The sequence below is a fragment of the Nicotiana tabacum genome, chromosome 15 (assembly GCF_000715075.1).
Source record: "Nicotiana tabacum cultivar K326 chromosome 15, ASM71507v2, whole genome shotgun sequence".
Lineage (NCBI taxonomy): Eukaryota > Viridiplantae > Streptophyta > Magnoliopsida > Solanales > Solanaceae > Nicotiana > Nicotiana tabacum.
This window is the reverse complement of record NC_134094.1, coordinates 126,483,479-126,555,567: the sequence shown is the minus strand read 5'-3', so window position 1 is coordinate 126,555,567 and position 72,089 is coordinate 126,483,479. Positions and strand designations below refer to the sequence as shown.

Here is a 72,089-nt window from a genome sequence, read left to right as displayed (position 1 = left end):
TCTCGAGCCATGCATATTTTAATATCATAATCGAGCCCCTCAATGAATCTGCGGACCCGTTCTCTAACTGTAGGAACCAAGATAGGTGCATGACGGGCTAACTCACTGAACTTGATAGCATATTCTGACAATGTCATAGTGCCCTGACGCAACCGTTCAAGCTCTATGCGCCACGCATCTCGGAGAGTCATGCTCCAATTCAAGCTTAATGAAACTTAGAATTTCCAACTTCTACATTCGATGCCGAAACCTATCAAATCAAGTCCGATTGACCTCAAATTTTGCACACAAGTCATAAATGACATAATGGAGCTATGAAATGGGACTTAAACAGCTGCTGCAAAAGCTGCTGCAAATATCTTCTGCTGAGCAGTCGATCCCAAAAATCGAAGGCTAGAAGTCGAGCCCAGAAATCGAAGGCAAGGCTCGAGAGCCATAATCGAAAGCAGGCTCGAGAGCCATGATCGAAGGCAAAGCTCGAGGGTCATGATTGAAAGCAACTGATCGAAGGCTCAAGATCGATGCCATGATCGAAGGCCCGGCCTCGACGCCATGATCGAAGGCCCAAGCTTGATGCTAGGATCGAGGCCATGATCGAAGGCCCAGGCTCGAACCTGTGATCGAAGTCACGATCGAGGCCTAGGCTCGAGGGTCATGATCGAAGCCACGATCGAGGCCCAGTTCCGAAGGCTGCATGGGCAGATTTATAAAAGAGGGAATTTCGTCCCATTTGCCATTTTTGACGAACTTGAGCTTGAGTAGAAGCGATTTTTGATAGATTTTCAAGGAAAAATATTTGGGTAAGTGATTCTAACTCGGATTTGGTCAACATACATAAATATATCATTGTTTTCACCATTTAATTAGTGTATTGAGATTGAAATTTGGGAAATTCTTGAAATCTCATAAAACCGAATTTTTGAGATTTTGGTATCGATTCGGAGTCAGATTTGACTAAAACTGGTATGGTTGGACTCGTAATTGAATGTGTTGTCGGATTTTATGCGTTTTGTCGGATTCCGAGATGTGGGTCCCACGGACAATTTTTGAGCTAATTTCGGATTTTATTGAAAAATATAGTATTTTCTTATGAAATTGATTCCTATAATTTTTGTTGACTGTATCAAATTAATTATGACTAGATACGAGTCGATCAGAGTCGAAAAATCGAGGAAAACGTATACTACTTGGTTAAATTGGAGCAAGTCGAGGTAAGTGACTTGTCTAACCTTGTGTGGGGAAAATTTCTCCTAGGATTGTTATTAATTGTAATGTGATGAAAGCCGTGTAAACGAGGTAACGAGTGTGTACACAGGTTAAATGTGAAGGATTATATTTTTAAATTGAGTAGATCACTGTTGCATATTAATTAAATTATTAAATCTTGTTATATTCTCCATCATTGATTTGATTCATATATACTTTAAATTTGCTTGGCTTTTTTCCTGCTAATTATTTTACATGTTTAGTTGGAACTTGGTTTCTTTTATTTTGTGCATTATTTGAAGGTTGATTTTAATATGAAGTATTTGACTTTGTAAATTTGGTATTGAAGCAACGTATTAAAGATTTTGAAATATTATTTTGCTGAATTATTTATTCATGAATATTTGTGTAAGATTTTCGTACTCATTGTGATGGAGTCGTGAGCTCTTTATTGTGAAAAAATATTATTAATGATTTATTTTGGCATGAGCCGTGAGCTCTTTATTTGATAATTTATTTTGGCATGAGTCGTGAGCTCTTTATTGTGAAAAATATTATTGTTGAATTATGTTGGCAAGTTAAATTATTTGAGCACTTGAGATGCAAATTATGATATATTGTGATATTGATACGCATGTGGTGGTATAAGGTCTGGGTATTAAAACACATGCGGTGAGATAAGGGTGGCTTGATACGCGTGGCTAGTAGAAGGAACTATTTGAAGTCATGCGGTGTGATAAGGATGGTTAAAATGCGGGATGCTATTTCGGAAAAACTATTTTCTTTAAAATAAATTGTGAAGGCTCCCGCGGTGAGATAAGAAAATGAGATATTGTGAATTTATTTATGATTTGGGACTATGAGGAGGTACCTCAGGAGTGCCCTTGTTGATATTGATTTATGGCCGCAGTCGCCTTTGATTATTTGTTGTGATTTTCTTAAAGTTGAAAGAAAATTTTGTTTGTTTCCACGAGATATTAATTGTCATTATTTTGTGTAATTAAATGGTGACTTGCTACTTGATTCATTTCAATTGTCATTTATTTTATTATATTTTTAATATTTTACCATGCTATTATTATTTTCCAGTAGGGCCTGACCTGACCTCGTCACTACTCTACCGAGGTTAGGCTTGGCACTTACTAGGTACCGATGTGGTGTACTCATACTACGCTTCTGCACATCTTTTTGTGCAGATCCAGGTACACCTTACCAGACCAGGCATCAGTAAACTAGCTGTACGAGGAGACTTCGAAGTATATCTGCCAGCGTCCACAGACTCCGGAGTCCCCTTCTATCTTACTATGTTGTCTTCCTTATTTGTTTTAGACTCAGATGTATGGAGACATAGAGAATAAATTCATAGAATCTTGTGACTTATTTCTACCGAGTTTTGGGAGTTGTAATTATTTGAATTGTAGTTTATTTATTTCAGATATTTATGATTATTCTGCATTGATAGGCTTACATAGTCTTAGAGACTAGGTACCATCACGACCTCCTACGGAAGGAATTTGGGGTCGTGACAAGTTGTGAGTTGTCCGTGTGGTTGTGATAGAAATATGGGCATGAGGTGCCGGGTGAAATATGATGATTTTATTATTGACACGTGAGTTGTCCGTGTGGTTGTGATAGAAATATGGGCACGAGGTGCCGTGAAAAATATGAAAGTAGGCTGAGACTCGTAATTTTTTTGATTGTGAAATGAGGTGTCACATGGTGACTTTTACTTGAAAAATATATTTATTTGAAAGAAGTATATTCAAAATATATTTATTTAAAAGAAGCATATTCAAAAGATACTTGTCTTAAATAATAATATGTGAAGGAATTATATTTGAAGGACTTGATTAATTGATTTTACTTGTGTTTCCTATTCGTCTGAGCAATAATTATGATATTTTTGTTGCCTTAATGTTATATCACTAGTTGATTTTGTTGTTATCATTGCTAGTTACTTTCCAGTATTATTTTATATACTATATTGTACAGGTTATTAGACTAGTAAGTGTCTTGACTGTACCTCATCTCTACTCCACTGAGGTTAGTCTTGATACTTACTGGGTACCGACCGTGGTGTAATTATACTATACTTCTGCACATTTTTGTGCAGAGCCAGGTATTGGAGGTATCGAACCCGGACAGAGTTAGAGCGTGATCGTAAGGATTCAAGGTAGAGCTGCTTGGTCGTCGCAGTCCCTTGAAGTCTGTTCATTTTATTGTACTGTTAATTTTTAATCAAACAGTATTGTATATTTGGTCCTTGTGATCATTCCATGTATTCAATTAGAGATCGTGACTCAGTACTACCAGTCTTGGGAGGTTGTATATTCATATTTATTCCGCTGTTAGTTTTGGTTACTTATTTAATTCAAAAAATAAATGGCTTCAAAATGTAATAGAAATCGGCTTACCTAGTCTTAGAGACTAGGTGCCATCACAACGCCTGTGGTGGAATTTTGGGTCATGACAGGAACCCCATGCTTAAGCTTTTAATCGTCGAGCTCCAACCACAATGTGTCAAGAAGCAAGAAATGACAGGGTGAGCTAGCATGCGTCAAATTCCATAGACTACTATACTTGAAACTCTATCTCACACTCAGCGCAGCTCCATAAAATTGGTGGCGTAAAATCAAATTTTAATAAAAGGCCTAGTATTATTTTTCATTATGCACACACATATGCAAAAAAGATTAGTGTTGCCATTTCTCACATACTTTTCTATTATATACAAATGATTAAGGAGGGACGAACATTGCACTAATAATTGTACAAAAAGCAATACAAATTATGCCTTTTATACTAGGTATTCTTTGAAATTGTGAATATATATATGGGTAAATTGGTAAATTCGTCTCTCCATAAAAACACTTGTACTGCACTACTGTAAAACGTGTATTGTCCTCTCCATAAATCACTTGTAGTGCATTTTACCAAGTAAACATAGATAATTAGCCCTATTCTCTCACTGATCTGCGACTTTGAAGAGGGTTACTATTGAGATAACACTGGATAACATTGTATTTAATTTCATTCTTTGTATATCTCCGAGTAGTTTAGCTAGTTTAGTTTGTTAATCATTGATCGAATTTGTAGCGTCTGATATTCCCCTAAGTATATAAAACTTAAACTCTTACAGAATGTTGAATACATTGAGTTGTCCTCTAAGTTATTAGATTTTGTTCTCCCACATTATATAGTATGCATTATCATTGTAGAGAAATCAAGAAATAACAGGTAAGCACGAGATATTCAACGTTTAAGTTCGTTTATGAACCTTTCCAGATTCATGAATGATCTCATTCACTTTCAACAAAAGGTTATATAAACACATCTTCAAATATATACATGGACGAAGTTGGTTCGGTTTTTATTAAAACCAAATCAAACAACTATATCGGTTTGGATTGGTTCGATTTTGTTGGGTTTTTCGGATTGTTCGTTACATAAATATTATTTCAATCTTACTTTATTAAATATTTTATAATTAAATATATGTTTAGTAAAAACTGAAAAAATTGACAAATATATGATCTATTAAAATAATTTTATGTGAGAATTTTGTTAATAACACATGATAGTTACTTTTTTAGTCGTCTGACAATAATTTTTCATTGATGTATACTTTCAAGGTTAAACGAATTTACTAATAAACATAAAAATCAATATGATACCTAATAAATTATATGTTCTATTTAATTTTAGATTGTCGAAATACCACTTCAAATTCGAAAAAGATATAAGAATTTAATAAATTCTGACATATGAACATGGAAGAACAAAGAGATTGACGCATTTCAGTAACACTTGATAAGAAAGTAACTATATAACCTATTACTTAAGGTTAATAAAAATGGAGTACTTCATATTCTATTAAATATTACATCCCATAAGCGAATCCCAAATATTTTTAAAATTTTTATAAAGAAAATTCGATATAAAGTCTTAAAAGTATATATAAAAATTATACTATTTATATGTCAGTTTGGTTCGGATTTTTTTTACTCAATACCAAATCAAATCAAAAATCTAGTCGGATTTTTTAATCGATTTGATTTGACTTTTTGATTTGATACGATTTTTCAGTATGATTTGTACACCCCTAGCTCTAATATTAGAAACCAAAAATTCAATCTTACTTGTGATTTCATACTTCGAGATAACTCCATTTTCCTCTGAGACCAAACAAAGGACAACCTGCCAAAACATCACAAATGCAACTTGTGACGTGGAATTGATCAACAAAGTAAGGCAAACATAGAAAGGGAACCCCATGCTTAAGCTTTTAATCGTCGAGCTCCGACCACAATGTGTCAAGAAGCAAGAAATGACAGGGTGAGCTAGCATGCGTCAAATTCCATAGACTACTATACTTGTAACTCTATCTCACACTCAGCGCAGCTCCATAAAATTGATGGCGTAAAACCAAATTTTAATAAAAGGCCTAGTATTATTTTTCATTATGCACACATATGCAAAAAAGATTAGTGTTGCCATTTCTCACATACTTTTCTATTATATACAAATGATTAAGGAGGGACGAACATTGCACTAATAATTGTACAAAAAGCAATACAAATTATGCCTTTTATACTAGGTATTCTTTAAAATTGTGAATATATACAGGGGTAAATTGGTAAATTCGGCTCTCCATAAAAACACTTGTACTGCACTACTGTAAAACATGTGTATTGTCCTCTCCATAAACCACTTGTAGTGCATTTTACCAAGTAAACATAGATAATTAGCCCTATTCTCTCATTGATCTGCGACTTTGAATAGGGTTATTATTGAGATAATACTGGATAACACTGTATTTAATTTCATTCTTTGTATACTTCCGAGTAGTTTAGCTAGTTTAGTTATCAATTAGTTAATTAGTCAACAGTAGCCTAGATGTAGCTTAGTTGTCAGAGTAGTTGAAGTTTGTTCCACGTATATATATACAATCCCTTTGGGATATCAGATATACAACATTTCATTCTCTCATATTTTGAGATTTAAGTCCCTTTCTCTCTCTGCTAATGTGAAGCTTCTGGAGTTCATTAATGGAGCCTCTAATCGAGAATGAGATTGGGTGTCCAAATCCATAAATTGGCATGGTATCAGAGCCGAGGAACTTCCAATTCGATCGTTCCTAACATCTCCTAGCTCAAATAATATGAGCAGTGTTCTTCGATCTGTCCTAATTCTCGATCGATCTGTACGGTGTGAGCTTTATCTCATCTTCAATTTTATTTTCCCAAATTCTACACTTATTTTTACTCTGTATCTTTTCGAGTTTCAATATAGTTGTTGTCGATCAAACTGATGCAACTGATGTTACCACAAATGTCGAAAGTATTGTCAATTCTGTGTTGGATCCAAGCGATCCTCTCTACTTACACCAGTCGGACAATCCTGGAGCTATGCTAGTTAGTGTGGCCTTCAGTGGAATTGGATATAGGTCTTGGATATGTGTAGTTTTGCGTGGTCTTTCTGTTAAGAATAAAACTAGTTTTATAAGCGGAGAATGTAAACGTCCTGATCCTCAATCTCCCAAATTTCGGCAATGGGAACGGTGTGATGACATAGTGACCTTGTGGATTTTGAATTCACTCTCAAAGGAGATAGCAGCTAGTGTGGAATACGCCAGTGATGCTGTTGAATTATAGAAGGAATTGGAAGATCGATACGAGCAAACCAATAGTGCGAGATTGTATCAAATTCAAAAGGAAATCAATGACCTCTCTCAGGGAGTTCTAGACATCACTGGTTACTACACTCAATTAAAGAAACTCTAGGAAGAATAGAGTACTCTGAGTGCAAAAACACAGTGCATCTTCCAGTGTACCTGTGGTGCTAAGAAAATTATGCACAAGGCTGAGCAGGATAGGAGATTAATTCAGTTCCTCATGGGACTTAATGAGGTTTACACAGCAATGAGAGGTAGCATTCTCATGATGAATCATCTTCCTTCGATGGCACAAGCTTTTTCCTTACTCATACAGGATGAAAAGCAACGAGAAATGAGATCTCCAAATAAAATGATTGCAGAGTCTATTTCCCTTCATGCCAATGCCTCAGGAAATACCAACAATTTCAGGAACAACAATTTCAGAACCAATTACACTCCCAATGCCAATTTTCCAAATACTAATAGGTCAAGGCCTTTTTGTGACTACTGTAAACGCCCAGGACACACTAAGGACAAGTGTTTCAATCTTCATGGTTACCCTCAGACTTCAAGCAACAATCAAAACCTCAAGTACAATAAGAACAAAAGAGTTGTGGTCAATGCACACTCCAATTTTCCTGATGAGATGTCTGCCAAAACTGAGGATTTTGGACCCAAAAATGAAAGTCATAACCTAAATCTATCCAAGGAACAATATGGTCAGTTACTCTGTATTCTTCAGCATTTTAATACCAGCAGTGGAGGAGAGAGTTCACAAAACACAAACTATGGAGCTGGATCAGTAAACCTTGCTGCATGAGCTATGAATTTTGCAGGTATGATAACTTGCACATCCTCTATTGATTTTGGCAAATTATCTTGTAGATGTTTCAGAATTTCGACTGATACATGGATTTTAGATTCAGGAGCTTCAAATAATATGACTTTTAATAAGACTTCATTAGTTGATGTGATGACCCAAAAGGTCATCTTTAAATTTAATAATTATTTCTGTGATCTAAGATCTCGAAAAGTACTATGCATAATTCCTCGACTTGCGTGCACAGTCCGTATAATTTTTTGGAAAGTTTTTATATGAAAAATTAATTAAAATATGAAATAGAGTCTTAAAACTCAATTAAGTTGACTTTGGTCAATATTTTTAGTAAACGGACCCGGATCGGTATTTTGACACTTTTGGTAGGTCCGTCTCATGATTTGGGACTTGGGCGTATACCCGAAATTTAATTTGGAGGTTTCTAGCTCAAGTTATGACTATTTAACAGAAACTAGAAATTTAAAGGCTAAAGATTTTCATGTTTGACCATGGAGTTGACTTTTTGATATCGGGGTCGGAATCTGATTCCGGAAATTGAAATAGGTCCGTTATGTAATTTATGACTTGAGTGCAAAATTTGAGGTCAATCGGACTTGATTTGGTAGGTTTCGGCATCGAATGTAGAAGTTAAAAAATTTTAAGTTCCTTAAGCTTGAATTGTGGTATGATTTATGGTTTTAGCATTGTTTGATGTGATTTGAGGTTTCAATTAAGTTTGTATGATATTTTAGGACTCGGTGGTATATTTGGTTGAGGTCTCGGGGGCCTCGGGTGAGTTTCAGATGGTTAACGGGTTGAATTTTGGACTTGGAACTCTGCTGGAATTTTTCTGATACACTGTCTGGTTTCCTTCTTCGCATTCGCGATAGAGGTCTCTCGTTTGCGAAAAGGAACTGGAGGCAGGCAAAATTTACTCTTCACGTTCGCGAAGAGGGAACCACGTTCGCAAAGAGGTAGAGGACAGTGTTCATCGCGAACGCGTGGGAGCGTTCTCATTTGCGTAGAAGGGCGAGGCCTGGCCAGGCACCAGGCGATAATGCATAGCGTTCGCGAAGGAGAGACCGCGTTCGCTGTCACGACCCAAAATCTCAACCTGTCATAATGGCATCTATCTTGATACAAGGCAAGCCGATAATCTAGATAAGCCACTATTTTTCTTAAGTTTGAAAATACCATAATTAAATACAATACAAATTCCCACAAATACTGATACGAACACTCCCCAAAACCTGGTGTCACTCAATACATATGCATCTAATATGAATACAAGTCTGGAAAAGCATGGTCTATAAATAGTCTAAGACCAAAATACAGTAATAAGGAGATAGGGAAGGAGAGACAAGGTCTGCGGAACACGGCAGCTACCTCAAAATTTCCTGAAAATCAATTGCGCGAAAGGATCAACACCCGCTATGTCCGGGAACACCTGGATCTGCACACGAAGTGCAGGGTGTAGTATGAGTACAACCAACTCAGCAAGTAACAATAATAACTAGGGAACTGAAGATAATGATGAGCTACATAGTTATAGTTCACTTTCAGTAATTCCAGAAAAGAATAGTCATGATTTCAAATCCGGCAGTTTAAGTCAAATCAATTTTATACAGTTCAAGTTCATGTAATCCGGATATAAAATCTTTCAGAGATTTCACAACAATGACATATAGCAACCAAGTGCAACAACAAATGCAAAGCAAGTACAGCCTATCAGGCAACAGTCACTCAACTCATCACAACGGCTCAATCACTCCGCTCTCAGCCCTCAACACTCACACTCAATGGGTATCCGCGCTCACTGGGGGTGTACAGACTCCAGAGGGGCTCCTAATGCCCAAGCGCTATAATCTGCACGAACAAATCACGTGTTGCGCGGACAACTCATGTGCCATAATATAAATATCTTGATCTGCACGGCCAACTCACGTGCTATAGTATAATATAAGGATCCGCACGGACAACTCATGTGCTGCACGGCCAACTCACGTGCTATAGTATAATATAAGGATCCGCACGGATAACTCACGTGCTGTATGGATAACTCACATGCTATAGTACCTTGCTCAGTCATAAATCTCTCCAATCTCTTGGGCTCTCAGAAATCATGAAATTCAGCCCAAACAACAATGATGTGATGCATCAATAATGAACAATAGAGACTGAGATAAAATAACCAAGTAAACTGTGACTAAATACAAACAACAATTAAGTAAATAGTTCAATATGTACACGACCTCTGTGGGTCCCACCAGTACCAACATATAGCCTAAACAAGGTTTCTAGTCAAATTTTCACAACACATAGAGAGCACATAGCTAACAACAAGTTATTCAACTTTACAGTCTCACGGGACGGATCAAGTCACAATCCCCTCGGTGCCCGCCCACACGCCTGTCACCTAGCATGTGCATCACCTCCAAAGTAATCACATGATACCAAATTCCGGGGTTTCACACCCTCATGACCAGATTTAAAATTGTTACTTACCTCAAACCGTGAAATTTTTATTCCGCTAAGCCTTTGCCTCGTGAATTGGCCTCCAAACACCTCGAATCTAGCCACAAATAATGTATTTTAGTCAAAAAAAATTATTGGAATTAATTCCATATGAAAATATAATTTTCCCATAAAAACCAAATTTTAGCTCAAAAATCGCCCGTGGGGCCCACATCTTGGAACGCTATAAAAGTTATAAAATTCGGAAGCCCATTCAACCACGAGTCTAACCATACTAATTTTACCAAAATCCGACCTCAACTCGACCCCCAAAACCTCAAATCTTATTTTCAAATCCCTAAGTTCAAACCCCCGATTTACACCTCAAAAATATGTAATTTAGTCGGATTATTCTATGATAATTTAATATTATGGAGTTGAAATGATCACAAGTGACTTACCTCAAGTTTCCCTCTTTATAGTGTTCTTGAAGATTCTAGCAATTTCTTGGTAATTCATCTATAGTAGTGGTCGTGCCTTCCACCAAATGCAATTTATTTTTCCCCTTACTTGCTGCACAATGAGTTTTGGAGCAGCTGACCAAATCGTTTTGAAGCTATTTAGATGAATGTACAGCAGACCACTTAATTCCTTGACTTTTAAGGAGAAACCAAGCAATTAATATCCTTGGTGAAACCATCTGAACTCCCATAGCCGTTGTGACTGGCTTCACACAAGTGGGGCTTTACCTACTAATTGTTATAAATATACTTCTCTGATGCACCTCTCAAATTGCAGCTCAAAATCTCACTTTAAGAGTTTTTAAATGTGGCTGTCCACTTACCACTATATTAATCAATATTCTGGACACTTTTTAGTCACCTATGCAAGGTCTAGTTTGACCAATCAACTCTCATTTATTAGACATGTCGTAATACACATCTTTAAAGTCTTTATTGCAGCTATTATAGGCAATATAATGAAAGTGCTCATTGCACTTCCCATAATTAGCCATGAATTAATTTACAAGACCTCAATTAACAGCTCACTAAACTGTAGCCTAGAGAGAGCTTCTTATCTCTTCAATTATTAGACTAAGTGTCTCATTTCACTCCGAAATTCTTCCGGACCCGAACCAACTAACCTGGTAAGTCATAAAATAACTGTAAAGAATAACTTGAGTAGTAAATGGAGGAACGAGGTTATAATACTCAAAACGACCGGCCGGGTCGTTACATTCTCCCCCTCTTAAACAAACATTTATCCTCGAACGGGTTTAGAATCATACCTGGAGTCTCAAATAGGTGTGGATATTTGCTCCGCATCTCCTGCTCAATCTCCCAAGTAGCTTCTCCGACTGGCTGACCTCTCTACTATACCTTCACTGATGCTATGTTCTTTGACCTCAGCCTTTGAACTTGCCGGTCTAAAATAGCTACCGGATCCACATCATAAGTCAAATTACTGTTCAGCTGCACTGTACTGAAATCCAAAATATGAGACGGATCCCCGACATACTTTCGGAGCATGGATACATGGAACACTGGATGAACACCTGATATAATAGGTGGCAAAGCAAGTTCATAAGCCATCTCTCCAATTTTCTTAAGTATCTCAAATGGACCAATATACCGAGGGCTCAACTTGACCTTCTTCCCGAACCTCAACACACCCTTCATGGGTGAGATCTTGAGCAGAACCTTCTCCCCAACCATGTAAACAACATCACGAACCTTCTTGTCGGCATAACTTTTCTGTCTAGATTGTGTCGTGTGAACCGCTCCTGAATCACATTGACCTTCTCTAAAGCATCCTGAACCAAGTCCGTACCCAATAGCCTAGCCTCACCCGGCTCAAACCTACCCACCGGAGACCGGCACCGTCTCCCATACAAAGCCTCATACAGAGCCATCTGAATACTCGACTGATAGATGTTATTGTAAGCAAACTCCACGAGTGGCAGAAAGTGATCCTACGAACCCCCAAAATCAATGATGCAAGCGCGTAACATATCCTCCAATATCTGAATAGTGTGCTCGGGCTGTCCATCTGTCTGAGGGTAAAATGTTGTACTCAACTGAACCTGTGTGCCCAATTCTCACTGCACTGCTCTCCAAAAATGCGATGTAAACTGCATGCCCCGATCTGATATGATGGACACTAGTACACCGTATAGGCGAACAACCTCACGAATATAAATCCCAGCTAACTGCTCCGAAGAATAATTAGTACCAACTGGAATAAAATGCGCAGATTTGATCAACCGATCTACTATCACCCAAACAACATCAAACTTTCTCAAAGTCCGTGGGAGCCCAACTACGAAATCCATGGTAATACGCTCCCATTTCCATTCCGGAATCTCAAGTCTCTAAAGCAATCCACCCGGCCTCTGATGTTCATACTTTACTTGTTGAAATTTAAACACCGAGCTATAAATTCAACTATATCTTTCTTCATTCGCCTTCACCAATAGTATTGCCTCAAATCCTGATACATCTTCGCGGCACCTGGATGAATAGAGTACCACGAACTGTGAGCTTCCTGGAGAATCAACTCACACAAACCATCTACACTAGGCACACATAGCCTACCCTGCATTCGTAATACACCATCATCTCCAATAGTGACTTCCTTGGCATCACCGTGCTGAACCGTGTCCTTGAGGACAAGTAGATGTGGATCATCATACTAGCGCTCTCTGATGTGATCATATAAAGAAGACCGAGAAACCACACAAGCCAAAACTCGATTCGGCTCGAAAACATCCAATCTAACAAACTAGTTGGCCAAGGCCTGAACATCCACTACTAAAGGCCTTACTAAAGGCCTCTCTACTACCGGTAAGTATGCTAAGCTGCCCAAACTCTCTGCCTTACGACTCAAGGCATCGGCCACCACATTGGCCTTTCCGGGGTGATACAGAATAGTAATGCCATATTCCTTAAGCAACTATAACCACCTTCGCTGCCACAAATTTAGATCCTTCTGTTTAAAGAAATGTTGTAGACTCTGATGATCTGTATATACCTCACACTGGACACCGTACAAGTAATGCTGCCAGATTCTTAAGGCATGAAGAATAACTGCTAACTCAAGGTCGTGGACTGGATAATTCTTCTCATGTACCTTTAACTGTCTGGACGCATAGGCAATCACCCTACCGTCTTGCATAAGTACTGTGCCGAGACCAATACGCGACGCGTCACAATACACAGTATACGACTCTGAACCTGTAGGCAACACCAATACTGGAGCTATAGTCAAAGCTGTTTTGAGCTTCTAAAAGCTCTCTTTACACTCATCCGACCACCTGAACGGAGCACCTTTCTAGGTCAATTTAGTCATAGGTGATGCAATAGACGAGAATCCCTCCACGAAGCGACAATAATAACCGGCCAAGCTGAGAAAACTTCGAATCTCAGTAACTGAAGATGGTCTGGGCCAATTCTGAACTGTCTCTATTTTCTTCGGATCCACCTTAATTCCTTCACTGGACACTATATGTCCCAAGAATGCCACCGAACTTAGCCAGAACTCACACTTAGAGAATTTGGCATAAAGTTTCTCCTCCCTCAGCCTCTGTAATACAATACCCAAGTGTTGTGCATTCTCCTCCTGGCTACGTGAGTACACCAGAATATCATCAATAAATACCACTACAAATAAATCAAGATATGGCTGGAATACACTATTCATCAAATGCATAAATGCTGCTGGGGCATTGGTTAGCCCAAAAGACATCACAAGAAATCCATAGTGGCCAAAATGAGTTCTGAATGTCGTCTTCAGTATATCTGAATCCCGAATCTTCAACTGGTGATTCCCAGATCTCAAATCATTTTTGGAGAACACCCTCGCTCCCTGAAGCTGATCAAATAAATCATCAATACGTGGCAAGGGATATTTATTTTTGATTGTAACTTTATTCAACTGCCTATAATCGATGCACATCCGTATAGTACCATCTTTTTCACAAACAGAACCAGTGCACCCCAAGGTGACACACTAGGCCTAATAAACCCCTTCACAAGGAGTTCCTGAAGTTGCTCTTTCAATTCATTTAACTCAGCTAGTGCCATACGATACGGAGGAATAGAAATGGGCTGAGGGCCCTGCACCAAGTCAATATCGAAATCAATATCCCTGTCGGGTGGCATACCCGGCACGTCTGCAAGAAATTCATCCGAAAAGTCTCGCACGACCGGTATTGAATCAATAATAGGAGTATCTGCATCAACATCTCTCACAAAGGCCGAATATGACAAGCATCCCTTTCCAACCATACGTTGAGCCTTCAAATAAGAAATTATCCTACTAGGAACAAGATCTAGAGAACCCCTCCATTCAACCTTTGGCAACCTCGGCATCGTCAATGTCACAATTTTTGCATGACAGTCCAGAATAGCAAGACATGGAGACAACCAGTCCATACCCAGGATTACATCGAAATCAACCATACCAAGTAATAAGAGATCAACTTTAGTCTCCAGTTCCCCAATAGTTACCACACACGACCGATACACACGATCCACAGTAATAATATCGCCCACCGGTGTAGATACACAAACAGGTATAACTAAGGACTCACAGGGCATATCCAGATAATGAGCAAAATACGATGATACATATAAATAAGTGGAACCAGGGTCAAATAATATAGAAACCTCCCTGTGGCATACTAAAACAATACCTGTGATCACTGCATCTGAGGCAATAGCATCAGGTTTGGCAGGAAAAGCATAGAATCGAGCCTGACCGCCTCCTGATCGGCCTCCCCCTCTTGGGCGACCCCTAGCTGCCTGACCCCCACCCCGAGATGGCTGGGCAGGTGGTGTAACTATTGGTGTTGGTGTCGTCGGTCGAGAACTCTGCTATGGAGCCCCACTCAACAGTCTAGGACACTCTCTCTTGAAATGACCAAATTCTCCACACTCGAAACAACCCCTCCTCTAACGGAACTGCTGCTCCTGATAACCCGAGGAATAACCTGCAGAAGCCTGTGCGGACGAGGCATGATGAGAACTCTGTGCTGGTAGTGCACTGAATGAAGACTGGCCTGAGTGAGCACTATAAGAACCGTGGCTAGCTGATGTACCATGATGAGCTGGACGACCCGCCTGAGCGTGCCTGAAAGAACGGCCCCTACCGCGGTAAACCTGACCCCCTGAAGGAACACCTCTGAAATCACCGGAACTACGAGGCCTCTTAGCCTCCTTCTCAATCTGCTCCTAGCTGCGAACCATCTCAATTTGACGAGCAATGTCGACAACCTCGTCGAAAGTAGCACGAGACACTCTCTCTCTAGTCATAAGTAACCACAACTGAAATGTGAGGCCATCAATGAACCTCATAATCCTCTCCCTATCAGTGAAAACCAACCAAACTGTGTGACGAGCCAACTCTAAAAATCTCATCTCGTACTGCGTCACGGACATATCACCCTGGCGAAGCTGCTCAAACTGTCTGCGCAGCTCCTCTCTGCGGGACTGAGGCATGAACTTCTCCAAAAAGACCACGGAGAACTGCTGCCAAGTACTGGGTGTTGCTCCAACAGGCCTACGCCTCTCGTAAGTCTCCCACCATCTGAGTGCAGCCCCAGAAAATTGAAAAGTAGTGAATGAGACCCTACTGGTCTCCATAATACCCGTTGTTCGAAGCATCTGTTGACACCTATCTAGAAAACCCTGAGCATCCTCTGACTCAGTACCGCTAAATGGTGGAGGTCGAAGCCTCTCAAATTTCTCAAGTCTCCTCTGCTCATCATCTGCCATAACAAGAACTACCGGGGCTTGAGCAGCTGTAACTGGCTGGGCTGGTAGTGCCCCCGGTATCTGAAGTCCCTGTACTACCTGGTCTGGAGTACGGGCAATGGGGGTATGAGTACCTCCCCCGGCCTGAGAAGTGGCAGGTGTGGCTTGAGCCGAAACCACCTGAGTAAGACCAGTGCAAGCTGCCAATATCTGGGCCTAAGTCTCCTAAAGGCCTAGAATCTCAATGGACACAGCTGGTGCCTAAGCTGGAGCAACTAGTGGTACTACAGGTGATGGTCCAACTGTGGTATGAGCTACACCTTGACCTCGGCCTCTACCACGGCCCCGGCCTCTCGCGGCCCTAACTGGTGGCACTGTTGGTTGATCGTCCGACCTGGTAGTACGTGTCCTCACCATCTGTGAGAGAATAGAATAACAGAAATTTAGTTTCCGGAATCAACAAATTCGTACGACAGAAAATGAGAAAGTGAAATTTTCCTAAGGGTTCTGCAACCTCTCGAAGATAAATACAGACGTCTCCGTACCGATCCGCAAGACTCTACTAAACATGCTCATGACTCGTGAGACCTATGTAACCTAGGCTCTGATACCAACTTGTCACGATCCAAAATCCCAACCTGTCATGATGGTGCCTATCTTGATACTAGGCAAGCCGATAATCTAGATAAACCACAATTTTTTTTAAGTTTGAAAATACCATAATTAAATACAATAAAAAATTCCATAAATACTGATACGAACACTCCCCAAAATCTGGTGCCACTGAGTACATGAGCATCTAATATGAATACAAGTCTGGAAAAGCACGGTCTATAATAGTTTAAGACCAAAATACAGTAATAAGGAGATAGGGAAGGAGAGACAAGGTCTGCGGAACACGACAGCTACCTCAAAATTTCCTGAAAATCAATTGCGCTAAAGGATCAACACCCGCTATGTCCGAAAATACCTGGATCTGCACACGAAGTACAGGGTGTAGTATGAGTACAACCAACTCAGCAAGTAACAATAATAACTAGGGAACTGAAGATAATGATGAGCTACACAGTTATAGTTCACTTTCAGTAATTCCAGAAAAGAATAGACATGCTTTCAAATCTGGCAGTTTAAGTTAAATCAATTTTATACAGTTCAAGTTCATGTAATCCGGATATAAAATCTTTTAGAGATTTCACAACAATGACAGATAGCAACCAAGTACAACAACAAATACAAAGCAAGTACAGCCTATCAGGCAACAGTCACTCAACTCATCACAACGGCTTAACCACTCGGCTCTCAGCCCACAACACTCACACTTAATGGGTACTCGCGCTCACTAGGGGTATACAAACTCCGGAGGGGCTCCTACAGCCCAAGCGCTATAATCTTCACGGATAACTCACGTGTTGTACGGACAACTCACATGCTATAATATAAATATCTGGATCCGCACGGCCAACTCACGTGCTGCATGGCCAACTCACATGCTATAGTATAATATAAGGATCCGCACGGACAACTCACGTGCTATAGTATAATATAAGGATCCGCACGGATAACTCACGTGTTGTAATAATATATCTCACAATCAGGCCCTCGACCTTGCTCAGTCATAAATCTCTCCAGTCTCTCGGGCTCTCAGAAATCATGAAAATCAGCCCAAACAACAATGATGTGATGCATCAATAATGAATAATAGAGACTGAGATAAAATAATCAAGTAAACTGTGACTGAATACAAACAACAATTAAGCAAATAGTTCAACATGTACATGACCTCTGTGGGTCCCACCAGTACCAACACATAGCCTAAACATGGTTTCTAGTCAAATTTTCACAACACATAGAGAGCACATAGCTAACAACAAGTTATTCAACTTTACAGTCTCACGGGACGGATCAAGTCATAATCCCCTCGGTGCACGCCCACACGCCCGTCACCTAGCATGTGCGTCACCTCCAAAGTAATCACATGATACCAAATTCCGGGGTTTCATACCCTCAGGACCAGATTTAAAATTGTTACTTACCTCAAACCGTGAAATTTTTATTCCGCTAAGCCTTTGCCTCATGAATTGGCCTCCAAACACCTCGAATCTAGGCACAAATAATGAGTTTCAGTCAATAAAATTTATTGGAATTAATTTCATATGAAAATATAATTTTCCCATAAAAATCTGAATTTTAGCTCAAAAATTGTCTGTGGGGCCCACGTCTCGGAACGCGACAAAAGTTACAAAAACCGGAAGCCCATTTAAACACGAGTCTAACCATATTAATTTTACCAAAATTCGACCTCAACTCGACCCCCAAAACCTCAAATCTTATTTTCAAATCCCTAAATTCAAACCCCCGATTTATACCTCAAAAACATGTAATCTAGTCGAATTATTCGATGATAATTCAATATTATGGAGTTGAAATGATCACAAGTGACTTACCTCAAGTTTCCCTCTTTATAGTGTTCTTGAAGATTCTAGCAATTTCTTGGTAGTTCATCTATAGTAGTGGTCGTGCCTTCCACCAAATGCAATTTGTTTTTCCTTTACTTGCTGCACAATGAGTTTTGGAGCAGCTGACCAAATCTTTTTGAAGCTATTTAGATGAATGGACAGCAGACCACTTAATTCCTTGACTTTTAAGGAGGAACCAAGCAATTAATATCCTTGGGGAAACCATCTGGACTCCCATAGCCGTTGTGACTGACTTCACACAAGTGGGGATTTACCCACTAATTATTATAAATATACTTCTCTTATGCACCTCTCAAATTGCAGCTCAAAATCTCACTTTAAGAGTTTTTAAATGTGGTTGTCCACTTACCACTATATTAATCAATATTCTGGACACGTTTTAGTCACCTATGCAAGGTCTAGTTTGACCAATCAACTCTCATTTATTAGGCATGTCGTAATACACATCTTTAAAGTCTTTATTGCAGCTATTATAGACAATATAATGAAAGTGCTCATTGCACTTCCCATAATTAGCCATGAATTAATTTACAAGACCTCAATTAACAGCTCACTAAATTGTAGCCTAGAGAAAGCTTCTTATCTCTTCAATTATGAGACTAAGTGTCTCATTTCACTCCGAAATCCTTCCGAACCCGAACCAACTAACCCGGTAAGTCATAAAATAACTGTAAAGAATAACTTGAGCAGTAAATGGCGGAACGAGGTTATAATACTCAAAACGACCGGTCAGGTCGTTACATTCGCGAAAGCCAAGTTTGGCAAGGCATCGCGTTCGCGAGACTGCCCTCGCGTTCGTGAAGAAGAAATCTAGGGCAGCACTAAAATGTGCTTCGCAAACGCGAGGGTGCTATCGCGTTCGCGAAGAAGAAATTTCTAGACAGCAGAACTTAAGTTCTGAAAATGGGATTTCGTCCCATTTTTTATTATTCAAGATTTTGAGCTCGGTTAAGGCGATGTTTGGGCGATTTTTACGGGAAAACATTGGGGTAAGTTTTTCTTATCCTATATTGATTATATTTCATGATTCCATACTCGTTTACATCATGAATCCGCGAATTTATGGAAGAAAAATCAGATTTTTATAAAATCTTCCAAAAATATAAAATGAAGATTTGAAAGTCAATCCGATGTCGGAATTTGATAATTTTTGTATGGTTGAACTTGTATCGGAATGGGTATTCGAATATTATGAATTTTTTAGGGATTCGAGACGTGGTTCCCGCTGTTGATTATTTTAAATAAATTTCAGATTTTAATTCGAAAAATTTTTATATTCATATGGAATTAATTCCTACGATTTGTATTGAGTGTATTGAATTGTTTATGACTAGATTTGAGGATTTCGGACACGAATTCGCGAGGCAAAGGTTTATTGAATTCTTGAATTTGGTTGCAAAGCGAAGTAAGTATCGTGGTTAACCTTGACTTGAGGGAATAGAACCCTTGAATTATTTGCTATGTGAATTTCATGTGTAACGATGTATAGGCAAGGTGATGAGTGCCTATACTTTGTCAAATTAATTGTTTGCTTAATTATTTAAATATCTTTAATTGTTTTAAGACACAAATTAATTATTATAATAATTATTTCTCTCTTATTCCTTATCAAATATTAATGCTTGAATTCCTGTAATAATTGTTACATGCTTATTTGATTTATGTGTCTTAATTTCTACTTGACATTTAGCATATTAAATATTAAACTGCCTATTTTCTCCCTAATTTTCACAATTAATTGCTACTTGTCATTATTTATTTCATAAATAAATTATAATTATTGTATGCCTTGATGCTTAACAGTTTCTCATTGAACGTGGTATTTATTGAAGTATTTTTTTATTACATTTAAGAGTTGTTAAAATATATGGGGGGAACGGGTTGCACGCCACAACAGATTTATTTAAAGTTTATATTGGGGATCGGGTTGCACGCCGCAACAGATTTAATTTAAGTTTATATGGGGGAACGGGTTGCACGCCGCAACAGATTTATTTAAATTTTATATCGTTGGAACGGGTTGCACGCTGCAATGGAAATAAGTTGAGGGATTGTGACTGCTGAATTGACTTCAATTATTGAGATTATTTACCGGTCTTACTAATATTCACGTTATTATTATTATTATTGTGTACAGGTTAATGTAAGCAACTTGCCTTAGCCTCGTCACTACTTCGTCGAGGTTAGGCTCGGCACTTACCAGTACATAGGGTCAGTTGTACTGATACTACACTCTGCACTTCTTGTACAGATTTTGGAGTTGGTCCCAGCGGCGCACTGTAGATTTGCCCGGATACAGCTACCAGTGGAGACTTGAGGTATAACTGCATAGCGTTCGTAGTACTGAAGTCCCCTTCTATCTTATCTCAGTTGTGTATTATATTTCAAACATCTTGACTTTTATTCAGACCTTTATTTGTATTATTCTAGAAGCTCGTGCACTTGTGGCTCCAGTTATGGGATGGTATTTAGATATCACGTTTATTATGGATTATTCACTTTATCTCAAACTTTATTTCCGCATTTATTTCTTTGTTATTAATTAATTTAAAATTATGTTAAAATGGCTAATTATATTCTAACGTTGGCTTGCCTAGCAAGTGAAATGTTATTCGCCGTCACGGTCCCGAAGGTGGGAATTTCGGGTCGTGACAGTTGATATTAGGATCTTACCCTATCCCTTGTTAGTCACTCTCCCAAATGGCTATAGAGTCAGAGTAACAGAGATTGATAGTGTGTACCTTGCTTCCCAGATTACTCTACACAAAGTCATATTTTTTCCTTCCTTCAAATTTAATCTCATCTCTATATCTTCTTTAACTGCACAACTTAAATCCTTGATAGCCTTTACTGATGCTTGTTGTCTACTTCAGGCCCCTTCATTGAAGAGGCCTCTAGAGATTGGTAAGATCAGGGATGGGTTATATCTCTTGTGCTCCCTCTGTTTAAAGAGTGCTAGTACTGTTTCTACACCTATTTCATCTTTGTTTCCTGCCTCATGTCATGCTTGTGATGTACATAGCTTGCAAAAATTTTCATCTAGTGTCTGTAATCACAGTACTTCACAAATTCATTCCTTTTCAAGTGTAAATAATTACATCTGCAATAAAACACCTAACTACGATTCCTTCGTGCCTCATAAGAGTGATGTCAATGTATTGTGGCATAATAGATTAGGCCATGTTCCCTTTTCCAAAATGAGAAGCATTACCACTATCCCTGCTACTTTTTCTGCTAGACAACCTTTTCTATGTTTTATATGCCTCATGGCCAGACAGACTAAACTACCTTTTCCTCATAAAGCCAGCAGCACCAAACAAATTTTTGACCTTTTGCATGTTGATCTGTGGGGACCCTATCATGTCCACACATGATAATTATAAGTACTTCTTAACTATGGTAGATGATCATAGCAGGTCCACATGGACTCATCTTTTGTCTAGTAAAAGTAATGCCCTTTAGATTCTTAAAGCCTTCATTTCCTTTGTTAAAACCCAATTTCACCTGACCATTAAGTCAATAAGGTCAAATAATGGTTTGAAATTCACCAGTACAAAAGCAAATTCTTTCTTTCAGACCCAAGGCATTGTTCACCAGAGAACTTTTCCATACACACCACAACAAAATGGTGTGGTTGAGAGAAAATATAGGTACCTTCTTGAGATAGCCAGGGCACTTTTATTTCAATCAAAGTTACCTGTAAGATATTGGGGTGAATGTATCTTAACAACTACTTACCTCATTAACAGACTACCTACCACATACCTCAAGAACAAATGCCCTTTTGAACTCCTATACAAAAAGAAACCAAACTATTCCCATTTGAAAAGTTTTGGGTGTCTGTGTTTCCCCACTATACCAAGAATACATAGGGACAAATTTGATCCCAGAACTGTACCCTATGTCTTTGTTGGGTATCCCTTTGAAACCAAGGGATACAAGGTACTAAACTTGCAAACCAGAAATATTCATATATCCAGAGATGTAATCTTCCATGAGAATGTATTTCCCTTTGATGTGTCACCTGTTGCGGGTTCTTTTCCCTCAACTCTACCACCTTTTATCTCTGATTTACACACTGTTACATCTCAGCCCACAGTAGGTAATTCATCAAGTCCAGACAACCATGGAGTAGTACATGATCATTCTTCACCTTATCACTCTACATCTTCTTTTCCAGAGCCACACCCTTATTCTCCCAAGATCCTTCCACAAAATCTATTTGATCCCATTCCACAAAATGATTCCCATGTCTTAAATCCCAGAAGGTCTGACAGAGAACACAAATTACATGCTCATCTGCAGGATTATGTCTATTCCATACCTCACTTGAAACCAGCATCTACTTCTCTACCCACTGATCCACCAGCCACTTCCAAACTCCCTTAATGCTTTGTTCTCCTTAAATAGTCATATTTCTACTGATTCTTTAATCCATGATAGTCAGTTATTTGTAATGAATGTCTGCAATGATTTTGAACTATCTCCATATGAGGAAGCTACCCTTAATCCTGCTTGGTAAGAAGCAATGACACATGAGTTTGAAGCCCTACATGCAAACCATACCTGGGATGTAGTGCCCCTGCCACGTGGGAAGCAGGACATTGGCTACAGGTAGGTATGCAAGATCAAACACAAAGCTGATGGAACATTAGAGAGGTTCAAAGTTAGGCTAGTAGTAAAAGGGTATACTCAGCAGCCTGGCATAGACTACATAGAAACCTTCAGTCCTGTGGTGAAAATGACAACAGTGAGAGAACTTATAGCTACTGCAGCGAAGAAGCAGTGGCATATTTTTTAATTGGATGTGAACAATGTGTTCCTTCATGGAGATCTCCATGAGGAAGTATATATGCAAATGCCACCAGGATTAGAGATCAACTCTCCAGGTTTAGTGTGCAAGTTGAACAAATCCTTATATGGCCTCAAACAAGCAAGCAGACAGTGGTACTCTAAGTTGACTTAGGCTCTTTGTTCAAAGGGCTATGTATACTCTCTCAATGACTACTCACTCTTTTTACAAGCAAACAAAGCATTCTACCATTTATATATTTGTATATGTAGATGATGTTATCATCACTGGGACAGATCTTTCAGAAATTACTCAACTCAAATGTTTCTTACATAATCAATTTAAGATAAAAGACTTGGGAAAGCTGTATTACTTTCTTGGTTTGGAGGTTCTTTACACAGGTAATGGTGTGATAATATCTCAAAGTAAGTTTGCATTAGACTCACTCAAAGAATATGACTGTCTTTCTTATAGTAGCATCTCCACTCCCCTTGATCCAAATGAAAAGTTGAGAGCTAAAGAAGGAGCAGCATTGCCAGATCCTACCTACTACAGGAAATTGGTGGGAAAATTGAATTTCCTCACCAATACCAAACTGGACATAGCTTTCAGTGTACATCATCTTAGCCAAATCATGCAAGACCCCAGGGAGCCACATTTGAAAGCAGTTTTCCACTTGCTTAGGTATCTGAAGAATGATCCAACTCTGGGAATTTTTCTATCTAATGACTCTGATTGTAGCCTGAAGGGTTATTGTGATTCAGACTGGGCTGCTTGCCCAGACTCTAGGAGGTCAGTCATTGGATACATAGTCCTGCTAGGCAATAGTCCAATCTGTTGGAAATCCAAGAAACAGGAAATAATGTCTTTATTCTCAGCAGAAACGGAGTATATGTCCTTGAGAAAGGTTGTTTGAGAGCTAACTTGGTTGTGCAGACTATTTGATGAGCTCAATATTCCTTATCCTAAACCAGTCTCAGTGTTTTGTGACAGTCAATCTGCCTTACACATGGCTCGTAATCCTGTTTTCCATGAACGAACCAAGCATATTGAGGTCGATTGCCACTTTGTGCGAGATAAGCTCCAAGAGAAGTTGATTTCTCTCCATCATGTTGATACTGGTGCTCAGTTAGCAGATGTCCTCACTAAAGCTCTCACTCGTGTCAAGCACTCTACAATATTGAACAAGTTGGGTGTGAAGACTTCACCTCCAACTTGAGAGCTGTTTATTAAGATAACATTGTATTTAATTTCATTTTTTGTATACTTTCGAGTAGTTTAGCTAGTTTAGTTTGTTAATCAATTAGTTAATTAGTTAACAATAGCCTAGTTGTAGCTTAGCTGTCAAAGTAGTTGAAGTTTGTTCCACGTGTATATATACAATCCCTTTGGGATATCATATATACAATATTTCATTCTCTCATATTTTGAGATTCAAGTCCCTTTCTCTCTCTGCTCATGTGAAGCTTCTGGAGTTCATTAATGGAGCCTCTAATCGAGAATGAGATTGGGTGTCCAAATCCATAAATTGCCAGTTACGAATAAATTCTCGGTGTTCTTCCAAGTTCCTCTTCTTTTGCTCCTTCGATTCTCCAAAATTTAAGCTAACTCTAATGAGTATTGGTTGGATTTTTCAAGGTATTACCTTATTTCTATTTGTGTAAGCACAATTTGATGGGTATACCTGGTATAGCTGAGTTCCTTTTTTTTTTTTGAGCATGTAATACTTTGGTTCTAATTTTTCGAGATATTACTGACTTAGAAATTTTCATTCAACTTCTAGAGTTCTCTGTGGATATGTCTTTTTCTTCTTCTTTTTTTTTCTCCAATTAAGTGTACCATTTTGTATTTATGGATGCTATTTTTTTTTGGGTCTTTCTTCACGTTTCCTTGTGAATTCTGTACATGCATATGATTATTTGTTCAAATGCATCTTATGAAAATTCTTTGCATAGGTGCATACTCCACTTTGGAACTTTGCATACTAATGTAGCTAAGGTGCTGGATAATATGCCTAAAGCAATTAAATATTTTTTTTATTTCTTTTCCTTTTTCACATAGGAGTTCTACAACTTACATATGGTTCAGCAATCCAAAGGTATTTAATTTATTACTACTTGAAAATATTTAAAGAAAATTTATATGTGTGTATCTTTTGAAATAAATTGCATTCACTTCCTTTTTAAAAAAAATCCCAGTTGCTTTCATGTATATTTCTATTGCAATACTACTATCTACGCTTTATTTTAATTGAAAAAGATAGATATAAAAAAAAGTGCACATGATCCTATGAAATTAATGCAATTATGAAGTTAATTTTTTGTTAGTTTTTAATTTGGCAAAAGAGGAAGGTAGATAAATCCAAAAATTGATTCAACGTGATGTTGATTTTGCACAAGATATTAGCAATTTCTAGGCATTTTGTATTAAAATTTTGAAGAGCATTATCGCAGTGAAGAGTAAATGAATGATGTATGAAATAGATGTATTGTTGTAGGATCCAAGCAAGGTGAAAATGAAAAAAAAAAAAAAACACATTTATCTAATAGCATTGATTTAAAGCTAACACAATTATCGATTTCTCTCTAGACTGATGATGACCTTTCTCAATCAGATTTTTCCAAGTTGTTTTTAAGACTCTTGAAATTGTGAAAATTTTAAGTTCTTATGGCATCTCCTACAATACTTATAATGAACAGGAATGTATTGTTGCATGTAATGGACTTGAGGCTCACTGCATTAGGGGAATTGGCAGCTGTTTGAGCAAGCTATTGGCACCAAATGCTCATTTGAGGATATCACTAACATTGAAAGGTTCTCTTACCATTTTGAAGCTATTGACTTAAGGTAAGCTAATGGACAACAAAGGGGCATAAAGGCTAAAGCCAGAAAAGTTTTATTTTATGTATAACAAAACATTAGTAATTCTCTGCAAAACCAATTGTATCTATGTCTCATGATACCATTGATTGATATAAGAATATGCTAGAGAGAGGTTACCAACAGAGGGGATAAAACTTGCCTCAAAGGTGTAAAATGAAAGAAAAATATAGAGGTTGATAAATTGAGCATATCAATATTGAAAGAATTGCTTAAGCACTTAACATATAATTTGACAGGAGAAAAGTAATCACATGTAGGAGGTTTACTTGGAATCTTTCAAAATGGGTCAGCAGAAGGTGCGCTCTTCTTAATTCTTATATTTTCTTGTGTGACATTGTTACTCCAGGGAGATACTTGAAAACTACACAGAATGGTCTTCCTATTTGAGAGTGTCTTTTTTTAATAGATTTTTTTTTTTGGAAAAGTTAATCATAAGCAAATTCTCCAAGTCCATTAAATGAGAAGCTTTAACCTATTTCTGATGTTATCGTATCTTACATTATGTCATTGTATCTTGCATTATTTTTATCACGTTGTCAAATTTTTATAGTACAAGCATACAGGTAAGGTGTTACTGTGATAGGATGTCATATGAGATAAGTTGGATCCGAAGGAGGAATTCACATACTTTAGTGGGGCAACATAAGTTGAGAACTACAACATAACAGATGTTGCATCATTTGAGAATACTAAATGCTCCTTTATACTTTTGTTGACTGAAACATCTTATGAGCAAATATATTTCATCCTAGATTTTTTAGCTTTTTCACCTTTTTTTTTGTTTTAGCTTTCTTTGAATTACAATTATAGAGGAGAGTCAAGAATATGTATGCAAATGTGTACCTTAGATTTTTTAGATTCATCATTTTGCTGCATTTACTTAGAAACAGTATTTGTATTTGTAATATACTTTGTGATATGCTGGTTGTTATTCAGGTTCGTTGAATATACTTTGGTGCTCATTTTGATCGATGCTAACATTTTATTGAAACCAATATTATGGTTTGAGTCACATAGCTGATATTTTTTTTGAGATTTAATTGTTGCAAAATATGAGCAAGTTCTGGACATAAGCGACCGCATCTTATTCTGTATTATGTAGTTAATACTATTGATTTTAATGCTTATACATAGGTTCTATAAATAAGATGTTAGACATATATTTTCAATACGTTATCTTTGATATTGTTGTAAAAAATATATTTACTAATATGAAGATTTAAGTAGTTTAATTCAAGTTCTAAATTATTTTTACTTTTAAAGAGTAGACAATCTTTTTTTCGTTCTTTTTTACAAAACTTTTGTACTTTTTTTTTTTTAAACTTTAATATTGTCTAATTTGAAATAAAATCATAACATCCTTTATTTAAAAAATTTGGGGCCTAAATCAAGCTGTTACTAGTTTCCTACTTGAGCCACATGTCCACTCCTGGCATTCTCAATCAAATTTTATAAGATACACTCATACACCATACATAGACTATAATTGTAGAAACTGCATAAAATCCCAAGCCACTGTCATAAAATTCACCAGGTATATCTTCAAATTTCACACTTGAAATTCCATGACAGTGACTATTTTCAATTACAAGGGCTGAAAATTGACTATTTGTGAATTTTATTCCTAAAATTTGTGCTGGAAAGTGTAATCTGCATATCTTTAAAAACTGCTAGAACATTAGAGCCCCATAAAAAAGCTTAATCTACGAAAAGCTTACATATTTAATTTAATTTGCATATTCTTGCCAGCTTTAGAGCCTATTTGGCCAAACTGCAAAAAACTACTTATTTTGAAAAGTGTTTTGTTCAAAAGTACTTTTTGAAAAAATACTTTTGCAAAATAGAAATTTGTGTTTAACCAATTCGTTTGAGTAGTGCTTTTTGCAAGCTCATTGTGTTTGGTCAATTTTTTAAAAAAACACTTTTAAATATCAAACTACAAAAAAGGACAGTAAAAATTCAATTGGCGATTATTATTATTTAGAAAAGAAAAATAAATTTAAACATTTATTATAAAATAATTCAATTAAAATCTAAATTAAAATTTTCAATCAATATAAAATATAGTAATTCCAAAGCAATAACATTAAGTGTTTGGTATTACTATTGTTGACACGATAATTTATATATGTCAAAATATATCATTCAATATAAATTTAAAATCTACTTTTAGGAATAAGGAAAGAGAATAAAAATATGATTAAAATAAAAAAGAGAAGAAATGTATAGTAGAAATAAAAAGAAAAAGGAAAAGAAATGTATAGTAGAAATAAAAAGAAAAAGGAAAAGAAAAAAGTTAAATTGTTGAGCGATAATTTGGAAAATATAAATTTATTGTAAGGTTATTTTAATCTGAACAAATTAATTTTCTGTTTCTATTTCTGCTTAAAAAAAACTAGAATTTGTAGCTTTCTCCTCAAAACCAGAAAAACTACTTTGGTTATTGCTCAAAAGTACTTTTTTATTTTGGCCACACACCTTTAATTTTCCAAAAAGTACTTTTAGACTCTCAAAAGCTTGGCCAAACATGCTCTTAGTACATGATAAGAGCTTAAATCTACAAAAAGCTTGCATATTCAATTAATCTCACAATCATGAAAACAACAGAACAAATCGCTAAGACCGTAGAGCATCACACTCGAGTTCAACATCCCTATAATCCTCAAAAACAAGGGCAAGTGCCTTAATACAATTTCAATCAAGTTTTCTTGCCTGACCGAGGCCCAACGCCCATGTAGTTTGTCACGAGACCCATAATTCCAAACCTGGATCAAGAAAAGAACAAAAAACATGATTAGACATTGGTGAGGAGAACAATTGAAACAGATAGCAGAAGAATCATTTTGCAATAGCACCTTTAGCTTGTTAGATACTCGCCGTTATCAATTTAATTGACCATGTTGCTATTTACACCATCCTCCTTCGACCATACTTTCTTTAACTATATTTTATGTGATGACTATTCCAAATCAAGTGTCAATGGTATTTTTCAGGCAGTAGCAATATCTATGCTTTTAGTTCAGAACAGTATTAGTCAACGTCCGATATAATACCCCAAAAATTTAAAGTTAGCCATAAAAACTAAACTGATAGTGATTCTGCTACAAAAAGAACGAAAGCCAGCAACCGACGTTTTAATTTATTTATTTGTTTTTGGTACAGCCAACAATAACTGATAATCAAAACTTCACAGAGGGTAATTACTTGGATGGCTAGGCTTAATGAAAGGCTTAACAGATGTTTACCATTTCATGCATCCAAAATGTTGTAATACTATAGCAGCCATTAAAGAACTTTCTGATTTCTGTTCTGGCAGCACATACTCAAAATAGATGATCCCCTAAATTTAGTCATATACTAAAAATAGAATAGAAAAAAAAAGGCAGAAGGAGCAGGACAGATGATGCATTTTAATGAAATGACACTCGAAACATATGAAAGAATACAAATGGCAATATCACTGTCTCATAGGTTCCATCAAGCTGCTGACAAGGGAAATAAGCAGGGTAATGGTTACTGGTTACTTTCTGCATTAACTTGCATATCGAAAATGCAACGGACCAAAAAATAAAAAAATTCCCAATGATTAAAGCACTTTCTTTTTCTAGTGAAGTAAGAACTATAGAAGTTGCACTATTTTGAAGAAAAGTTGCAACCACCTATGAAGGCAGCAGGGCAGATATCTCATAAAATAAAGAACTTCCCCTTAATTTTTTGAAAAAGATAGAACTTCCTCTTATTAAATTCTCTTTTTATTTGTTTTTATATAAACACAAAAGAAAATGCTTCACTTTTTCTTTTACTTCACTGTTTTGAGGTAAAACGTTGTCTTATAACCCGAGAGTATGTTAACTAGTTGGTCCATCATCAAAAGAAGAAAATGATGATGGCGATGTCAACAACACCTCCATCTTAAAGTAGTTGGTCGGTTGTATGAATACTCACTATCCATTCCGATCTATTTGGACCTGTTTCATTCATATACTCAATATAATGTATTTGAAGACATATTAGGGGTTCTTTGACACTAGAGGTTCTCTAAAAAACATTCTAACAGTTCTGCAAATAAACTAAAAAAACTTCCGGTAAATACCAGACCTAATTAAAGTGTACCGACATGGCTAAGCCCCTATCTCAACCGCTAGGTACTGCATCCTGTGTTGTATCTTGATGTAACACCCCTACCCCAAGCATGGCTTAGGTATTACTAAAATAACATATTAAAGTTTTAAGAAAAAAATTTAAATAATGTGAAGATGATTGTTTTTTATAACCGTGGTGTCAATGATATTTATTCTCTTTCTAACTGGGAAATTCATATAACACTTCCATCGAAATGATGGCGTGACACTCTCTTGAGATTAGATATATTAGGAACAAGGATTGATAGATATATATATGTACTTTGGTATTTCACTTTACCAAGTACCACGAGGAAGTGGGATAAATTAATCATAGAAATAATAAATATAGTACTAATAATAATAATAAGATACTAAGAAGTATCATAACAATATTCATATATGATATTAAGTTGTTAATCTATTAAATAAGGAAATGTGTTCGACTAGAATATTAAAATAATTACTAGTTAATAGCTAGCGGCCTAAATATTAAAATACATATTAGCTAAACAATGAATATAGAAGCCTAGCTAATCTACTTAATGTCTAAGTAATAAATAGATCTTATAAACCTTATCATTTAACCAACTTGCAGGCTGGTTGTTAGGAACACCATAATCGCCAATAAGGCTCTATATAATACCTTCACATGGATACGAGGATACACCATTTTCACAACTTCTTTTGCTTTGCTTGTAAGTTGTTATACTAGGTTTAGTGGTTGAACCTATGTATGAGGAGAATGGACATGGTTTAGCTGGCTTAGTGTAAATGGTGAGCATCACTGCACAAGCTCTATTTTGTTTCTATGTGAACCCATGATTTATCCGAAACCAGAGCAGGTGGTCTTGGACTCTTTAACCATTTTGCCAAGGAGCAAGAATTTATCCCTTAGTTGGAGCACTTGAAGTTGATTTGCAAGCCCTCAAAACAAATCAACCACAGTAGTTAGATATTGAAAAAAAGATATTGCACCAAAATCTTTAAGCTCGGAATTACAAGTAAGCTTTGTCGTACTTAGAAAATGATGGTTCTAAAGTAGGTGTCAAGCTGAGAAAGGCGGAGAATTTTTGAATTCAAGAAAAGAAAGGTGAAGAGCTAACCTTTTAAGAGTGTTTCCCTCAAAAGAGGCATATTCTTACTGTTAATTGCATAACTAATTCTTATAAAGATTGTTTTGTGTGCTTATGCACGTGGAGACGAGCATGAGTATCACCATATTATAAAGCTGAAAGATGATTATTCGTTAAATGAAGGTTATGATTATGTTTTTATGGTTATGATTACGATTTATGTTCATGATTTATGGACGAGAGAAATGGAATCTAAATGTTAATATGTTCACTTATGAAGGTTATGCTCAAATTTGATTGGTGATGTGAAAAAAGAAAGGAATATTTTGAGGGACCGTAATTAGATGACTGAGTGGGTATACACCCCATGATATTTGGTGTTACCTAGAACACACTGTATAGGTATGAAAGTAAATGCATGTTTGACCAGATCTTTAGACTCGACAAATGTCCTGCCTTCCCTACTGTACATAAGGTGGACGGACCAACTACTGGAATGGTTGGTAGGCTATACCTAGCCACCGCATGGATGGTGGCATCCATGTTGCGCACATGGATTGTCGGTGTCTAGATGGAACCTCCATAGAATTAAGAAATATTTTTGTTTATGCCTACTGGCAACATTGGATTTCAAAATAACTTTTAAATGATTTACCATGTATTTATAAGTATTTTGAGATTTTATTGATTTACATGAGAAACATGATATTGATATTAAAGTGAATGTATTTTTAAAATACTTGTCCAACTTTTTAGAGGGGGTCAAGGAGACTTGCTGGGTTTTTATATACTCACCCCACTTAGTTTCATGCTATAGGTTTGATATTGAACGAAGTCCAGTTCACGAGTTGAGAACCACTACATAGTGGTGAGTCCCACGATTGATCAGTGTCGACTTTGTTCATTTTTATTTTTATTAATCATTTATCGAGCCACATCCCACTTAATTAGATGACAAAATATAACACACGATGACGAATTCGCTTAGAACCTCAACATATGCTTTATGTGTAGCCAAGGCGACAAGTTTAAGGGTTCACTCGGCGAGTCCAAGCTAGTTGGGTGACGAACTGACGATTGCCCCTGGTTTGGGTTGTGACTTGTGACAGAAGATCTGATCCATCAACACCAGAGTTCAATCTAATCTCACTTTAACTACACTTCTTATGGAAGCTGATCTTACATTGCATATATTTTGTCTTAATTCTACTTACCCTAAACCTTTTCACTACTCACTACAGTTGTTCCTTTTTTACTAATCGAGAAATTTAACGTTTTAGCTCAAAACTCGATGACTCCGTGAAGTGTGCATACCACACACCCCGCTTTTTACTATATTTGCCTTTGAACCAAAGCCCAGGGAGCTATTCTTTCTCTAGAGCACTTCCCTTTCAAGCTTTTGGTTCTCACTCCACTAAATTCCTAAAGTTACATTATTATGCAAATAGCAGCACAAGTTAGGACCATTTATTTTTTAGATTGTCATCCTTGCACATAGACCACACGAATCTTCTATATTAAGCAAGAGCCCTAACTGAGGCCACATAAAAGTTAAAACCATCTACACATACTCTATAGTAATTTATGACGATAACTTGGCCTTTAACTTTATTTTTTTGTTTAAATATCCTCGAAAAACTACATTGAAGGAAGAAGATTCCTTCTTATTTGGTATGACGTTATCATAAAAGATGATGTCAAGATAAGAAGGAATCTTTTTTTTTCCTTATCAAACAAAAAGTCCTCATCTTGACATCATGCTCTATGATAAAGTCATACCAAATGAGATTAGAGTTTTTCCCTTCTTTTCATGTGTTGATATATACCCTGCAAATAAATGTATTTTTGGACAGCACCCTTCCATTGCCATTCAATGAAAATAAGTTCCGATTGAGCTAAAATTGTTACGAAAACAAGCCCTAATACAAATCAAAGAGAACTCACGAAGTAATGAGACTTTGCAACTACAAATTTGTGTCAAAAGTTCAATAAAGTTACATCAAGGTGGAGTACCATAAAATCATGCACAACAATAATCAAACGAGATATGATTAAAAACAGCAAATGCTGATTGAAGGTCAAACTTATGAAGAAATGTCGATTTGTTATCAGAAGCACACACTTAAGCAAGTCTAAACAATTCTTATACGACGTATCTAAGTTTCTCGTGAAAAAACTTTAAGTACTTACATCATTGCCATGGAGATCTGCTTAAGATCAGTCTCAAAGTTCCTCATGTTAGCAAGTGACTGAGCACTGAATATTATCGCAAGCCACGAGCAAATCTTGTACTGTTTAAAACATATCACCATATATTAAGCTATGCCAATTAATATAACATCAGATGAAATCGTAACAAATTTGAAAATATGCAAATTTTAAAGGGGAATGACTCACTCTGAACATGGCACCGAAGACACCAAACACCACGGCTATAAAACCAGAGTAATCTATAGGAAGATCTTGTGGAGCTACCGCCGCCGGCTTGTACGGCTTTGCCGTCGACGGTTGCCTTGGATCGTTCGCCGGTGACGACATGCTTTAATCTCTCTCCTTCTGTGCGTATTTCGGTGCTCTGTGTTTTCGATTTGGATTTAATCAGTCCAAATCTGGGAAACTAAAGGGTAATTATCAATTGACCCCTTTATATTTGGAAGAATTGCACCTGGCCCCAAAACTCTTGAAAACTCTCCTATCCCACAATAGATGAATGTTAAAGACATTTTTGCCCTGATCTTTTTTTAATGAATATTATTTTTCAATAACTTGGATGTTTATCTTGAATATAATGTTTACCTTTTCAAATGTCATTAAAATGTAGCTTAGTTTTTGGATACCAGTTAAGCTAATTTAGTGGTGAACATTCCATATTGCCTTTCTTTGGCTCTTTTCTGTTATTAAATGTAGTTGTTTCGAAGTTACATTTTACTATAATTTTAGCACAATTTAATTTTGCAATTACGCTTAACCTTTCCCTTAAAAGCTTTTTCAATTTGATGCTAGAATTCTTTAGCATAAATATCGTAGATTTGGCTCTGGACAAGTACGTGTGCTAGTTATTTTCTTAGAGCTTCTTGGTCAATAAGGGCAAGAAAACAACTCTAATGCTCGTCCAAATTGGAACAAGGAGATAGGAATGATGTCAAGCTTTTAAGATCTCGACTGATATTTTTCGGAAAATGACTTATTCTCTGAAAATAGTTGTGAAAAATATGTTTACCCATATCAAACACCTTTCATCTCAATTCTCAATAAAGCTGTCAATATGATTTGGGTCAAGAGTAGTTAAAGAAGATCAACTTACAGTATTAGCCCTATCTTCCAGGCAATAAACTTGGGGGGTGGGGGAGAAGAATAGTGATTGCTGATTACAGTATTTGTTTGTTGAAGCTACTATCGGATGAATGGCAAACCAGACAAGATGATGCTATCTATCTATATGATTATATAATTAAGCTTTTGACAAAATAACGCACTTCCAAATCTGTGAATTGAAAGCAAATATACAGAGGCTAGCAGTTCTGTAATCGGCAAAGGTCCAAATATACTTATGTATTTTTCAAAATGGTCTAAGAATATCCCTCGTTATACTATTGGGTTATCTATACCCATGCAGTCATACTTTGGGTTCAAATATACCCCTCATTTAAACGGAAGGACACGTGTCATCGTCCTGTTGGCCAATTCTAAATATCTCCTAATTAATTAAAAAGATCCACTACCCATACCCGAAAAGCAATTTTCTAAAGCAATTAAAAAAAAAATGGAAAAAAACTGAATTTTTTTTACTAAAAACTGAAAAAACGAAAATATTTTTTTAACATTTTTTACAAAAAAAAACTGCTTTAAAAAAAAACTGAAAAATATTTTCTAAAACAATGTTTTTGTAAAAGTGGAAAAAAAACTGGAAAAAACTGAAAATTTTTAATTAAAAACTGGAAAAAAAAAATATTTATTTTTTCAGTTTTTACAAAATATTGCTTTAAAAAATTGCTATTCAATTTTTGTTTTTTAGTTTTTACAAAAAAATTGGTTTAGAAATTATTTTTCAGTTTTTTTTAAAGCAATATTTTTCTAAAAACTGGAAAAAATTATTTTTGATTTTTTCAGTTTTTAGTAAAAAAAACATTCAATTTTTTCCAGTTTTTTACAAAAATATTGCTTTAGAAAATTGCTTTTCAGTTTTTTTTTTTTTCAATTTTTACAAAAACATTGTTTTAGAAAATATTTTTCAGTTTTTTTAAAAGCAATATTTTTTGTAAAACCTGGAAAAAAAAATATTTTCGCTTTTTTCAGTTTTTAATAAAAACTAATTCAGTTTTTTCAGTTTTTACAAAAAAAAATTGCTTTAGAAAATTGCTTTTCGGATATGGGTAATGGGTCTTTTTAATTAATTAGGAGATATTTAGAATTGACCAACAGAAGGATGACACGTGTTCCTCCGTTTAAATGAGAGGTATATTTGAACCCAAAGTATGACTGCAGGGGTATAGATAACCCAATAGTATAATGAAGGGTATTCTTAGATCATTTTTGAAAGTACAGAGATATATTTGGACCTTTGCCGTTCTGTAATTCCTGTTTTCTTGAGCAGAGAAGGTAGGCTTCTTCTTTCCAAGTGGCAGAATAATCCATATGAGTTTCAATTTCTCGGTTTTTGCTTGGTGCAGAGAGGTACTACAACTAGTTGGAGGAAATCATTACAACTGAGTTTAGAAAGAGATACAAAGGCACAACAGGAGACTTATAGTGAGATGTGTGATCTATGATTAAGTGTTATCTTGGATTTCAGGAAGCCAAGATTGAGCCAAATCCCAAGTTGTTGTAACTCATAAGGTCTGTACAAGAGAGCTAATTATCATGAAGCTGTACTAAGAACGTCCTTTTTCACGAGACAGCTGATTAAATTCTCAAGACAGCAAATTCTAGTAAATCTTCAACTGATTCGGAGTTCGGGAAAAGCCTGGACATGATATTTACCTCATGATGCCAATCTGAATTACCCCAGACCTGACTAGTGCAATTTTTTTTGTTGATAAATTTGTTTGTAACAATAAGCAATTATGATTACCTTCACAATTCCGTGAGAGAAAGTATAACACATATAACACTGATGGCTAACTATATACAGACGTCTCCTAATACACGGGAGATGTATTTTCTCTACTGATGGCAAAAAATGAAGCCCCAGGTCCTTTCTCTCCCGCCCTACAAATTTGAAGAGATGTACACAAAATGAATAACATTTCTTGAGAAGACATTAGTGGCCAACATGTAAAAGATTGGACAGCCTGCATTACATTTGAGGTGACAATTCAGTGCCCATCAATTTCTGTTGTTGCTAGTGCCAGTGCATATTTAGCACCAAAACTTCTTAGAGAAGTAGAGCTAGTAGATTTACCACCAGAACATGGGGAAAATCAATTCATTTATAATCATAGTGAAAGACACTGTACCATACTAGGAAGATTTTTTGGCATTGGAAGTGCAGTGACATATCTCTGTGCCAAAGGTTTATGGCTACGTGCATCTGATGAAGATGAGGTCTCAACACCATCAGATTGCACCCGACCATGGAACTTCGCAAACCGATAGATGACAGAGAACTTCTCAATATCCTGGCCTTCCACTATCACGTCTAATATTGATGCTCTCTTGTCCAGTCTGCATCAGAGAAGAACGAATAAAAGAGATTATTATGTGGAATTACCTTGTATATTGTCAGGTACAAACTGATTTAGTAAAGAAGATAGATTCTAAACACAACTGTAACACATAAGAAATGAAATGGACACCGAGGAATTAACAGAAAACCATTATGGAGCAGCTGTTAAAGACTATAACAGTGTTGAATTTTTCTGAAACAAATCAATTACTACTTGCTTTTCTCTGGATCATTTACTCGGCTTTAGCACTTCTATCCTTGTATTTTCAGAGTGGGAATGGTGATTAAAGACCTTTAGCATCAAATATTCCAAAATGTGCTAACAGAAGCAAAAAGACCATATAAGAATCCAAACAATGCCCGAGTTTCCCAATAAAACCACATTTGGTTGATCACAGAATTGAAGTCTGCAGTTCCATGACTAAAATTTAGCATTAAATGTAGTTTCTCTGTAACTTGGCAGGCTACATTCTAAAATACTCATAGGACAAGGACAGGAGTCATAAGAAAATGAGACATTTCTTTGCAGAAGATATGCAGCTCAAGATAATAATCCAGAAAGAGAAGAGAACAAACATGCTGGAATAGCCCAAAGCAACCAAAGATCTGATAATCTTGTATAACGCAGAGAAGTCATTGTATTAGAAAACCTGAACCTATTCAACTACCACAAGGCAAGGCATCTCTATTTTCATCTGACTTTTTTTTTTTTTTTTTTTTTTTTTTTTTTTGTGGGTGGGGGGGGGGGGGGGGCTCCAACAAGTTTCCTTCCCCTCCCACCAGCCCCCAAAGGCAAAATGACAAGAGGTCTAGTGTACAATTCTACAAACTTATATATTGTAATGGTGTAAGCCAATCATGAAGCATTACCTCGAAAAGTCAGCCTCCAGTATCCTTGCTCTTGCCGTGAACTCTTCTACAGCTTTGGCAAACGTATGGTTATCATTTCTCTCTGGTGTTCTGGCCTTTTCATGAAGCCTATGAAAATACATAAAACATGCTATTAGGGCACAGAGAGAGAAAGTTGTACACCTGATTGAAACATCTCACGCAACAACTAGCAAACTTACGGTGCTTTGCAAAAATGAGGTGCATTTATATCCCCATTTGAGCAAGAGACAATGCTGCATGCATCCCCCAATGCCAATCTAGAAATGGAGTAAGCCACACTCTCATACTCTGAGTTAGCATCTGAAAAAAGAAATGCAGCTGATGGAGCGCGAAATAATTGCTGCATAAGCTGAGTCGTCAAAATAAGCCTTCTTTTAACTTTACGCCTCAGAGGCCCATGTTCAGTGAAGTCAATGTCTTCTTCAACCTATTATTAAAAGAACATGGGCATTCAGAACTGATGAAGCAAGCAAAATTTTAAAAAGTGGATTACAATAGGCAAATCAAGATACCTTTTCAACAAGCCTATTAGTTGATTTGGCCCACTCTGTTTCTGCCAAGCTGCAGATAGACAAGTTAACAAATATCATCAAACCTGAAGCTGGAACTTAGACAATCCAAATGAAAACAAAATGGAATAGCAGAAAGCATTGAGAAAGCAGCAAAGCAGCATGCAAGCAAAGGAGTTTATTAAAAGTTGTGCAAAATATGAACCTGATTGTCTGATTGCTCTGTGAATCCAGTAAAACTTCTTTGTACCAAGGAATAAGTTCAGATGTAACACGTTTCCGCTTCTTGGGTTTCAACAATTGGTTTTGACCAACATTCAGTGGCAACGTCTGTGGAGAAGAAAAATCTTCAATTGCAGCAGAGCTAGCAGCTGAACTTGGCCCAAGATTACCAATCGGACTTCTATCAGCATCTGCAGGTATTACTTTCTGTATAGAATTAAGTGTCTGCAAACCATTGGAAGACTTCCCAAGGGTGAAAGGTTTATCAGTTGCCTTCATGGAGGCAGCTCTGTGTGCTTCATACATCTGTAACATCTGCGCATTTTTGAAGGTTCCATACTGATTAAACCAGGACGGTGCCATCTGAGGACTAATCTGAGTATGCTCAGGCTTAAATGGATTTGTACTATTGTTGTGAGATCTGCTCTGAGCATCATCCTGACGATATGCAAGTATATCCTGAGGAGGCATCTTTCCTCCTTGTTGTGATGATAAGCTTCTTTGAAATTCCTGCTCAGAGAAGCTTAAAATTCTAGATTCAGTGGAAGGAATTTGCTGAAGACCTGTATTGCTGTCTGATAGCCTCATTCTTTTCAAGGCCCTATCACTTGGATCAGTCTCCACATTTTTCATGGCCTGCATTTGGTTTAGTAAGGAATAATTTTGATGAGGGAAGTTATTTGGTTTCAGAGATCGACCAAAAGCTTCAATATCTCTCTGCATCGATGCAGAATTTGCAGGGGATCCTTCTGAGAGATTCTTGACAACAGGTTCTCTATCCTGTGAATCATTCATCTGAACTGGTTCAATGTTTTGAAATGGTACTTGTCGAGAAGGGCTTTCCTTCACTCGCTGTTCTTCCCCCTCAACAGAGCCCAAAATATTCACTGTGCTTGTGTCAAGCTCAGATGTGAACTTCCATTCCTTATTTGCATCTTGATCGCCTTGCCTCTCAGCAGCAGACAATGATGACTCCATAATACTCAATTGATGCGACTGGTGAATTTGAGAAGACTCCTTGTTGGATTGAGCACCAAAAAGGGGCTGCCGTGGTGGAAAATTTGTCCACATATTAGCGAATATTTTTGAAGATGCACCCTGTTGAGCGATGCCAGACATTGAGTAAGGCTGAGAAACTGACCCAGGCTCCTTAGATGAAGCTTGATTTGCAAAGAGCCTTTCATGGGGATCATTGGCGTTACTTAACTGAGATGTACCTGCAGTGATAGTAGGTTTATCCTGTTTAACATCACCAGCCCCTTCGGGCACAGAAGGCTGTACAGATTGACCACTTTCAGGTCCTCTGATAGAGTCACCTTTCTCAGCAGAAAGGGGACCATGTTTATTGAAAGATACACTTATAGACTGATTTGTTGAGAGTTGCCCAGTAGCTCTAACCATAGGTGGATTTTGATGTGGGCTTCTCAGGTAGGGAAAACCAGAACTAGAATCAAATGCTGCAGAAAAATTTCCAGGCATCGTGTACGAAGAAGTTTCATTATATGTACTTCCTGGAACCCCAGATCTGTTATTCTTCAACTCTTCCAGAGAGTGTTCAGCAGGAGGCAAGGATTGACCCTGATGAGGAGGGCACATCCGTCCCCGACTTTTCTCTCCGATCTCCTCCGCAGCTCGAGAGTGTGAAGAGCTAGCTGCTTGGGTACTCTGAGATGACAAAGAATGGTTTTGAACTGATACCCGCTGAGATGGAGGGCCAAGTTGTAGACTAAAGCCTTGAGAGGCAGAAGACTGACTTTGCTGGAGATGACCAACAGACCCATCAGAATTTTCTGCTTCAGGCATCTCAGATGATACTTGCTGTTCAGAATTACTGCACTGAGTCATAGAACCACGCACGCTTGATTGGTCTACCTTCGGAAGAAGCTGGAGCATGTTTGGACTGCAACCAGAAAAACAATCAAACAATAGAACACAAACTGCACTGGAACAGTTTTTACAGCAGAACATGGCAGTCAACAAGGCCACTAAGAAATATGTGGAATAATGAGCAGAAGAACTTCTAACTCTTCTATGATCTTTAGAGATTTACCTAAGAGCATGATTAAGTAAATAGTTAAGAGTATCAGGAAATTAACTACCTAGTTTGTGCAGCTGTATTTGGTGAATATAAATCTGATCTATTGAAGCGGCCAAGCATACTAGATCCACCACTCTGGAAGCTGCTTCGCGAATGCACCTCACTAAAACCTTTGCCATCTCTCAGACCATTAGACGGCTGCCCCTGTATATTAAGGAACACTACCTTTTATTTAATGACCAAAGATATGTAAGATTCAAAAAATGTATTATGTGAAGCACATATATCACCTCTTCCACTTCTGTCTGACTCTTGGGAACCTGACCAAATACTTCCAACTGGCCATGATTGGCATTGTGCTGCAGCATAGACTGAGAATGACTAGGCTGTTTCCTGTCATAAGCAGGATCCAAATCCTCATCCATGTTTCCCATGGGATGATACTGAAACTTGCGAACCCAAGAATTTTTCTGTCCAACCTGATCAGACGACTTCTGCTTAGTAGGAAGACACCTTGAATCACTCGCATCTGACAAGAAATTTTCCCTCATCGCAGCAGAAGGAGGGAATAAGTTAGAGCGGTAGCTGTCATTCGAGTTCTTCTTATCGCTGTTCTGCAGCCCATGCATTTTGACTTCTATGTCACTAATACCCCTCGAAGAGTGCAAGACCTGATTGTCTTTGGTAACATGACGCTGTAAAGCTCCCAAGGCTTTGCTTACTGTAGACTTGACAAAGGAATCATTGTTCTTCCAATAATCAGAATGATAATTATTTTGCAGTTGACTGGTTTCTTCGCCACCCCTCATGGTACTTGACTTGGGTGCAGAGCCAGAATTATGCAAGTTAAAGACCTCCGAATTCACTTGGTGATTTGCGATAGATGATCCTGCATGCTCCATATCAACTGCAGAATTATGGCCAGAGTTAGAGTTCCATGTCACACCACCTTGAACAACTTCAGCTTGGATGAATTTCTTCCGATTGTCATCCTGGGAACGACTTGACGAATTCTCACTTGAAACTCTTAAAGCTGCATCTCCAGAGGGCACTGCTGATCCTACGTCACTCCAACCAGCAGATTTGTAGCATAGTTGTCTAGCTCCACCAATCTCAGGTGTCAAAGAACCAGAAATCTTTCTCGCATTTATTTCGCTGTCAATAGGATGTGAAGCACTCCCAAACATCATCTGGCTTACTTCAACAACTGACTTCTGCCGTGGACCGAAATTTGACAACTTGCTTCCTTCCTCCGATGACTGGACAAGTCTTTGAGAAGAGTTGGCATGCAAACTCTGGCCTGGCTCATATGGGAGCCTGTGGCCTTGGACATCGGAATAGTTATTGTTCACATTGGTGCTATCAGAGGGCTGAACAGAAACAGAATTCAAGGATGAGTTTGGGGGCAACTTTTCCTCAGCAGCAGATGTTTTATGTCTCCCACTGTTATACATCAAATTCTGAGTTTCTGAAGGAATTTCCGTACTGTGAAAATTTAAACCACTCCACTCCTCCTGTACCCCAAGGTCACTGCTAGAAGTTTCTGCAACAGCAGAATGCATAAGTGCACTCCAAGTACCATTCAATAAACCTGCACCATCAAATGAATTACCACCTTCCCCATTCATATCAGGGCTCTTGCCAAAGGCTACCCACATATTATCCTCTGAACCAAACAATATTCTTTCTTCTGTAGGATCTAAGGCGACTTCATTCTGCAAGGAAGAAGCATGTGCCCCTGCTAGTTCCTGTGAGTTTTCTGGAGGAACAGCCAGACCCTGTCTGCCACAAAAGTCCTGGAAAGCTGAACTGTTCTGCATAATATTTGCTTGTTGAGGGTTCTCCATATTTATCGGGTTAGTCAGGGCTTGACTTGAAGCATGTCCGAGAAAATGGCCGCCTTGGGATCTCTGTCTAGGAATGAAAGTCCCATCCTGCCCACTGACTTGATCCGGCAATGCAGCATATTGATTACCCGGAAATGAACTATCAAAGGTCGGCATTGGACGCGTTGTGGGCTTATCAATTACTTGTGAAAATGGGTTCACACTTCCTCTTGAACCAGAAACAGGAACTCCATATAGAGATTGGTCCGCTGATGGAGGAATCAAACCCATTAACTGTTGTGCTTGTCCAATGTTGGTTGGATTGAGTCCATTGGAACATCCCTGAATGATTGGAGAACCACGTTGCAACCAATTTGTGTTTCCAAGATCACTTGCCCAAGGATAATTTAATGCACCAGAATTTGTAGTGTCATGAACCAATGCAGGGGGATGGCTACCAGATGCCTGATTTAGTGTATTTTGCTTCCTGGCATCTAATTGCTGAAGTTGGTGCTGCCTCTGAAGTTCTTGCATCTTCAACATGAGTTGCATTTGCTGCATGTCACTATGCCCAGACTGCTGCCGCTGCAGAGACTGCAGCATGTTTGATTGCTGACGATTCATTTGCTGACCACCAAAAAGATCAAAACTAGCAGGACTCTCAGAAGGTTCTGACCTAACTGGTACTCTTGCCTGCTGCTCTGGACCTACTCCTTGCTGTGATGCATAAGGAGATAGGCCTCCTGAGGCTAGACTACGTTGATCATAACCTGTATCGATAGAGAGAAATTTTGCTTCATCCTGCCTTGTCTGGTGAAACTGATCACTATACATGTAACCATTCAAATTTGCCTGCTGATTTTGTGACTGGCTCTTTGCAAACTCAGGCCTTGGAGTGGATTGCATAAAATTCAAGCCATGCTGGCTGGTAAAAGGGTAGCTGCTCGGCCCTTTCCCACTATCTGCAAATGCAGGAAATGTAAGAGAATAACTAACAGACTGAGATATAGCTATCAAATAATAGTTTAGAGAAACATGACATGTCAAATTACCAGAGTTCTGTAAATTGTAATTCTTTGTGTTGGGAGTCAGTACACCTATCTGTCTCTGACTTCCAACCCACAGATTGTTACTATGAGCTGGCCAATTTCCCTCCACTACTGGGGAACGATGCTGCTCTTGTGACAAGCTGTCTTGTGCAAAGAAATTGTGAACCCTATCTCCAACATCGTTGCCAGGCATAGATGATTTAACTCCGAAGTCTTTGATTGTTAAATGTTGCTACGTGGTTACTAACATAGAAATATATCAATGAATATCAATTAATTCACAACCTCACATAGCAACTGATGTACAATCCAGCATTTAGACAGTCACCTGGTCACTATTCTCTTATAAGTTAAGAATGGCTGCCTCAAACTCCTGCAAGAAGATCATTCAAGTGTAGTTAGGTCAAGTTGAAACACTCATAGTGCTTTTTGCTATCAACAGTGCTGAACAATAGTTGTCAATAGATGTTATTTGAGATTACCAGAAAGTGGCATGCAGTAATAATTGTATGTTCACACTTTTGATGGTACTATTTCAATGAATAAGTAAATATGATATGAACACAAAGATACCATCTACACGAGCAATATGAAAACGAGGGCATAATCCTTATCAGAAAAATGAAAGAGAGGGCATAACCAATTACTTATGGATGTTCACACTCAATGGGAGGGCAAGGCATTGAAGCTCTAATATTTTACTCGAATAAGATCCCAGCTTCAATGCTGGACAGCGGACACAACATAAATTTTTGGGCATGCGACCTTAGGATCTGCATGTGCAAGTTCGACGGCCTGCAGAGCACCGTAACAGGTTTTTGGTCTATTGAATAAAATCTTAGTGGTGATGCGTTTTTCTTATTTGCTCAGTACCAAATATTATCACTACACTTAATACCATTAGAACCATAAAATATTGACCCCTGTTGCTGTTTTCACCATGCGTGGACAATCAATTACTAATCAAAATCCCCATATTACAGTATGCCCCTCCCACATCATAGCACTACCACCTCAGCAAAACCCCTATAAACCATTCGTTGCAGGACTCTTCAGCTATCTTAACTTGTGCCCCACTCATGCCTAATATGCTCCAGTTGGATCAGAATCCTAAGCACCAAGATTTTCTTGGAGCAAACATATGTTTTGTGCTTGTAATGCTTTATCGGAACTACTTGAACTTCTTACTACATGACTAAATTGGTAGTAGCTAGAATTTTTTATACTGGTTTCCCTACTAATAGCTCTTTGCCACCAATTTGTTTTTTCAAGTAAGCATATTTCAATTGAGAAAATCAATATGAAGAATCTTCACCAGAGAGATCCTAGCTTGTTGCAAACAAGGCAGTTAAATTGGATCCAACAAATAGTAGTTAATTAGCAACTAAAAAATGATTATGCAGGGTCCTTATTCCCTGTCAAGAGCAGTGTTATCAAAGGCGCGCTTAAGCCCAGAAGCGAGGCTCAAAATGTGTTGAGCGCATCGCCTCGCTTAGCACGCGCTATAGTGTTGTCATCAAGGTTCTAAGGCATACTTTTCCTTGAGCATTATCGTGAAGAAGCAACTCTAAACCATTGATATTTCACTTTATCGTAAATTTTCTTCAATTTCTTTGTCCATATTTTTCCTTATAGATATTAGTCTTAGATTACACATACATATTTGTAGTTTTTCTCTGTTTGCGCCTTTCTTCTTTAAATCCCACGCTTTATTTGCATTTTGCACTTAAAGCCCCAACAAACCTTAGAGCTTTTTTGCGTTTTCGCCTTTGATAACACTAGTCAAGAGTCGAGAGAATCATCAATAATACTATGTAGAAATTTCTATTGATTATGTCGTTGTAAAAGTCGAGAGATTCATCATAAATTTCGTCATAGTTGAAAGTTAAGAGTAATTAAAAATTGTGTAGAACATTCATAATGATTATGTCATAATAATTAGGAATCCCAAAAACTTAAAAACTTTCCTTATTTCATGTAGCTCAAAAGTTCTTTAAAATGAGTCCTCTTGTTTGTTGTCAATAACCAGATCCACAAAGTTTTTCTCCTTTTTTCTCTTTTTTTCATATGGTATCGTGCCAATCCTGTACAAATTTAAGTTGTTTCCACCCTGTAGACAACACTCCCATATGCCAGCGCCCAATGCAATGCCAAATTTTCTGACCATATTGGCTAAACTATCAAGTTGGGGTCCACATCTGTCTAGGACTAATGTTATCAGTTCACATCAACTAACCAGTCAAGTCAGGGCTCAACATTTGTCTAGCTCTACATTTATCTACTGATCAATCAATGACAGCTACCATCTCAAGTTAGTCGTTTATGTCAATTGACCTGTCAATTCCAGATTAGCGTCATGTCATTGACAAACCATTACTTAGTCAGCAGTGTGGAATGCCAGCAAGTTGTCACATTAGCATCTTGTTTGTCATTATCAACTTAGTCAAGCTCACGACATGCAATCATTCTGATGGATTCACAGCAAAACACAGTCAAGGCATTCTCATGTTGTTGCTGGGTTAAGTGAAGAGAAAATGGTAGTCATACCAGAGTAGTGATCAATAGCACCGCTATCAATGGTACACTGCTAAGTTAGTTTTGTCTCAGTGCCAAAGTCAATTTATTTCCAGCAGCACTTCATAGTTTAGAGTTGCAAACTCAAGTTGTTTCATCACCTTGAGTTTGAGGGAGTGTATTAAATGTCAAGCACATCACTAAGGAGTTGCTTGGTTGGCCACAATAAACAAGAACAATCCAACATAAAATTCCAGATAAGTAGTATAATGATTTTTTTGAACTGGGAATAAGTGGTATAACGTTTAGTTGGTTGAATAAGAAAAAATAACTTCCACATAACTAATGCAGCATTTGGTTGATGGTATTAAACTCTGTATAACTAATGCAGTATTTGGTTGACAGTATTAAACTTTCCATTCCTAATACTAGCATAATACAACAATCAATATATTATTTTATGTGGGCAGCAGACAGTGTGGAACTCTCTAACATGTTATCTCACAAAAGGCAGGATAATACCGACTCGACCTCAGTAAAATGCACATGTTCATCTCCCCAAAACATTTGCATATCCACAAAACAAAATTACTTTAAGTGTTTCCACTTTGGCCGGATGTTGATAAACTTGGGGAAGACGAACCATGAAAAGAAGCAACGCAAAGCAAAAAGTCAGCTTTAGACTTCTACGTTCCCACACTATGATTACCTTCACTAGCAACAATGATGAAATTGTTCTTTCCTTTGGGTGTATTAAAGTACAACATAAACAAAAGAACATTGAGGATCCTTTTGGTAGTCTCTAACTAATCTTTTCTCATAGACTTTCAGTGCTATCATTGCGAGTTAACAAAAAGAAAGCAACTTCAGGATCCCTTCGCTCTACTTCTTCTTCTTCTCTATAAATGATATTTTATTAAAGCTAGTACCAAGAAGGTACTGCAAAAATTCAAAAAGGGAGAATTACAACTTCAACAAAATAACTCTCAGTACATAGTTTCCAGGAAATCAACAAGCTGTCACACCTCCCCAACTATCTGTTCCTTGCACCAAAAATTCTCTCTACTATCTATCAAACAACTTACTTTCCTTTGCAGTTACCAGCTACCTCTTTTACTTTCAAAAATCATATGAATCAACAGAATGCAGCTTACTCCAATGCATTACAGGGTTAAAAATTTAAACAATGTATAAATCGCCAAACATAGCAACAGAGAACAATAAAAAGTTCTTCAGAGTGTCTTCACTAAATTGGAAAGTAAAACATTTCCTTCAAAAATTGACAAACACCAACTCCTGCAGGAAGAAGTTCACATAGATCAATCTAAATTTAACTACTTCCTCGACTCAAAGACTCCAAATTGCTTTCTGAAGCGTGAAAGCACACATCTAATAACATAAATATAACTACCAGTACCTCTGCTTAATTCTATATGCAGCTGTCCGTTACTAGACATATGCTGAAACGGATTGAAAGCAAATAAATATCTGAATCCATATCTACAGGAAAAAATTACAACTAGCAAAGAATGTAAGAACCATAAGTTATTCCAAGAAAACGAGTATCAAATTAACAGCTATGTTACAAGAATCTTCCAAAACCTGCTTCCCCACCAAGCGTCTATCCGATAAGATTTGGCAGTCATGTGGCATATGCACCAGATTTGCTCAATTTACTTAGTGTGCATTGCTAACGACCCTAGCCAAGAAGCTTCGGTTGATTGGGTTTTTTAGTTTCATTGTTGCTATTGCGTGAGATGTACTAATGGAATGCAATATTAGGTACTGTGAAAAGAAACTATCGACACTTGTTTGGTCTAGTGTTTTCAATTCATTACTACTCCTAATAAATAACTATGCTTTTCAATTAATTACCATTCCTAATATGTTAACTGTGTATATACTGTGTGCATGTATGGGCAAATAATAGCATACATCTATTACCAATATCTCAGCACAGGTACCCATACTTCTATCCATACTCTCGAATCTTAACAGTTACGTGAATAAGTGCTGATAAATCTGCATTAGAGATCCGCACCCTTGTCCATGTAACATACTAAACAGTGCTATGCATTGTTTTAATGGCATTGCACGATGATGTTCTCTTAATAACCTTTCTTAATGCTTATCCAGACTAGTGGTAACACAAAAAGTTACAAGATGCAAAAACAACCTCCTCTTGTGCTAATTGACTCTTCACGTTTATATCTACAAGAATATAGTACGTCTTTTTCCTATCACAACTTCTGTTCAAAACATCAAGTTTAAATCTAGACACTAGAGAATAAAGTGGAACTCATGGGGGTTGGGGTAAAGACAGAAAAGAGTAGCTTGAAGATATAAATAATGGATGAGACGAGTCCTCGCACAACAAACTAAGTAAATCTAGCCACTAATTCCACTGGCGGACTTCTTGTCTAGCTAAAAGAGTAGTTTTTTTTTAAAACCATTCAGAATTCGGAGAACATTTGAGAATTCTCACATCAGAGTTCTTCCGACTCATTCTGTTCCAAGAATGATAATTCCAAAGCAAAATCAACATAAAACTATACATAGAAATTTAAAAGACAGATTCCAAATTCAATGCCCACATAATCTACAAAAATGGAGCCGAAAGCCGATAAGCATCCATTCACATTGCGTTAGAAGGGGCAACATATTGCTAAATGCTAATCACACTCTGTCAAAAACCTAAAAAAGCTTCTCTTTTTTTTTTGGTTGGGGGGGAGGGGGAGCATTTTGGTTAAAAAGGCACAATTTTTTTACAACTACTAGCATCATCTAAAAAATCTCAAAAACATAAATACATAGTGATTTACTTAAGCACCCAAGGGTGTGGCATAGCAGTCAATGCAGTGAAAAGCACGGGAGACCAAGGTTCAAATTCTAGAAAAGACAAAAAAAACTAGGTGATTTTTTCACATCTGTCTAAGCCTTAGTGGGCAGAGTTACTCGTTATGTTTGCTACTAGGAGGTAGCAGTGAAATAATCTAACTGAGTGCAAGCTGGGCCGGACACCATTGTCATTAAAAAAAACACAAATTGACCTAACAATTAAGAACAAAATGGTAGCATAAGCTTCAAATTTACTGTACTAGAGCCTCAAAACACCGAAAATCCAGCACTAAATGTGTCCATCGAATGCAAAACATTTGGTGCATGCATAGAGAAAACTAGGGTTTTATAACAGTATTTGAAGATAAATTCATAAATTAAACTCACGCAAATGTTGAAGCTGACACCAATGGAGCTTGGATCCTTAGAGTATTCGAATTCTAGGGTTTTTCAATCGACGATAGGAAATGGTAGCTGCGAGGAGAGAGAAAAAACGAGCTGATTGGAGAGAGAGAGAGAGAGAGAGAGAGAGAGAGAGAGAGAGATAAAGTGATCGAAAATAGTGCGAAATTTTCAACGAACTACTGTGGAGCGAGGTTAGGTTCGGACCGAGGCTAAGCTTCGGTTTGGTTTGGATCCAAATCTGAGGTTCGGAGCTTGTATTTCGATTGGTACATTTTCAGAAGGGCCGTGGAAGAAATTGCGTGGCTCTCCAATTACATACTGACACGTTGACGTAGCAGGTGGAGCCCACCTTTTAAATATTTTTGCAATTTAAATTTCTGAACAATCGAATGGCATCTTATAGTATAGGAATAATTGTTTGGTCTTTTAAAATTTTCCCTCCAAAAATGTGGTTTACGTGATCATAAAAGTGGACAAATAGAGAAAAATAGGTTACCTTTTTCTTTTCTAATAGCTAACGTGAGCTTTTCTTTTTCTTTTTTGAATATAAGGTAAATGTGGACAAATGTAAAACGATAAGATGCAATTAATTTAAAACGGACATTAGTAGGTAAATAATAATAAAAAGTTCCTTATTTTGATGCGAATTTATAATTGTATGCCGACAAATCGTGCAAAATTAGGGTAAGAGATTCAATCAATAATAAACGTTACATGAATAACTAAATATTAGTCAATTTTCAAAAGCTATTTATGAAAACATTTTAAAAAATTATAGTGTGTACTTATACATAAAATAAATTAAATTAAATTAAATCAAATTAAAGAATCGTATATCTTATGAATAATTGCTACAGTGAGTTATAGCTTTAACATTGTTGACTAGATCGTTAATTTAATGCTAAACTCGAAGTACACTGGTTTGAATATTTTTGCTCAAACTTCGTATAATTATCTGACATCGTCAAACGTTAAAAACTATTATAAAGTATATTAGTAAAGCTCTACTTCTATTAACGAACCAATTTATGGAGCAATATAAGCTTACTGAGAATATGTATTTAACGTTAATATATTAACAAAAGCCTAACTTCATTTACAAAGCTCATTTGTCTTGTTTTAAACATGTTTTTACTACTGTTGAAACAAAAACATATTTTTACTACTATAAAGAAGAAGTTTTTTTCTGGAAGAGAGGTATATCTATGATTTCCGTTGATAAAAAAAAAACTTACAATTTGTTAGCACGTTGATTTCTAAAATCTCCGCAATGAAGTGTCTCGCAGTCAACGTGGGAGTTTTTCAATGGACTACTATAATCAATTAGCTGCAAATATTTTACGGATGGGAAACTCTTGCAAATTAAAATTTAAATCAATTAAAATATCTTTTAGAAAAAAATTAGGGGCGATCAGAACCTTCACAATATAGTTTAACAAATTTTATTGAAATTATATGATTTACACTATCACAAAATGTCTTTTTGTCTTTCCCTCTTTGTATTTGTTATTACAAACATTACACAATGAAAAGAAAAGCTATGGTGATTTGGAGATGTAAAGATTGTAGCAAAGGCAATGCTTATATATTGAGCTAGTACTAATTGTTATTGTTATTATTCTGTCTATTTTTATTTCAGACAGTATTTGTGTCACGACCCGAAATTCCCATCTTCGGACCGTGATGGCGCCTAACATTTCACTTGCTAGTCAAGCCAACGTTAGAATAATATTATCCATTTTTAAAATAATTTTTGAATTTATTAATAACAAAGAACAAATGCGGAAGTAAAGTCTAAAATATAGTAAATAATCCATAAAAACAACGCTGTCTAAATACCATCCCAGAATTGGTGTCACAAGTGCATGAGCTTCTAGAATAAATATAAATAAATGTCTAAATAAAATAAAGCTGTCTGAAAACAAACACACAGCTAAAGTAAAGTGGACGGGGACTTCAGAACTGCGAACGCCGTGCAATTATACCTCAAGTCTCCTCTGAGTAGCTGAAATCCGAGCAAGTCTATGGTACGCCGCTAGGACCAACTCCAAAATCTGCACAAGAAGTGCAGAGTGTAGTATCAGTACAACCGACCCCATGTACTGGTAAATGCTGAGCCTAACCTCGACGAAATAATGACGAGGCTAAGGCGGGTCACTTACATTAACATGTACGCAATATTAGTAACAACAATAAATAATATAAATAAATCAGGTAACTCATTTATAATAATTGAAGTCAATTCAGCAGTCATAACCAATTATCATTTCCATCAAATCTGTTGCAACGTGCAACCCGCTCTCACATATATTCACATTCAATTATGTTGCAGCGTGCAACCCGCTTTCACAATATATTCATTTTCAATCCTCTCATATAATTATTTTTTAATCAAGTATATATATTGACTTTTAAATAAGTCTATTGCGGCGTGCAATCCGATCCCCCAATATTGACTTTTAATAAGTCTGTTGCGGCGTGCAACCCGATCCTCCAATATGGACTTCTTAATAAGTCTGTTGCGGCGTGCAATCCGATCCCCCAATATTGACTTTTAGATAAGTCTATTACGGCATGCAATCCGATCCCCTAATATTGACTTTTAATAAGTCTGCTGCGGCGTGCAACCTGATCATCCATTATATCCATTTACCAATTCTTATAGAAGAAATTTCCCCAGTAAATACAATAATTAATATAAAATTATAAGACAACAAGTATACAATAATTATGATTTAATTACAAAACAAACAATGACAAATTGCAAATTATTATGGAAATCAGGGAGAAAATAGGCAGTTTAATATTTAATATGCTAAATGTCAAATAACAATTAAAACACATAATTCAAATAGCATGTAACAATTAATGCAGAAATTCAAGAATTAATATTTGACAAAGAATAGGAGAAAAATAATTATTATAATAATTAATTCATAATTTAAAACAATTTATGATTTTCAAGTAAGTAGGCAAATAATTAATTTGATGACGTATAGACACTCGTCACCTCGCCTATACATCGTTCACATACAATTCACATAACAAATAATTTAAGGGTTCTATTCCCTCAAGTCAAGGTTAACCACGACACTTATCTCGCTTTGCAAATTCCAATCAATTACTCGACCACAACTTTTTCTTTTAAATTTGTCTCCAAAAGCTTCAAAACTATTCATAAACAATTCAATATACTCAATACGAATCATAGGAATTAATTCCATATGAATTTACTAATTTTCTGGATAAAAATCCGAAATTTATTAAAATATTCGACAGTGGGACCCACGCCTCAAATCCCGAAAAAACTCATGAAATCCGAATACCCGTTCTGCTACGAGTTCAACCATACAAAAATTATCCAATTCCGATATCAAATGGACCTTCAAATCTAAATTTTTTGTTTTTGGAAGATTTTAGAAAATTTTGATTTTTCTTCCATAAATTCACGGATTCATAATATAAACGAGTATGGAATCATGAAATATAATTAATATATGATAAGGAACACTTACCTCAATGTTTCCCGTGAAAATCGCCCAAAAATCCATCTTAACCGAACTCAAAACGACCAAAATGTGAAACTAATATCGGACTCTTCGATATATACACCGCCCAGGCATTTCCGCACCTACGGTGCCTGGGCTCGCACATGCGAACTCGCATCTACGAGAAAAATCTCGTTTCTACGAAATGGGGCTGCCAGGCGAGGCCTCGCACCTGCGGAGGAAAAATGCGCACTTGCGTTGCCTTCCGCTTCTGCGATTGCCAAGTCCGCTTCTGTGGACGCGCGGGTGCGTGTCAGTTTCCGCACCTGCGGACCTTTGCCCAGCCTACCCAGGCCACTTCTGTGATGGAAGGCTCGCTTTTGCGAGCTCGCACCTACGATCAAAAATCCGCAAGTGCGATTACAACAGAAGGCAAAATTTCAGATTTTGCTTAAGTCCAATTCTTGTTCTGATTTCGATTCGAATCACACTCGGGGTACTCGGGACCCCATCCGAATATACCAACAAGTCCAGAAACATAATACGGACTTACTCGGGGTCAAAAATCACGTCAAACAACGCTGAAATTTCAATTCATACCCCGATTCGAACTTTGAGTTTTAAACGTTTCCATTTGCAAATCTCGTGCCAAACCATATTAAATGAATTCGGAATGACTTTAAATTTGGCACACAAGTCCTAAATGACATAACGGAGCTATTCAAATTTTTAGAATCGGATTATGGCTCTGATATCAAAAAGTCAACCCCGTGGTCAAACTTGAAAATCTTTAGCCTTTATATTGCTAGTTCCGTTAAATGATCATAACTTGAGCTAGGGACCTCCAAATTAAATCCCGGGCATACGCCCAAGTCCCAAATTATGATACGGAGCTACCGGAATTATCAAAACACCGTTTGCTAAAAATGTTGACCAAGTCAACTCAGTTGAGGTTTAAAGCTCTATTTCACATTTTAATCTATTTTTCACATAAAAATTTTTTGGAAAATTGTACGGACTACGCACGCAAGTCGAGAAATGATAAATAGTGCTTTTCGAGGTCTTAGAACACAAAATTACTTATTAAATTTAAAGATGATATTTTGGGTCATCACATTCTCCACCTTTAAAACAAACGTTCGTCCTCGAACAGAGTTAGAAAAAGTACCTGAGCTGGTGAATAAGTGTGGATATTTACTCTACATGTCCGACTCAGACTCCCAGGTAGATACCTCTACCGGCTGAACTCTCCATTGCACTCGAACTGAAGGATAACTCTTAGACCTCAACTGTCGGACCTGTCGGGCTAGAATAGCCACCAGCTCCTCCTCGTAAGTCAAATCTTTGTCCAATTGGACTGAGCTGAAATCTTACACATGGGACGGATCACCATGATATTTCCGGAGCATAGACACATGGAACACCGGATGAACCGCTGATAAACTAGGTGGTAATGCAAGCATGTAGGCTACTTCACCCACCCTTTCAAAAATTTCAAAGGGTCCGATATACCTAGGGCTCAACTTGCCCTTCTTTCCGAACCTCATTACACCTTTCATAGGTGAGACCCGGAGCAATATTCTTTCTCCAACCATGAATGCAATATCACGAACTTTACGGTTGGCATAACTCTTTTGCCTAGACTGAGCTGTGAGAAGTCTATCCTGAATAATTTTGACCTTATCTAAGGCATCATGTACCAAATCAGTACCCAACAACCGAGCCTCTATCGGTTCAAACCAACCAACTGGCGATCGACATTGCTTTCTATATAATGCCTCATATGGAGCCATCTGAATGCTCGACTGGTAGCTATTATTATAAGCAAGCTTTGCAAGTGGCAAGAAATGATCCCAAGAACCTCCAAAGTCTATAACACAAGCGCGGAGCATATCTTTCAATATTTGAATAGTGCGCTTTGACTGTCCGTCTGTCTGTGGATGAAATGATGTACTCAACTCCACTCGTGTGCCTAACTCACGCTGTACAGTCCTCCAGAAATGTGAGGTAAACTGCGTACCTCGATCTAAAATAATAGACACGGGCACAACGTGAAGGCGGACAATCTCACAAATGTAAATTTCAGCTAACCTCTCTGAAGAATAGTAACTGCCAATGGAATGAAATGTGCTTACTTGGTCAACCTGTCCACAATGACCCAAACTGCGTCAAATTTTCTTGGAGTCTGTGGAAGCCCAACAACAAAATCCATAGTGATACACTCCCACTTTCACTCAGGAATTTCTAACTTCTGAAATAAACCACCAGGTCTCTGATGCTCGTATTTAACTTGCTGACAATTCAGACACCGAGCTACATATGCAACTATATCCTTTTTCATTCTCCTCCACCAATAATGTTGTCCTAAATCTTGATACATTTTGGCGGTACCTGGATGAATAGAATACCTGGAATTGTGTGCTTCTTCAAGAATTAATTCACAAAGCTCATCCACATTAGGCACACAAATACGACCTTGCATTCGCAGAACCCCATCTTCCCCCACAGCAACCTGTTTGGCATCACTGTGTCGCACCGTGTCCTTAAGGACAAGTAAATGAGGATCATCATACTGCCTCTCTCTGATGCGCTCATATAAAGAAGACCGAGCGACTGTGCAAGCTAGAACCTGATTGGGTTCTGAAACATCTAACCTCACGAACTGATTAGCCAAAGTCTGAACATCTGCAGCTAATGGCCTCTCACCAACCGGAATATACGCAAGACTGCCCATACTCACAGCCTTTCTACTCAAAGCATCGGCCACCACATTGGCCTTTTCGGGGTGATACAAAATGGTGATATCATAGTCTTTCAACAAATCCAACCATCTTCTCTGCTTCAAATTAAGATCCTTTTGTTTGAACAGATACTGAAGGCTACGATGATCAGTAAATACCTCACACGAGACACCGTAGAGGTAATGCCTCCAAATCTTCAGCGCATGAACAATGGCTGCCAATTCTAAGTCATGAACAGGATAATTCTTCTCGTGAACTTTCAACTGTCGCGACGCATATGCAATTACCTTGCCATCTTGCATTAATACTGCACCAAGCCCAATGTGAGATGCGTCACAATATACCGTATACGATCCTGAACCTGTGGGTAATACCAACACTGGCGCCGTAGTCAAAGCGGTCTTGAGCTTCTGGAAGCTCAACTCATACTCGTCTGACCATCTAAATGGGACACATTTCTGGGTCAACCTAGTCAATGGGCTTGCTATATATGAAAACCCTTCCACGAACCGACGATAATAACCTGTTAAACCCAGGAAACTCCGGATCTCTGTAACTGAAGTAGGTCTAGGCCAATTCTGAACAGCCTCAATCTTCTTAGGATCTACCTTTATGCCTTCTACCGATATAACATGCCCCAAAAAGGTAACTGAGTCTAACCAAAACTCACATTTTGAAAACGTTGCATATAACTGATTATTCTTCAAGGTGTGAAGCACACTTCAAAGATGTTGCTCATGTTCCTCTTGACTGCTGGAGTAAATCAAGATATCATCAATGAATATAACCACAAAAGAATCCAAATAAGGCTTGAACACTCGATTCATCAAATCCATAAATGTTGTTGCGGCATTTGTCAACCTAAATAACATCACTAGGAATTCGTAATGCCCATATCGAGTTCGAAAAGTTATTTTAAGGACATCAGATGCCCTAATCTTCAACTAATGGTAACCAGACCTCAAATCGATCTTCGAAAATACCTTGGCACCCTGAAGCTGATCAAATAAGTCAGCAATTCTTGGCAACGGATATTTGTTTTTGATAGTGGCCTTATTCAACTGCCGATAATCTATACACATCTGCATAGAGCCATCTTTCTTCTTTACAAATAATACTGGTGCACCCCAGGGTGAGACACTGGGTCTAATGAATCCCTGATCAAGCAAGTCTTGTAACTGCTCTTTCAATTCTTTCAACTCTGGCGGGGCCATACAGTATGGTGGAATAGAAATGGGCTGAGTGCCTGGAGTCAAATCAATACAGAAGTCAATATCTCTGTCGGGTGGCATCCCCAACAAATCTGCAGGAAATACTTCTGGAAATTCACGAACAGCTGGTACTGAGTCCATAGAGGGGACATCCGCACTAGGATCGCGAATATAAGCCAAAGAGGCTAGACACCCTTCCTCTACCATACGCCGAGCTTTCATATAAGAAATAACCCTACTGGCAGAATGGCCATGAGTTCCTTTCCACTCTAACCGAGGTAACCCCAACATAGTTAGGGTCACTGTATTGGCATGACAATCCAATATAGCATGATAAGGGGACAGCCAATCCATACCCAAGATGACATCAAAATCTACCATATCAAGAAGTTGAAGATCCACACTAGTCTCAAGATTACCAATAGTAACCACACACGAAAGATAGACATGATCTACTATAACAGAGTCTCCCACCGGTGTAGATACACATACAGAAGCACTCAGAGAATCATAAGGCACAACCAAATATGAAGCAAAATATGAGGATACATAGGAATAAGTAGATCTTGGATCAAATAGAACTGAAGCATCTCTATGAAAAACTGGAATAATACTTGTGATCACAGCATCAGATGACTCGGCCTCAGGCCTAGCTGGAAAAGCATAAAATCGAGGCTGGGCCCCACCACTCTGAAATGCATCCCTGGGACGGCCTCTAACTGACTGGCCTCCACCTCTAACGGTCTGATCTCTACCTCTAATGGCCTGACCTCCACCTATAATGGCCTGACCTCAACCTCTAGCTGGCCAATCTAGGGCAATACCTCCTAATGTGACCAATGTTTCCACACTCATAACACCCATCCCGATGTCGTGGCTGCTGAAGCTGAAGCTGACCCAAATGGGCCGGATAACCGTTGTAGTAACTCTGGAGTGGTGATGCACTGACAGGAGCTGAATGTGCACTGAATACTTGATGCCTAGAGTAAGGCATAATAGGACCGTAACTCCCTGAAGCACCGGGAGATACATAAAGTGCTGAATGAAACGGTTTGGGGGGATGACCCCTACCTAAATTACCTCTGCCTCTAGACGAGGCACCACTGAAACCACCGAACAGACGAGGCCTCTTATCGGACCTCTGACCTCTCTCCTGTGCAAGAACCATCTCGATCCTCCCTGCGACATTAGCAGCCTCCTGAAAAGAAATCTCACTTCCGGTCTCCTTGCCAATCTGAAGTCTGATAGGGTGAGTGAGTCCCTCAATAAACCTCCTCACTCTCTCTCCCTCCGTAGGAATTAAAAAGAGAGCATGATGGGCCAAATCCACAAAATGGGAATCATACTAAGTAACAATCATACTGCCCTGTAGTAGACGCTCAAATTGCTTGCGGAATTCCTCTCTCAGTGTGATAGGGAGGAACTTCTCCAGAAATAGCTGAGAGAACTGCTCCCAGGTAAGTGCAGGTGATCCGACTGGTTAGGTCAATGAATAATCTCTCCACCACCTCTTAGCAAAACCCGTCATCTGAAATACAATAAAACCAACCCCATTGGTCTTAACTATACCCATGTTCCATAGCACCTCGTGGCAGCGTTAAAGACAATCCTGTGGGTCCTTAGAAGGTGTACCATAGAAGCGAACTGGAAAGAGCTTAGTAAACTTATCCAGTCTCAATAAGGCCTCAAAAGACATGGCGGGCCTATCACCGGTCTGTGCCGCAACAACTGGCTGAACTACCCCAACTGGCGGGGCTGCTGGAGTATGAGTCTGGGGAGCCATCTACTCCGGAGCGGGAGTAGTGGGAGTTTGTGCTCCTTCCCCAGCCTGTGAAACGGCTGGTGCCATTGGAAATGTATCATTCTGGGCCACGCCCTCCATAAGACTCACCAAACGGACTAGAGCGTCCTGAAGATCTGGAGTAGCTATGAATCCTTCCGGGACCTGAACTGGTCCAGCTGGTACATTCTGAACTGGAACCTCCTCCTGAAGGTCCACCTGAGGTTCTACAACATGTGCAGTTGCTCGAGCTCCGGACTGAGCTCTACCTCAGCCTCTAGCATGACCTCGACCTCTACCCCTGGCCATAGTTTCCACCCGAGGTTCTGGTCCCTGTCCATCGGTAGAGGTATTACATGTTCTCACCATCTGCGAGTGAATAAAAGTAGAATGGTTCAATCATCGATGATAGAATAAAATTGCACGATAGAATAAGAAAGAAGTGATATTGTTCCTAAAGTTCATAGCCTCTGAGAGATAAGTACAGACGTCTTCGTACCGATCTTTCAGACTCTACTAAGCTTGCTCGTGGCTCTGATACCAACTGTCACGACCCGAAATTCCCACCTTCGGACCGTGATGGCGCCTAACATTTCACTTGCTAGGCAAATCAATGTTAGAATAATATTATCCATTTTAAAACAATTTTTGAATTTGTTAATAACAAAGAACAAATGCGGAAGTAAAGTCGAAAATATAGTGAATAATCCATAAAAACAATGGTGTCTAAATACCATTCCAGAATTGGTGTCACAAGTGTACAAACTTCTAGAATAAATACAAATAAAGGTCTGAATAAAATAAAGCTGTCTGAAAATAAACACATAACTAAAGTAAAGTAGACGGGGACTTTAGAACTGCGAACGCCATGCAGTTATACCTCAAGTCTCCTCTGAGTAGCTGAAATCCGAGCAAGTCTATGGTACGCCGCTGGGACCAACTCCAAAATCTGCACAAGAAGTGCAGAGTGTAGTATTAGTACAATCGACCCCATGTACTAGTAAGTGCTGAGCCTAACCTCGACGAAATAGTGACGAGGCTAAGGCAGGTCACTTACATTAACCTGTACGCAATATTAGTAACAACAACAAATAATAAAAATAAATCAGATAACTTATTTATAATAATTGAAGTCAATTCAACAGTCATAACCAATTATCATTTCTATCAAATCTGTTGCAACGTGCAACCTGCTCTCACAATATATTCACATCCAATTCTGTTGCAGCGTGAAACCCGCTCTCATAATATATTCATTTTCAATCCTCTCATATAATTATTTTTTAATTGAGTGTGTGTGTGTGTGTGTGTGTGTGTGTATATATATATATATATTGACTTTTAAATAAGTCTATTGCGGTGTGCAATCTGATCCCCCAATATTGACTTTTAATAAGTATGTTACGGCGTGCAACCTGATCCTCCAATATGGGCTTTTTAATAAGTCTGTTGCGGCGTGCAATCCGATCCCCCAATTGTAACAACCCGGTCGGTCGTTTTGGAGAGTTATAGCCCCGTTTTCCCCATTTCTACTTCCTTTGATGTTATTCAGCTATATTATATTATATTGGGTTAGTTGATTCAGGACCGGAGTGGTTTCAGAGTGAATTGAGGCACTTAGTCTCTTAAGTAGAAACTTAAGTTAGAAAGGTCAACTGGATGTTGACCTACGTGTGAACGATCTCAGATTTGAATTCTAATGGTTCCGTTAGTTCCGTTAGGTGATTTTGGACTTAGAAGTACGTCCGGAATGTGATTTGGAGGTCCGTGGTAGAATTAGGCTTGAATTGGCGAAATTGAAAATTTGGCGATTTCGGTCGGCAGTGAAAAATTTGATATCGGGGTCAGAATGGAATTCTGGAAGTTAGAGTAGGTTCGTAGTGTCATTTGTGATGTGTGTGCAAAATTTGAGGTCATTCGGACGTGGTTTGATTGGTTTCGGCATCGGTTGCCGAATTTGGAAATTTAGAAGTTCTTAGGCTTGAATCTAAGGGTAATTTGATGATTTGATGTTGTTTTGAGTGATTCGAAGGTTCGACTAAGTTGGTATGTTGATATATGACTTGTTTGTATTTTTGGTTGAGGTCCCGAGGGCCTCGGGGTGATTCCGGGTGGTTAACGAATTTGTCGAAGTTGGAAAAAATGCAGCTGAAGCTGCTGCTACTGCTATTTTCGCACCTGCGGAAGAAATAGTCGCAAGTGCGAGGCCGTTGGTACGCGTGGGGGAGTTCACATGTGCGGGCAATGCTGGGCTAGGCAGGATGCACAGGTGCAAGTTGGAGGTCGCATCTGCGAGCCCGCAAGTGCGAAACCTGGGGCGCAGATGCGAAAAGGGGAATGCTGGATAGGCTTCGCATATGTGGCGCGCCATGCGCAGGTGCGCGAGCGCAGGTGCGATGAGTTTGCCGCATATGCGTAGACTGGGCGGATAAGTGAGTTGCGCAGGTGCGGCTCCTTGGACCTGGGCAAAAGGTACATATTGCACACTTCGCGCATTTGGGTGCATTCTTCACCATTTCTATTCGGTTTTGGAGCTTTTGGGAGAGATTTGAAGAGGGAATCAAGGGGTTTTCATTGAGGTAAGTTACTTGAGCCCTAATACTTGTATATATGGTGATTTTTCATTGTTTAATCATTATAATTAGTGAAAATGAGGGGTTAGAGCTTGGAAATTTTGGAGAGTAATTTAAGGATTTGAAGGACCAAACGATGTCAGATTTTGATGAATTTGGTATGGTTAGGCTCGTGAGTTAATGAACTTTCTAGTTTTGTAAATTTTTTGTATTTTGAGATGTGGGCCCGGGGCCAGGTTTATGCCAATTTCGGGTTTTGGTCTAATTTTGTAGCTTTTCTTGTGGAATTCATTCCATTAGCGCGTATTGATGGTATTGTACTGATTGTGAATAGATTCGGAGCATTTGGAGGCCGAGTCTAGAGGCAAGAGCATTGCGGGGTAGAGATTTGACCGGTTCGAGGTAAGTGACGATTGTAAATCTAGTCCTGAGGGTATGAAACCCCGGATTTCATATCATTCTACTATTTTGAGGTGACACACATGCTAGGCGACAGGCGTGTGGGCGTGCACCATTGGGGACTTGTGACTTGGTCTGTCCCGTAGCAACTGTAAAGTTGCATATTTTGTTGAAACTATATGATACTTATATGTTTTAGAAAGAGTTTTTGTAAATTGGGTTGAAAGCCATGTTTGGGCCTGGCGCCAGTGCTGTTTGGACCCTTAGGGGATTTTGCTTACTATCCTCTCATTATTTTTGATTGAAAAATGTATACTCAGTCATGTTTATACTTGTTTATCGCATAACTCAGTTTTATGACTCTATTTTGATGCATATAAATGTTTTGGGCTGAATGCCCTGTTTTACTGAAATGCCCGAGGGGCTTGAGGGGTTTATGACAGAGTGAGGCCGAGGGCCTGGTTGTGAGGATGAGTGTGGATTGTAGCTGCCCGCCTGCAGCATACATAGCACGTGAGTTGTCCGTGCAGCACGTGAGTTATCCATGCAGATTATAGCGCTTGGGCTGAAGGAGCCCCTCCGGAGTCTGTACACACCCCCAGTGAGCACAGGTACCTACTGAGTGTGAGTGCTGAGTGACTGGGAGGCATGAGTGATTGTGAGGTATGCCCGAGTGGCAAGAGTGATTGTGAGGCATGCCCGAGTGGCACGAGTGACTGTGAGGTTTGCCCGGGGAGATGTTTATGAGTGATGTTTTGCATGAGGGGCTGTTTATAATTTCACCATTTTTGCTCACCTTTGAATTTTTCCTCTGTTTGAAAACTGTTGAAAAATATCTTTAAATGATTTTTATTGGAAGTGGGTTTAAACGAGATGTTTTGATTCAAATACTGATTTGAAAAGCATGTGGTATTTTACTGAGTTTTCCTGATATGAATGTTGTATGCTTTATTGCTTGTCACTACTGTCCAGTCTTTATTTATTGTTATTACTTACTGAGTTGGCGTACTCACATTACTCCATGCACGTTGTGTGCAGATTCAGGTGTAGTTGGACACGGTAGCGGTTATTGATTGTTCTGGTTGCAGATTTTCTTGGAGATAGCAAGGTAGTTGTTTGGCGATCGCAGCCCCTGCTCTTCTCCCTCTTATCTTCCTCTAGTTGTATTTAACTATTTTCTAGGTTGAGTTAGCCTTGATATTGTTAGACATATTGTAGTAGATGCTCATGACTAGTGACACCCCGATGTCGGGCTTTTCCTTCCGCACTTTTATTTTGAGTGGAACTCCTTTACGAAGGTTTTATGTTAAATAGCATTGAAATTATCTTTGAAAATGAAAATATTGGTTTGTTTTTGAAATTAGTCGGCTTGCCTAGTTTCACTAAAGGCACCATCACGACAGGGGTTAGTTTGGGTCGTGACAGATTAGTATCAGAGCCTAGGTTACATAGGTCTCACGAGTCATGAGCGGGTTTAGTAGAGTCTTGCGGATCGGTACGGAGACGTCTATACTTATCTTCAGGGGGCTGCAAAACCTTTAGGAAACTCCACATTCTTGAATTCTTATCACGCAAATCTGTTGATTCTAGTAACTAAACATTTGTTGTTTCATTCTCTCACAGATGATGAGGACTCGTACTACCGGTCAGGAGGGCCAACCACCAGCCAGGGCCGCGAGAGGCAGAGGCCGAAGTCGTGGTAGGGGCAGAGGTGTAGCCCGTACAGCAGCTGGGGCAGTACCTGCAGATCCACCGGTTGTCCCAGATCAGGACCAGGTTCCAGTTGTTGATGCACCAGCTCAGGCACCACCTGTGCCTATTGTGATTCCAGGCCTTCAGGAGGCCCTAGCTCAGATTCTGATAGCGTGTACCGGCCTTACCCAGGCGGTCTCTATTTCAATGGCCGCAACCACTTCTCAAGCCAGGGGAGGCACTCAGACTCCCGTCGCTCGCACACTCGAGCAGGTTATTCAGGGACTTCAGACACCGGAGGCACCACCAGCCCTGCCGGTTGCAGTTGCTTGGGATTATGTGGTTCCTGTTATGCCTGAGGATGATCAGTGTAGGCTGAAGAGGTTTGGGAGACTCCAGCCACCACCTTTCAGTGGCATAGAGAGAGAGGATGCTCAGGAATTTTTGGACAGGTGTCAGAGGATACTCCGTACTGCTGGTATTTTGGAGACATGTGGGGTCTCATTCACTACCTTTCAGTTTTCTGGGGCTGCACTCAGATGGTGGGAGATTTACGAGAGGCGTAGGCCTGTTGGCGCAGCACCCCTTACTTGGCAGCAGTTCTCTGTGGTCTTTTTGGAGAAGTTCGTGCCTCGATCCCGTAGAGAGGAGCTGCGCAGACAGTTTGAGCGGCTTCGCCAGGGCGATAAGTCTGTGATTCAGTATGAGATGCGGTTCTCCAAGTTGGCCCGTCATGTGATCTGGTTGGTTCCCACGGACAGGGAGAGGATCATATGGTTTATTAATGGTCTCACTTATCAGCTACAGTTGCTCATGACCAGAGAGAGGGTTTCAGGTGCTACTTTTAATGAGGTTGTCGACATTGATTGGCAGATTGAGATGGTTCGCGGTCAGGAGAGGGTTAAGAGGGAGGCCAAGAGGCCTCGTTGTCATGGTGGATTCAGCGGTGCTCCTTTTGGGGGTCAGTTCCAGCACGGTAGAGGTCGTCATTTCAGACAGGCTCAGTTAGCTCGGCCACTTCATCGGAGTGCGTCATCTGGCCATGGTTTTCACAGTTCTCATCAGGTCCACTCATCACTTGGTGCCCTTCCAGCTCAGAGTTCACCCCGTGCTCCACCTGTTCAGGGCTCTTCCATGCCAGGTTCTTCTACCAGTCATCCTGGTGCTAGGGGTTCCCTTCACTTTCCACCGCCAGCACCAGGGAGTTGTTTTGAGTGTGGGGAGCTTGGGCATATGTGGAGGCAGTGTCCTTGTCGTCATAGAGGTCTATCTCAACAGAGGAGTCAGCCTCGGACTACAACACCAGTTACCTCACCACCCGCCCAGTCAGCTCGGGGTGGAGGTCATTCAGCTAGGGGTCACCCTAGAGGGGGAGGCAGATCAGGAGGTGGCCATGCCCATTTCTACGCCCTCCCTGCCATACTAGATGTTATTGCTTCAGATGCTGTGATTACAAGTATTGTCTCAATTTGTCACAGAGATGCCTCCGTATTATATGACCCTGGTTCCACGTATTCATATGTTTCCTCGTATTTTGCCTATTTTTTGGATATGCCCCGTGAGTCTCTAGTTTTTTCTATTCATGTATCTACTCCTGTGGGCGATACTATTATTATGGACCGCGTATATCGGTCATGTGTGGTGACTATTGGGGGTTTGGAGACCCAAGTGGACCTTTTGCTGCTCAGTATGGTCGACTTTGATGTGATATTGGGTATGGAATGGTTATCTCCATGTCATGCGGTTCTAGATTGTCACGCTAAGACGGTGACATTGACTATGCCGGGAATTTCGAGGGTTGAGTGGAGCGTTTCTGTAGATTATGTACCAAGTAGGGTGATTTCATATTTGAAGGCTCAGCGCATGGTTGAGAAGGGTTGCCTATCTTATTTGGCTTTTGTGAGGGATGTTTGTGCAGAGACTCCTGTCATTGATTCTGTTCCGGTGGTACGTGATTTTCCGGATGTGTTTTCTGCAGACCTGCCGAGCATACCGCCTGATAGGGATATTGACTTTGGTATTGATTTGGTGTCGGGCACTCAGCCCATTTCTATTCCACCGTATCGTATGGCACCGACGGAGTTGAAGGAATTGAAAGAACAACTTTAGGAACTCCTTAATAAAGGGTTTATTCGGCCTAGTGTCACCTTGGGGTGCACCAGTTCTATTTGTGAAGAAGAAGGATGGTTCCATAAGAATGTGTATTGATTACAGGCAGTTGAACAAGGTCACAGTCAAGAACAAGTATTCTTTACCTCGTATTGATGATTTATTCGACTAGCTTCAGGGAGCGAGGGTGTTCTCCATGATTGATTTGAGTTTCGGTTATCACCAAGCTGAAGATTCGGGATTCAGATATTCTTAAGACAGCTTTCAGGACCCGATATGGCCATTATGAGTTCTTGGTGATGTCTTTTGGGCTGACCAATGCCATAGCAGCGTTCATGCATTTGATGAACAGTGTATTCCAGCCCTATTTGGACTCATTCGTTGTTGTATTCATTGATGACATCCTGGTGTACTCTCATAGCCAGGAGGAGCACGCTCAGCATTTGAGGATTGTATTACAGAGATCGAGGGATGAGAAGCTTTATGCAAAGTTCTCCAAGTGTGAGTTTTGGCTCAGCTCAGTAGAATTCTTGGGACACGTGGTGTCTAGCGAGGGTATTCAGGTGGATCCGAAGAAGATAGAGGCGGTGCAGAATTGTCCTAGACCGTCCTCAGCCACGGATAGGAGATTTCTTGGTTTGGCGGGTTATTACCGTCACTTTGTGGAGGGATTTTCATCTATTGCATCGCCCTTGACCAAATTGACCCAAAAGGGTCCTCCATTCAGGTGGTCGGATGAGTGTGAGGAGAGCTTTCAGAAGCTCAAGACTGCTTTGACCACAGCTCCAGTGTTAGTTCTGCCATCAACTTCAGGTTCTTACAACGTGTATTGTGATGCCTCGAGGATAGGCATTGGTTGTGTTTTGATGCAGGAGGGTAGGGTGATTGCCTATGCCTTGCTCCAGTTGAAGACCCATGAGAAGAACTATCATGTCCACGATCTTGAGTTAGCAGCCATTGTTCATGCCTTGAAGATTTGGCGCCATTATTTGTATGGGGTTCATTGTGAGATCTATACTGATCACCGGAGTCTGCAGTATCTGTTAAAGCAAAAGGATCTTAATTTGCGTCAGCGGAGATGGTTGGAGCTTCTTTAAGACTATGATATCACTATCATGTACCATCCGGGGAAGGCCAATGTGGTGGCCGATGCTTTGAGTCACCGGGCAGAGAGTTTGGGGAGTTTAACATATCTTCTAGTAGTAGAGAGACCTTTGGCATTAGATGTTCATGCCTTAGCGAGCCAACTTGTCAGATTGGGTATTTTGGAGCCTGGTCGGGTATTGGCTTGTGTGGTCTCCAGGTCTTCTCTTTATGACCATATCAGGGAGCGTCAACATGATGACCCCCACTTGCTCGTTCTTCAGGATAGGGTTCGGAGAGGTGATGCTAGGGATGTGACTATTGGTGATGACGGCGTGCTGAGAATGTAGGGCCGGATATGTGTACCAAATGTAGATGGGCTTCGAGAGTTGATTCTTGAGGAGGCCCACAGCTCGCGGTATTTCATCCATCCGGGTACCGCGAAGATGTACCAGGATTTGAGGCAGCACTATTGGTGGAGGCGGATGAAGAAGGATATAGTTGGGTTTGTGGCTCGGTGTCTCAACTGTCAGCAGGTTAAGTATGAGCATCAGAGACCGGGTGGCTTGCTTTAGAGATTAGAGATCCCAGAGTGGAAGTGGGAGCGTATCACCATGGACTTTGTAGTTGGGCTCCCACGGACTTCGAGGAAGTTCGATGCCATTTGTGTTATTGTGGATCGGCTGACCAAGTCCGCGCACTTCATTCCAGTTGGTATTACTTACTCTTCAGAACGGTTGGCTGAGATTTACATCCGAGAGATCGCTCGCCTGCATGGCGTCCTAGTTTCCATCATTTCAGATAGGGGTACTCAGTTCACATCGCAGTTTTGGAGGGCCGTGCAGCGAGAGTTGGGTACTCAGGTTGAGTTGAGCACAACTTTTCACCCTCAGACGGACGGTAGCCCGAGCACACTATTCAGATATTGGAGGACAAGTTACGTGCTTGTGTCATTGACTTTGGGGGTTCATGGGACTAGTTTCTGCCACTCGCGGAGTTTGCATATAACAACAATTATCAGTCGAGTATTTAGATGGCCCCGTACGAGGCTTTATATGGGAGGAGGTGTAGATCTCCGGTTGGATGGTTTGAGTCAGGTGAGGCTAGGCTCTTAGGTACAGACTTGGTCCAGGACGCATTAGATAAGGTGAAATTAATTCAGGAGCGGCTTCGCACGGCGCAGTCTAGGCAGAAGAGCTAACGGATAGGAAGGTCCGTGATGTGTCTTTTATGGTTGGGGAGAAGGTTTTGTTGAAGGTATCACCCATGAAGGGTGTTATGAGGTTTGGGAAGAGGGGCAAGTTGAGCCCCTAGTTTATTGGGCCTTTTGAGGTGCTTCAGAGGATATGAGAGGTGGCTTATAAGCTTGCTTTGCCACCCAGCTTGTCGAGTGTGCATCCAGTGTTTCATGTTTCCATACTCTGGAAGTATATTGGAGATCCGTCCCATGTTTTGGATTTCAGCACGGTTTAGTTGGAGGGTGATATGACTTATGATGTGAAGCCGATGGCTATTTTTGATCGGCAGGTGCGAAAGTTGAGGTCAAAGGATATAGCTTCAGTGAAGGTGCAATGGAGAGGTCAGCCTGTAGAGGAGGCCACCTAGGAGACTGAGCGGGAGATACTGAGCAAATATCCATGCCTATTCGAGACTCCAAGTATGTTTCTAGACCCGTTCGAGGACAAACGGATATTTAAGAGGGGGGAGGGGGGATGTAACGACTCGGCCGGTCGTTTAGAGAATTATAGCCCTATTTTTCCCATTTCTACTTCTTTTTGTGTTATTTAGCTATATTATATTATATCGGGTTAGTTGGTTTGAGACTAGAGTGGTTTCATAGTGAATTGAGACACTTAGTCTCTTAAGTAGAAACTTAAGCTGGAAAGGTCAACAGATGTTGACCTATGTGTAAATGATCTCGGATTTGAATTCTGATGGTTCTGTTAGCTGCGTTAGGTGATTTTGGACTTAGGAGTGCGTCCGAAATCTGATTTAGAGGTCCGTGGTAGAATTAGGCTTGAATTGGCGAAATTGGAAATTTGGCGATTTTGGTCGGTAGTGGAAAGTTTGATATCAGGGTCGGAATGGGATTCCGGAAGTTGGAGTAGGTTCGTAGTGTCATTTTTGATGTGTGTACAAAATTTGAGGTCATTCGGACGTGGTTTGGTTGGTTTCGGCATCGGTTGCCGAATTTGGAAATTTAGAAGTTCTTAGGCTTGAATCCGAGGGTAATTTGATGTTGTTTTGAGTGATTCGAAGGTTCGACTAAGTTGGTATGTTGATATATGACTTGTTTGTATTTTTGGTTGAGGTCCCGAGGGCCTCGGGGTGATTCCGGGTGGTTAACGAATTTGTCGAAGTTGGAAAAAATGCAGCTGAAGCTGCTGCTACTGCTATTTTCGCACTTGCGGAAGAAAGAGTTACAGGTGCGAGGCCGCTGGTGTGCGTGGGGAGTTCGTAGGTGCTGGCAATGCTGGGCAAGGCAGGTTGCGCAGGTGCGAGTTGGAGGTCGCATCTGCGAGCCCGCAGGTGCGAAACCTAGGGCGCAGATACGGAAAGGGGAATGCTGGACAGGCTTCACAGATGCGGCGCGCCATGCGCAAGTGCGACGAATTTGCCGCAGATGCAGAGACTGGGCGGATAAGTGAGTCGCGCAGGTGCGGCTCCTTGGACCGCATGTGCGGTCACGCGGGTGCGAGTAAATGGCCTCAGTTGCGAGAAGCCTGGGCAGAGGGTACATATTGCACACTTCGCGAATTTTGGTGCATTCTTCACCATTTCTATTCGGTTTTAGAGCTTTTGGGAGAGATTTGAAGAGGGAATCAAGGGGGTTTCATTGAGGTAAGTTACTTGAGCCCTAATACTTGTATATATGGTGATTTTCCGTTGTTTAATCATTGTAATTAGTGAAAATGAGGGGTTAGGGCTTGGAATATTTGGAGAGTAATTTAAGGATTTGAAGGACCAAACGATGTCGAATTTTGATGAATTTGGTATGTTTAGGCTCGTGAGTGAATGAGATTTCTAGTTTTGTAAATTTTTTGGATTTCGAGACGTGGGCCCGGGGACCGGGTTTGAGCCAATTTCGGGTCTTGGTCTAATTTTGTAGCTTTTCTTGTGGAATTTATTCCATTAGCGCGTATTGATGGTATTGTACTTATTGTGAATAGATTCGGAGTATTTGGAGGCCGAGTCCAGTGTCAAGAGCATTGCGGGGTAGAGATTTGACCGGTTCGAGATAAATGACGATTGTAAATCTACTCCTGAGGCTATGAAACCCCGAATTTCATATCATTCTACTATTTTGAGGTGACATACATGCTAGGTGAAGGGCGTGTCGGCGTGCACCGTTGGGGACTTGTGACTTGGTCCGTCCCGTAGCAACTGTAAAGTTGCATATTTTATTGAAACTATATGATACTTATATGTTTTAGAAAGAGTTTCTGTAAATTGGGCTGAATGCCATGTTTGGGCCTGGCGCCAGTGCTGTTTGGACCCTTAGGGGCTTTTTCTTACTAGCCTCTCATTGTTTTCGATTGAAAAATGTATACTTAGTCATGTTTATACTTGTTTACCGCATAACTCAGTTTTATGACTCTATTTTGATGCATATAAATGTTTTGGGCCGAATGCCCTATTTTACTGAAATGCCCGAGGGGATTGAGAGGTTTATGACTGAGTGAGGCTGAGGGCCTGATTGTGAGGATGAGTGTGGATTGGGGCTGCACGCCTGCAACATACTTTATTATTATAGTACGTGAGTTGTCCGTGCAGATTATAGCGCTTGGGTTGAAGGAGCCCCTCCGGAGTCTGTACACACCCCCAGTGAGCGCAGGTACCTACTGAGTGCGAGTGCCGAGTGACTGGGAGGCATGAGTGATTGTGAGGTATGTCCGAATGGCAAGAGTGATTGTGAGGCATGCCCGAGTGGCACGAGTGACTGTGAGGTTTTCCCGAGGGGATGTTTATGAGTGATGTTTTGCCTGAGGGGCTGTATATGATTTCACAATTTTTGCCCACCTTTTAATTTTTTCTCTGTTTGAAAACTGTTGAAAAATATCTTTAAATGATTTTTATTGGAAGTGGGTTTAAACGAGATGTTTTGATTCAAATCCTGATTTGAAAAGCATGTGGTATTTTACTGAGTTTTTCTGATATGAATGTTGTATGCTTTATTGCTTGTCACTACTGCCCAGTCTTTATTTATTATTGTTACTTACTGAGTTGCGTACTCACGTTACCCCATGCACCTTGTGTGCAGATTCATGTGTAGTTGGACACGGTAGCGGTTATTGATTGTTCTGGTTGCAGATTTTCTTGGAGATAGCAAGGTAGCTATTTGGCGATCGCAGCCCCTACTCTTTTCCCTCTTATCTTCCTCTAGTTGTATTTATGCTCATGACTAGTGACACCCCGATGTCGGACTTTTTCTTCCGCACTTTTATTTTGATTGGAACTCCTTTACGAAGGTTTTATGTTAAATAGCATTGAAATTATCTTTGAAAATGAAAATATCGATTTGTTTTGGAAATGAGTCGGCTTGCCTAGTTCCACGATAGGCGCCATCACGACAGGGGTTAGTTTGGGTCGTGACACCAATATTAACTTTTAGATAAGTCTATTGCGGCGTGTAATCCAATTCCCCAATATTGACATTTAATAAGTCTGTTGCGGCATGCAACCCGATCCTCCATTATATCCATTTACCAATTCTTATAGAAGAAATTTCCCCAATAAATGTAACAATTAATATAAAATTATAAGACAACAAGCATACTATAATTATGATTTAATTACGAAACAAACAATGACAAATAGCAAATTATTATGGAAATCAGGGAGAAAATAGGCAGTTTAATATTTAATATGCTAAATGTCAAATAACAATTAAAACACATAATTCAAATAGTATGTAACAATTAATGCAGGAATTCAAGAATTAATATTTGACAAAGAATAGGAGAGAAATAATTATTATAATAATTAATTTATGATTTAAAATAATTTATGATTTTTCAAGTAAGTAGGCAAACAATTAATTTGATGACGTATAGACACTCGTCACCTCGCCTATACGTCGTTCACATGCAATTCACATAACAAATAATTTAAGGGTTCTATTCCCTCAAGTCAAGGTTAACCACGACACTTACCTCGCTTTGTAAATTCCAATCAATTGCTCGACCACAGCTTTTCCTTTTAAATTTGTCTCCAAAAGCTTCAAAACTATTCATAAACAATTCAATATACTCAATACGAATCATAGGAATTAATTCCATATGAATTTACTAATTTTTCGGATAGAAATTCAAAATTCATTAAAATATTTAACGGTGGGACCCATATCTCAAATCCCGAAAAAACTCGTAAAATTCGAACACCCGTTACGCTACGAGTTCAACCATACAAAAATTATCCAATTCCGATATCAAATGGACCTTCAAATCTAAATTTTTTATTTTTGGAAGATTTTTAAAAAATCTGATTTTTCTTCCATAAATTTACGGATTCATGATATAAACGAGTATAGAATCATGAAATATAAACAATATAGGATAATGAACTCTTACCCCAATGTTTTCCGTGAAAATCACCCAAATATCTGCCTTAACCGAGCTCAAAACGACCAAAATGTGAAAATAATATCGGACTCTTCGATATATACACTGCCCAGGCATTTCCGTACCTGCGGTACCTGAGCTTGCACATGCGAGCTCGCATCTGCGAAATGGGGCTGCCAGGCGAGGCCTCGCACCTGCGGAGGAAAAATACGCACATGCGCTGCCTTCCGCTTCTGCGATTGCCAAGTCCGCTTCTGCGG

The 72,089-nt window shown here is 39.0% G+C and overlaps 2 protein-coding genes across 3 annotated transcripts; both read right to left on the bottom strand.

Moving 5' to 3' along the window:
- Positions 1–28,484: 28,484 nt before the first annotated feature.
- Positions 28,485–33,844, bottom strand: LOC107807080 (protein Asterix). The gene is made up of 3 exons (XM_016631365.2): positions 33,633–33,844; positions 33,426–33,526; positions 28,485–28,803 (listed from the first exon to the last, which is right to left on the bottom strand). Exons 1-3 carry the CDS (start codon positions 33,771–33,773, stop codon positions 28,737–28,739), a joined length of 309 nt encoding a protein of 102 aa, XP_016486851.1. The 5' UTR covers positions 33,774–33,844; the 3' UTR covers positions 28,485–28,736.
- Positions 33,845–36,249: 2,405 nt separating this feature from the next.
- LOC107807076 (uncharacterized) lies at positions 36,250–49,348 on the bottom strand. 2 transcript variants are annotated; one of them, XM_016631362.2, is made up of 10 exons: positions 49,175–49,338; positions 43,764–43,808; positions 43,439–43,678; positions 40,851–43,348; positions 40,622–40,764; positions 38,506–40,422; positions 38,304–38,352; positions 37,971–38,218; positions 37,771–37,878; positions 36,250–36,899 (listed from the first exon to the last, which is right to left on the bottom strand). In XM_016631362.2, exons 3-10 carry the CDS (start codon positions 43,626–43,628, stop codon positions 36,671–36,673), a joined length of 5,382 nt encoding a protein of 1,793 aa, XP_016486848.2. In that variant the 5' UTR covers positions 43,629–43,678; positions 43,764–43,808; positions 49,175–49,338; the 3' UTR covers positions 36,250–36,670. The 2 variants fall into 2 exon arrangements, with proteins under 2 accessions (XP_016486848.2, XP_075087357.1); XM_075231256.1 differs by having other exon boundaries at positions 43,439–43,808; positions 49,175–49,348.
- Between the last annotated feature and the right edge of the window lie 22,741 nt (positions 49,349–72,089).

Bases quoted from the DNA above. Each gene is read 5' to 3' on its own strand.
- LOC107807080 (XM_016631365.2), bottom strand. From the start codon at position 33,773: ATGTCGTCACCGGCGAACGATCCAAGGCAACCGTCGACGGCAAAGCCG. The intron at 33,527-33,632 runs GTGAGTCATTCC...TGTTTTAAACAG, and splicing joins TCTTCGGTGCCATGTTCAGA to TACAAGATTTGCTCGTGGCT. The intron at 28,804-33,425 runs GTAAGTACTTAA...TTCTTGATCCAG, and splicing joins CAGATCTCCATGGCAATGAT to GTTTGGAATTATGGGTCTCG.
- LOC107807076 (XM_075231256.1), bottom strand. From the start codon at position 43,628: ATGCCTGGCAACGATGTTGGAGATAGGGTTCACAATTTCTTTGCACAA. The intron at 38,353-38,505 runs GTTCATATTTTG...GTCTATCTGCAG, and splicing joins CAGAGCAATCAGACAATCAG to CTTGGCAGAAACAGAGTGGG. The intron at 36,900-37,770 runs GTAATGCTTCAT...TCTCTGATGCAG, and splicing joins CTGGAGGCTGACTTTTCGAG to ACTGGACAAGAGAGCATCAA.